The sequence below is a fragment of the Pundamilia nyererei genome, unplaced genomic scaffold (assembly GCF_000239375.1).
Source record: "Pundamilia nyererei isolate P.nyererei 1_Seehausen unplaced genomic scaffold, PunNye1.0 scaffold00196, whole genome shotgun sequence".
In the NCBI taxonomy this organism is placed as follows: Eukaryota; Metazoa; Chordata; class Actinopteri; order Cichliformes; family Cichlidae; genus Pundamilia; species Pundamilia nyererei.
In genome coordinates, this window is record NW_005187597.1 from 1,036,628 (window position 1) to 1,097,752 (window position 61,125).

The following is a 61,125-nucleotide window of genomic DNA, read 5'->3' on the forward strand; positions in this document are numbered from 1 at the left end:
GTAACCAGCAGTCACAACCCAAAACAACATTAGCCTGTGATTGTGTGGCGTTTCTCCATTTCGCTCTGTTTCGCTCTCCACCGGCTCCTGAGGGAAATCTCTCTCCGTGGCTTCTGAATCCTCCAGAGCCGTTCAGTAGGTAGCTGCCGTCAGTTAGTGCAGCGCCGGGCTTGCAGTGAGTTTTAACAGAGGTCATTTATTTAAATGCTGCTCGCTGTGGATAAAAACAAGACAATTACAGGCAATTTACCGCTGTGTCTGTTTCTGCAGTCAGTGTGCAATGCAGTGCAATGCAAGCAAATGTCGACATAGAAAATGTCAAATGTGTCTAGAATCAGTGTCAAACATGGTGGGCCAGAAAAATAAATAAATCGATAAATAAAATGACGAAAAAATCAATCTGGTGAATTACACAACAAAAACAACAAAACAAAATATTTCTAGCGTTTCCAACACGCCCACATAAATCCAAGCAAAGTGTCACCACTCTTTCAACATGTATTGTCGCAGCCACTTTGATGTTTATGTGGGAACAAGCTTTCAGAAATATTTCCAAATGATGCAGCCAGTCAGCTTCTTATTGGTTTTTTTGTTTGTTTTTTTACATATTAGAGACTCTCTTCATTAAAAAAGAAAAAACCTGAACAAGACAATAAATTGCAATAAAATGTGGGAGTAATTTCTGGCTTTCAGACTTCTTTCTGCAGATGAAAGATGATTGGCAGCGCGAAGGAAGGAATGATGTAAAAACACTCAACGTTAAAATGACAGTAAAATATTCAGACAAAGCCATATCAAGGCTTCACTTTTACCGAGATGGATGATCCAGGCTTTTCTGATTTTTAAGCCGCCGATGATTGTCCTTCATATTGATGAGATTTGATGGCAGCAATTGGTTTCTGCACACGGTGTGACTAATGCCCTGCTATTTTCAGAAGACATCAGGAAAATGGACAAGACAGGGGCCGGTTTTTAACAATAGAGTTATAACTAGCGCACCGGTCCCTCGTGTGCCGCCGCTTTAATGCTTCATCCTCCCTTTTGTTCCGTTTCTCAGGAGAACCTGCAGACTCTCGGGGCTGAGATCGAAAAGCTCATAAAGCAGCAGAGGGATCCCGAGGACGGCGTGAGGAGGAAGTGACACGTCCGCCTCACAGGCCCGAGAACTATTTGAGGACCTCAGTTTGTTTTTGTTTTTTACACGCATGAAGAATGAGTTGAATGTCTAAGTGCCAGCAGCCTGTTTCGTGAAGAAGCACTCAAACTCTGTTTCTGTCCATTTGGGGGAAAACAAGTTATCTAAACCTACTTGAATGATCTCTATTCCATCCATATTGTAAAACTCCCTCTATTTTTTGCCTCTGACACAACGAATCTTCCTCTGGCTCACCTCTGGATCACCCCCCCCCCCCCCCCGAGCCACACCAAGAAGACTCTTAACGCCAGTCGCTTCTAGCTTGAAACTTTTAATTGCCTTGTAAAATAATTGACTTCATTCTGAATGTATAGCAAATTCTACCTGGAGTGTAGCTAAAAGAAAAACAAGAGGCAAAGATCCTGACATTCTGACACATTAGGCTCCACAGATCTCCATCCATCATACGGTAAATACACTGAGATGATCTCATGGCCAGCATGTTCTCTCTGTCTCCAAGCCAAATGTATTATTGTTATTATTGCTGTTATTTTTTTAAAGACTGCTTCCTCAGCTCGACAGCACGCCACTCCATATTTAAAGGTAAACCTGAAGAAAACAGATCAGCCGTGGCTGGTGCAAGATTGTGAACCAAGGTTCTTCACATCAGCAAGACCTGACCATCTGTGCGACACCGCTGCTAGACTTGAAAGGAAGCAGACTGCTTCAGTTTCCTCCTGGCAGCCATCACCAAATCCTAGAAGCAGTCCACAACGTATTTTCACTTATTTTCTTTTAGGTTGGGTTAAAACTGAGTTTTATTTTAGTACACGTGATTTCATATCTGTTATTCTTTATCACTCACTTTCCTGTGGATTTCTTTTTTTTTTTTTTTTTTTTTTGCTCTCAGTTTAAATGAATGAATACCTCAAACATTTTAGTCCTTAACCTTAGTGTTTAAACTCAGATTGTAGGCAGTTCATTAGCATCAGTTGGCAGTAGCCTGTCTAATCCAGACAAGATGTGTATGTCTCGGCTTTCCGGCGTCATTAGCATTCCTCATATTTTTGGCAGATGCTCAGTGTTTGGAAACTTTTTTAGCACCGTGTGTATAATATGATTTGGTTGGAGGTTGGGGGAGAAAAAAGAGACTGAAATGTTTAGGTATTCTTGTCACACTCCTCTTTTTTCTTCTTCTTTTTTTTTTTTTGTAGCGTCACTGAGTCCATTGAAGTAAATCAAATGTAGATGAATCAAAGGGAGAACAGGAGATCTGTAGCTATAGCTCAGGAAAGCCAACAGAAATATATCCAGGGACAAAGTGCAATGCTGATCCTATTTGTTTTTCTTTTCTTCTCTTTTTTTTTTGTCTTTTTTTTGTGTTTCTGAACGTGACTGTCTGTCTCCATGTGGTCTGTTTATCGCTCATGTCCGTGCAACAAGCACCTGTCCCAGTGTGTGTGTGGATATTTTAAATGGTGTGTGCATGGCTGCATGTGTGCCTTTTTGTTAACCTCTCGAGCCTCGTTGTGTTTACACCTTGTGTACATGCTTCAGCTGTCGGGGCTTATAGGCTTTAACCGGAGTGACCATGGAGTTTGTTCCACCGAGAGGGAACGTGCGATTTGCATTTAGAGCAGAGTCTGTCAGCCAAACGAAGACGCGCGCACGCACACACACACCTGCAGCTCAGCATCCCCGAGCTACACACAATAATGCTTTTGTCTCTCGCTGACAGCTATTTAAGTAAAAGAGATACACATTCGCAAACACTTTGGATGAAGGGAAGAGAGCAACTCAATTTAACAATGCCAGTCTCTTTTCAGTTGGTTTGATCTGATTTAAAAGCTGTCACAAAAGATAAGCCTCCATTTCTTTTCTTTTTTTTTCTTCTTTTTTTTTTCCACAGTCTGAAACGGGCTTTTATGGGTCACGCCAATTCCCCCCCCCCCAATTCACCCTGAGGCGATGTTAAAATGGACCACTATGTTAATAAAGATGAAAGTTTCCAGGATTGAATGCGCGGAGTCTTTAAAGCCTCTCTATTTCTGCACAGAGGTTTCGGTGTGTTGACTTTTTTATTTCATCCGAACTGACTTCATTGCGACGTGAGCTCAGTATGCAAGCGTGCAGGTAGCAAACCTGGAGTTTGTGTCTTCATTCTGGGTGTTATTAGCCTTTTTTAGCTGATTTTCAGTGAAGTTGCATTTTTGCAAATTATGCCAAATTTTCATGCATCTTTAATCAAGAAGTAGGTGCTTGCTGCTGAATAAGGTGATTAACAGTCTTGTATTTTGGCAGTTTGCTTCTGGCACAGAAGCATAATACAGCCTATGCAATACAGTCACATGGGATTGTCCAAGTAAATCCTCCGAGGCATGCTAATACGCGGCGTCTGATTTTTGGTCATAGCGTGTCAACTCGAGAGAGGCGACGTTCTCGCTGATCCAACACGATTCCACAGCCTTGAAATGAAGCCATGCTGCAGCATTGTGCGGATGACTAAAACAAACCTCACGTTTCCCTTCATGAATATGAAAACATGGTGTTCAGTATGTGCGAGTGCCGATCTGTAAAAGAAAATGAGAGAAGTTGCCATTATTTGTTTTCCTGCTGTGCAATGATTCCCTTTGATCTGTCTTGTGGAATATTCAAACTGTGATTATATTATACATTTGTAGATATGCCATTGTGTAAAATTCTGATGAGATGTTTTAAAAAAGAAAAAGATTGTGGAGGATGTACATACTATGTTTTCAGGGAATAAAAGGAGATGAGTCTTAAGTTCATCTTGAATGTTCTGCAGCAGTCTTGCTTTGTGCTTTTCCTCCTTCCTGTTGACACTAACATCTGTTGTCCTGGTTTCTGTTTATCGGGCGTGGTGGAATTGAGCCTAATTCAGGTGACAAAGCGATTTTTGCACCGAGATGACCTCCCTCTCAGTGACTTTTGTCAGCTTTAGGTCCCACTTCAAAAGCAGCGGTGTCAGCGGTACTTGAGGTCATGCACGTCGCTGTGCCGCTGTCCATCAAAGCAATCTTCCATTCAGAGGGTTTAAAGTCCAAACTGCTGCTTCACAGACATTCTCCTCACTGGACCTGAACGGCGCACCAAGCTGGAGCACGTCCATTTAAATATAAATATAAGTCCATACATTTTGGCTAATTTCCAGAAAGCAAATAGTATTTTTCCCTTTTCGCACCTTTTTAAATATGTGGACTAAGTGTCAACAGAACTTTGTTAGGTACACATGTTCTACTGCTTGTGAATCTAAATATCTAATCAGCCAATCATGTGGCAATGCATTTAGCGATGTAGACATGGTCAAGATGACCCACTGGAGTTCTAACTGGGCATCAGAAAGGTGATTAAAGTGATTTTGAATGTGGCTTTTCTGACCATTTCAGGAACTGCTTCTCTGCTGGGATTTTCCCACACAATCATCTCTACGGTTTACAGAGAATGATCAGAAAAAGAGAAGATATCCAGTGAGCGGCAGTTCTCTGGGTGAAAATGCCTCGTTGATGCCAGAGGTCAGAGGCTGCTCTGAACTGATAGGAAGGCAATGACCACTCATTACAACCAGGTGCCACTCCTGTCAGCTACGAACAGAAAACTGAGGCTACAGTTTTCAGGGCCAGAAAAAATTGAATAACAGAAAACAGAAAAGTTGTTTCCTGGTCTGACAAGTCTCCACTTTTACGTTTGGATGGTAGAGTCAGAATTTGGTGCAAACAGCATGCTAGCATGGATCATTGGTTGGTGGTGGTGTTATAGTGTGGGGGATATTTTGGGGGGACACTTTGACAACTGAGCATTGCTTAAATGCCACAGCCTCAGGATTGTTGTTAGCCATGTCCATCCTTTGATTACTAAAGCGTTCTGATCTTCGATGGCTGCTCCCAGTTCAGATCATCTCATACTGTTTTCTTGAACATAGCGGTGAGTTCAAATGAACTCCACAGCCACCAGATCTCAATCCAGCAGAGCCAGTTTGGGATGTTGTGGAACGGGAGCTTTGCATCACGGATATGCAGCAACTGTTTGATGCTCTCATGTCAGTAAGGATCAAAATCTCAGGAATGTTACCGGCCCCATCTTGAATCTATGTCACGAAGAGTTCGATCATTTCTGAAGCTAAAAGGGAATCTAACACATTACTAGCGAGGTATACCTAATAAAGTGTCTGTTGAGTACATGCAGACACAATCGGAGAAAAGCAGTGGATCTGACACAGGTTAAAGAGGAGTTCCAGGTTTTGTATCTTCAGAGGGAGCTTCCCAAAAACTGCCTCAAGTTTATTAGAGTTTGAGAGAAGGTGCAGTCTACCAGGCCACCTTCTAGCAGCTGAGGTACCATGGCTGCCGTTTTATGTCAAAATCTCAGTTATAAAAGCCTTTTTTGTTGAACAATACCCTTAGTCATGCTGCTCAGTCTGCTCACATCAAAATTTTGCATTACGCACATGCTGTCTCATGGTTATGCACATGTACAGACGCTGAAAAACGCCTACAGAACAACTGAAAGCACCCTGTCATCAGAAATATCATAATTTAGCGGCATAAACAAGACATTTCTTTCATTATTCTCGTCACGTAGGGGTGAAAGTTCCTATTTTCTCCACGGGCACAGTAGCAGGTTCAAATATCCAATTCAGGCGAATGGTTACTGAGAGGCTATTTTTAGCTCACAGATAGCGGATTCTCCTATCAGCTTAGATGACCACCCTTGAATTCATAAAGCATTGCCCATGTCCTTTAGCCGGAGCACCAACCTTGACAAGAGCTCTTAAGGTATAAAGATAACAAATCTATCCTGTCAGTCTGTTTTTTTACTGTTTCCCAGCCCAGATTTAGGGAGCCTCCTGCAGTAGCTGTAACATTAAGATAAAAAAAATATCTGAATATAAGCAAGTCCTCATAACGACCATCATTACATTCCACTTATTCTCTTTTAACTTAAGTGTTATGTAATTCTGTGCACAAAAATAACCCTTTAATTGGGAATATTCATGTATCCGTCTGGTCCGTCCTATCTGTAATGCTTTGATTATATGCCACTCTACGCTCTGCCTCTTCAGATGCTTTGTCTCGGCCTCTAACATGGAAATTTAGACAATTAATGTTCTCCAGAGCGGCGGTGCATTAACAGCCTAAATTTTTGTCTTGTTCGTTGAGATTTGTGTTTGATGAAAAGGTGCAGAGCTGCAGGTTTTGGCCGTTTGGACAACTATTCATGGTTTCACATTAAACCAGAGCTACATGTGGACGTGTCTGGACTTTGTCTTGTGTATGTGGGGCCAGACGAGATACAGTCAAAGCCTTGGGGGGAGTGATAACTGCAGGGAGTCAGCAAGAAAGGTAGCGATAAACCTTGAGTGTGATGAAGGCTTTTTAAACGGCCCGGAGTGTAGTTTCAGTGCTCGGGAGCGGTGCAGGGAAACCAAGCAGAAACTCTAGCTTTATTAAAGAAACTCTAGCATTAAAGGAAAAGATGCCCTGAGAAAGCCTGAACCTGTGATTCCCACTTGATTTGTGGCCCTGCTGGAAAATGCTGGAACTCATCTGTAACAAAACAATACTCTACCATGCACACTTTTCAATGTGGTTAAATAACCATAATTTATTAACAATTTATTAACACTTTTGCTCTGCATGTTTGATCACTCATCTAAATGAGAAGTTCAGATAAACAAGAGACGAGCTGAGTAGGACTGGGAGGAATTGCTGGTGGGACACAGTGACCTTCACTGCGAGGGGTTAAAAACCCCAAAGTCACAAAAGGGCACTTTTCCCCTTTTAGACTCAGCTTGGTCTCTCGGGAGCTTTGAACGCTCTGTGAAGCCACTCATCATGGGAGTGCAAGTCCACCTCTCGAAATACAACGCTGTTGTGAAGGACCAATCCATCTGACCATGAGTGATTCATTATATAAGAAAGGGACTTGGAAGGATTAGAAGGTGCCAAAAAATAAACATCTCCATATAAAATGCCTTGCGGCGCTGACATTTTATATGTGCGGGAAGATGTGGACTTGGTAATAACACTTGCTTCCATCATTGTAGTCGCTGGAAAGAGGAGTTTAATGTTGGTAACCTAAATATTTTGACACTTTCAGATGACATCACTCCGTTTTATTATGAAACTGGAGCCAGCAGTTCATCACAAGCCTAGAAACAAGGAAAACTGCTAGATTATTTTTGTCCACTACATGCAGTACTGCAAAACTGGTTTGAGTCACACTTGATTTCTTTACATTTTTTGAAGTAAGAAATAGGTACAGCAAGTAATTGAAACATATGCAAACATACATGAGGATGCTATCTACGTATAAGGCAATATCAAGCCTAAAAGTCAATATTTGGTATGACCACCTTCGTTCTTTAGGTAGTCTTCAGGAATAGTTAAAAGACATTTTAAAACTCCCCTTTGGATGTTGTCTGCCTTTTTTTTTTTCCTGTTCTCTGTCACGATGATCCCACACGGCTTCAATGATGTGCAGGTCTGGGCTCTAGGGACACCAATCCATGACTGATGGTGTTCCACTGTGTGCTTTTCTATCCAGGTATGTATTTACCTTAATGGCAGTGTGTTTGAGATCACTTTATAGATGTTATTGCATAGTAGAGCAAAATATGATGGTACTTTTCTTTGTTCTGTTCCCCACCAACAGCACTTCAGCCCTACTCAGCCCTAAGCTATGACAGAGCTTCCTCCATGTCTAAAGCCATTACAGATGACTGTTCTTCTGCTCTAGATGGCTTTTCATCCTTCACTTGTCCAGTTTCCTCAGTTTTTTTAAGGACACACTGCACAGCGGGCTGAGATTTGCTAAATTTCCAACTAATAGCGCTTTTGAAATCTCATTGTTCATGCAAAAAAATCCAATTTAAATCTGCCAAACTGTGTGAACGTTCACATTTTTCATAGATTCAACTAAAGAAATGTGAACAAATTATGTGTTTTTGTGAATTCTGCCTAAAGGTATAATTTAAACGTTGTTCTTTGATTAGTCATCTGTTATGTGTAGACACAACGCTGCCTCCTATCTTGAATTAAGAGCCTTTTTTATACTTGAATGTAAGTGTTAATTGGTTTAACAAATGAAAAACAAAAAGAAAACTTTGAAAGGCTTTTGGGAAGAACTATTGCTGAAGATTCCTTTCAAAATTACATGAAAGTCTTGCTTTTGGAAGCAAAATGTTATTGCCTAATAGAGTAAGCCTGCATGGGTGGAGATGGTTTCTGCTACCTTTGAAGAGAGGCACCTGCTTCCCAGTTGCATCTTATCATAATAACATCTTGTGATCTAACCTTAGTGTCCAAATATTCTTTTAATCATGATCTTTGTTGGTACTGAGTCTCATCCTGGACACTAAATCTCAAGCAGTCAGACAATGACTCATCAGCTTCTTGGGATTCGAGTGTAGGATTTAGAAAAAGGTCAAGACTGAGGCTGGCACGGCAAGGAGCGACTTGGGGAGAAAGTCGGAGAAGGCTTTAAAGAGCCGCAGTGCATCGATGCTTGATATGTTACTCATTTCATGAGAGAAAGAATAAAAATGGAGGAAATGAAGAGGAGTACTGCACTGATCAGTGTGTTCATCTATGACTGTCAGATGGACTCTTAAAAGAAACATTTATGCTGATGTACCTTATCTACCCCAAGGCTGTTTGGATAGCTTATTAGTGCCAAGTTCTTTGATTTAAAAGCTGCACTGTTCCCGGACTTGTTTGTTTGGTATGTTTGTTTGTTTGGTATCAATCTGCCCTGAGCTTTGTTCTAAAAGGAACAAAATCAGCTTCACTGATGTTAATGTTCGATATGAAGACGAAATGTACCTCAGTCGTTCCTGTTCCTGTTGCAAATGTTCCAAAAAGCAGTTATGCTTTCATGAATGTACTACGCGTGGCTTATCATTTCCAAAGTAAGTCAGTTTGCATCACTAAAGTTGAGCATAAACGCTGACCATCGCTGACCACCTTCACCCAATCTTCATGCAAGCTACAATCGCAGCAAGCCGAAGCCCAGCAGATGGAGACCGCAACGTGCCAAGTTCACACGGGCAATCCAAACAGATGGACACATGAAGTGTAGCACCTGCTTTTGGCAACGCACCTCAACACGTACAGCTTGAGTTAGAGTGGAAAAAAGTCACAGGGGATTTCAATCTTACAGGGTTGAGAGGTTTTGATTAGCCAATAGAAGTCGAATTTTGATCATCAGAGAGACGTGTGCCAGCTACAGGGTCTGTATGAGTTCACTTTGAAATGGTTTACATTCATAAAAAAAGATAAGCTTTTTTTTTTTTATCTTTGTGGAGCACTTTTTATGATCCTGTTGCATAAATTTAGCATATCTGTTGTTTGGGTTTGATAAGACTGTAATAATCAGCAATCAGCAATAATTACCTCCAGGTGCTGACATTTGTAGCTTTCAGAAATTTGCGCTTTTGTTTTTCTCGCTCAAAGATTGTAACAGCCTCCCCTGGAACACCACCCGCTGAAGAAAATGATTATTTGCATTAGCATTTTACAGAAACTGTGTTTCTAATCATGTTTCTGTTGGATCTATTTATTATTTAGAGGATGCTTAGTGAAAAACATCATGAAGAAAATGTATGTCAGCAGAGATTCATCAAGATTCACAAAGATTGCTCTAATTGTTGCAGGGTTTTTTTGTTTTTGTTTTTTAATCTACTTGATGATTTTGATATTTCTCTCGGTCTTTAATCAAGAGCAGAAGGCTGTAGGAGGTGGTTGGCATTGACAATATTCATAATCTGGACAAGAATCCATGCAATAACTGGATGAAGCTTCGCACCTGTTGGCCGAGAGGATCTGAAAGCACTCCAGACACTCCCTTGAAGTTTCAGCGCAGCATTGATGAAGTGCTTTTGAAGGTCATGAAAAATGTCCTTACAAAATATCACCATATTTCAGAGACTATAAATAAACAAAAGGTTTAAGAACAGTCAAAGGAAATGAAGTTAAGTAAATATTTTCTGCACCTATGAAACAGGAAAAATCCAGCAAAGACCTGACGCAGCACCTGAGATGAGCGTTTGGCCTTTTTAGTTGATTTGTCTACTGGTCACTGAAGATTTATCAGAAATGGTCTCACTGGTAGCTGGCTGTGAAGAAGCCATTCTTAAGGAAGGGAAACGGCTGAGCCAAACTGCTCCAGAACTGGGTTGAAAAATAAGTGGAAAATTTGACATTTTGGGGTTACACTGTTGTCCCTATGTAAGGGGAGGTTCAAATGTTGTACCAAACATTGACTTTCAATCTTGTTACTGCTTTTTTCTCATACACTGTAATTCCATTCCTGTTTACACATCTGTTAGATTGTTGCAGCTATTTTACATTTTTCCTACTAAAAAATTAAAACGTTTTGAGTGGCTCAAGGCTTTTGCACAGTTCTAAAAGTCTATAACCTGCCCAGTGCACGCATCCTGTTTAATAATGTACCAGACTGTTGATTGTTGATCTCTAATTTGCTTGGACCTTACTATTGACCTCCTCGAATAAGAGCAATTTCAGTATTTGGAAGCAATTTCAGAACTTTTATCAAGCTATCATGAAACAATGGGAGAACAGATCTCGTCTGACCGTTAAACTGATTGGCAATCAAGTGTCCAATGACTTTAGAGCATCTAAAAATGTGGGACTGTGTATAAAAATGACTGTAATTGCTAAACAGTTGATGCAATACTTGTTAAACCCCTCGAATTGAAGCTGAAAATCTGTATTTTAATTGCATATTGATTGTTTGATTTAAAATTCACTGTTTTGATGTACAGAAGCAAAGATGCAAAAAAAAAATGTGTGATTGTCCAGAAATGTATGAACCTAACTGTGGTCACTTTCTAGTCAAAACATGATAGGAGTTATTATTCTTGCTTGGGCTGTGTTAGGTCTGGATCCCGGATGAGCCCCCAAATGTGTTACATCCCCTAAATTAAAAACTCATGGAAACCAAGTTTAACAACACAAAATAATGACTCAAAAAGCAACAAACACAACATAAAATAAAGCAAAAAACCCACCATCAACCAAGCATCCAGTGGGCTGCTGGATTAAAGCCCCAAAACTAATTAACAAGTGACAAACTTGAAAACTGAGGCCTATAAGTTAATAGTTGATCATGAAAAAGTGAAAGAAAAAATTCTAGAATTAAGTATGCTGATAAATGGTGGAGGAGAAACAGCTTGTTCCAACATGTACATGAGCCTCAGCACCTAATCAGGACAATTAGGACAACCAAAACAAATAATTAATTACCAGAGGGAGAATTTACTGAAACATGGGGGTGTACGTAACAGTAAAAGATCTAAACATCTGTTTTTGAAGTTTATCATAAAACCTGGAAACAATGACTATGTCCAAAGGTCAGAAATTGTGGCTGCTGAAGTCTCTGCCATTCCAACAGCCAACAAATGTAACTCCTCCATCTTTTTTTTTTTTTTAAAGGTTTTTACCCTTATTTTATATGAGGTTTTAACTGTCGCAATGTATTTGCTGCAAAGATGAGTCTTTATTTAACACTATTTAACCTACAGCAAGAAAGAAAGTTATTTACTAAAGTATTGAGTACTGCCTTCCTTACACCCATCTTCAGCACCCAGTGATCTTGCAGCGGTAACAAAGGAGTGTTTAGGTGTTGCACAGAGATGTGGATTGTAGGGATATAGGAATTTTATGAGGGACATTATTCAATTCCTTGTAAATGGTCTCAGATTCCACAAATTATGTACAAGATGTAACGAAGCACAATTCAATTAGGAGTGTTTACTAATACAACCCCGTGTTTAACCCTGATCTTTGCCTATCACAGTTAAATATATTACACTCCAGCCTGGACTGTAAAATACCACAGAGACATGTGGGTGAAACACCAAGGGTAAATCACTGGCGAACACGAACATATTTCTGAATGTAAACACCATATGGAGTTATGACCTCTGCTCGCACAGAGGTCATGTTGGTATCGCTTTATCTACTTCGACTTGGAGCAGCCAAAATGTCTGCTGATACACATGCAATTTGAAACAATTACTCTTAAAACCACTGATTAGCTCCTCCATATGTGAGCCCACAGCTAATCTGCCCAAACGCAAACTTCCTGCCAAACAAACAAATGCTTAATAATGAAGCAGGTCTTTGCCAGGAGGCCATCACTGACGCTGGCTGCACTGATGTTGTTATTCGTTTTTCTGAAAGCTGGGTCTCATTCACACTCATTAGTTCACCCAATCATATCTAAACATTGTTCATTAGCCAGAACAGCTGAGCTCAGTTCCATTCAGTTTTTCTGGCCTAATTGAAATGTACAGCTCTGGCTTTTTGGGAGAGCATCATTAGCACAACACGTCATGCTAATGCATTTTAAAGACGTCCAGCTTAAGGGCTGATTAATATTCCCCAGAAAGAACTGCAAATCTCTCCTGTAAGAGCCACTTCAGAACACCAGCTGCCATGGTGTTTACTCAAATATTTTCTATAGGCTTTCAGAGTATCGCTCGAGGAAAATGGAATCATCAAACAGCATGCTGGAGAGGTGGTTAACCTGAGTGAGAGTGGATGTGGGTGAGAGCTTAAAACATTTGGGGACATCAAAGCAACAGCAACATAAAATCCCCCCTACTGTTATTTTTTTTGTAGTAGTAGTAGCTCCAACCTTTACTCATGTTTTAAAGTGTCACCACATAAATTTTACCACTAAAGCTCAGCTTGCCCATCCTGGGGAGAGCTTCTCTGCCTGTGTAATGCCTCTTTTTCTGTAGCTTTTCAAAGTCTGAAAAAAAGGGAACCTTGCTGTTAAAGTCATCACTATTTTCTTGGCTTGGCTTTGAAACTCTGCGTTTTTACCAGTTAAGCTGCATATGTTGGATCGCTTTTTTGACCATCCTTTCTAAAAATCTATCTCTGATGAACCTCCAGGCCCCCACCCACCCACACATCGTTGTTTTTGTTTTTAAAACAAAACAAAAAAAAAGGCTTGTATGCAAACCACAAATGAAGTGAAGACACAAAATGGCAGGGGCGGAAACGCATAAAACTCCCAACATCAAATTGGCATGTTTAGTAGTGCAATTGGATTAGAATATGATGTGGATTAGGAGAAACAGTGGGCTTTTTTCACAGACTGGAGCCATCTTTGTATCCCACAGCAGAGAAGGCCCTGGTTAAAAGGTTACACTTGTAAATGTTTAAATAATAAAATGAATACAGGTGAAATCCATTTAGATGCTTTGGTTTCAGGATCCTGTTATTGCGCATACAAGCTCAGGGTCACGGATTAGTTGGAAACTTGAATAGAGCAGAGCCACCTTTAAGCACACTAACACCTGTGCTTTTCCAGTTAGTCAGAGCGTGTGCCGTAAAGTGGGCTCACCTCACCCCCGTGCGCAATTGTTTCCTCTGACAGCTGTGAACTGAGCTTACAATATCGATACACCCACGAGTGGACTTTAATGAAGCATGCAAACAAACCCCTATTTATCCCTGCAACATTAAAGCGCACAAGAAGCATTGTTCAAGAGTCGGATTTCGTGGCTCCCTTCTCCACGGTGGCCAATCAGATTCCTCTTCCTCCCAGCAGCACAACAGCATCTGACATCACGCCAATTCACAAATCCTGCAAAGCGCCGTTTACCTCTCGGTGCCACGCTGTTTAATCACAAAATGCTGCTCTTATTAGTCTCTTAGTACATTGTGAACGAACCGAGGTTGCCGAATGTGATTACATTTCAATCACTTCTCCTCTAGCATTTCAGAATTTCTGCAGCTCCCTGTGGAGTCAAACCTTTCCACAGTAATAATAATAATAACAAGACGAAAAATGGGTTAAACAGCAATAAACAGTAAAACTTTCTTTTATTTTCACAGACATTATAACACACCACCTCACAACAGCATGTAAAGCCAAAGACAAAGGGAGAGGCTCAAATTCCTCTTGGGCACTAAACAGCACATTATGTACAACGGGCATTAGAATCAGCCTCACAATTACTCGTTTAGTTGTAAAAGACAGCGCGGAATAAATAGGCTATTTTACACCAATGTTTAATATAAACAAATACCTGTCGTACAAATTGCACTTGCCGATGGCTGTGAGGTAAAATACTTCGTGAGCTCTACATGACTGCGATACAGTCACTCCGACAAATGCCTTGATCTTATCCAGTGCCTTTAAATAACAGTTCATTGTAGTGCGCCTGAGCGGTGATGAGCGAATGTTTACGCAGGAACCTGGAGCGAGGATCGGACTCTCACTTCCCCATTATAACGCATAAATGCAGAAATCAGCTGTTTATCGAACAAAATCAGAACTGAAAAGTTGATATTTATATCAGGCATAAATCACAGGAGTGCGACTCCGCTCTTTGGCTGATGCACAGATTTACTGGATTTCAAATTCGGCACCTGACAGGTTTGTAATCACAGAAGCTTTACAGCCACTTCATTTTAGGATTGATGAGCTATAATTTTGGCAAATTTCATTTTCTCTTTTACACTAAACTCTCTCTCTGAGCCAAAGGAGATAATGGGAAAATATTTATCCTGATGCTTTAAAATGGCTTTCAAACACGTTTCTAGCATTTTCGCCTGTTGTTTGAACTCAAATGATCCTGTTTGTTGTTGCAAAGGTCCCCGTTGAAATGATTAAATATGGCTCTTACGCACTCCGTCTCCAAAAAGAAACTCGCCTATTTTGTCATTATCCCCCCCTCCCCTATCACAGCTGTGATTCGGAGTGAGACAACTTTCCGGTCCCCAGGCTACTATCACTGTTGTCCAAGCCGGCGCAGTCTGACCACATCCCCAACGTTCCGGGCTCCAGAGAGGAGACGAACCCGCCGGAGCATCGGGACAGGTCGCAGGAGCTAATGTGTAGCCTGCGGTCGGCTTGCCTCGGGCAGCACAGCAGCCTCTTAAAAGCCTTCCTGAAATCTGGGCTTCGGCAGTAAATTATGGGGTTAAACGCAGAGTTCACGTACCCCAGCCAGTTCAGAAACACGAAAAGGTCCTTGTCCACCACCTCTGCGCAAAAAACCCTCACGACGTTCACTATGAAAAAGGGCAGCCAGCACAGAGTGAACGTTCCCATGATGATGCCAAGCGTTTTGAGCGCTTTCTGCTCCCTGAGTGCCAGGATCTTAGACGGCCTCTTCTTGCACTTGGAGGTCAGTCCGGTTAAGGTGTTGTGAAACCTACCCTCGCACTTGTCGATCTTCCTCAGCTGCTTTTTCGCCTCTCTGTACACGCGGGCGTAAACAAATATCATGACCAGGAGAGGAATGTAAAAAGATATGATGGATGAGGAGATGGCGTATGCTCTGTTTGTGACAAAGTCGCAACATTCGGGGTCCTCGTAGCAGTCTGTGTCCACGCTGTCCCGAGACCAGTGCATCAGGATGGGCAAGAAGGAGACCAGCGCAGAGATCGCCCACACCACACACACCACCGCTTTGGCCCGGGCTTTGGTTAACAAGCTTTGGTAGCGGAAAGGTGATGTGATAGCCACATACCTGTCTATGGCGATAACGCACAGGGTCTCGATGCTGGCGGTGACGCAGAGAACGTCCACCGAGATCCAGAACTCACAGAAAAAGGTGCCATACAGCCACGAACCGCGCACCGCGAGCGCCGCGCCAAATGGCACAACCAGGAGCCCCATGATGAGGTCCGCGCTCGCCAGCGACACGATGAACACGTTGGTGAGAGTCTGCAGCCTCTGCGTCCTGGCAATGGCCACGATGACCAGGATATTTCCGAACACGATGGACAGGACGATCAAAGCCATAACCACGCTCATGCCCGCCATCCACTGCTCGGACGCGGCTGCAGCGGAGCCCGGTGAGTCGGACGTCTCGCTCCCTGTGCCATTCTGGAAGTTCACTGGCGAGGACGCGCCACCACCGTCCCCCATGACGGGCTGCTGGGCTGTGAGTGGAACCAGGTCGAGATCATCAAAGCAGCACTAACAACGCCTTCACAGTCTATAGCTCTACTCCCACTGCGCGCCAACTCCATCTGGAGCGCCTCTCAAGTCCTCAGCCTGCGTTGGCTGCTGTAGCGGCCGGGACAGCAAAGCGCGCGGTGACATCATTGCTCCTCACGACCAATCAGGCAGCTCAGCGGGCAAACGATCCCAGCGGTGAAGTTGTGGAAGCAAACAAACACCTGAACCTTAAAATTTCAGTCAGTCTCTTTTTGGTGTCTTCACCAGTTAACGCGCATGGACGAATAAACCAAACTTTTATTAAGCAGGAGAAGCAGATGGTCACTCCCCAAACTGTCCATAACTATCATCGGTCCAAAAATCTTGTCGGTTATGGAAACACGATTAACCAAATATGGAAGTCCAGCAGGACATGAACTACAGGGATTTCGCTGTTTTCATCACTGGCGAACCACAAACAAAATTTGTTTTTCCACTTGTCCGTTTTATATTTTTATCGCTAAGAATACATTCCGTGGGCATGAGGTCAGGCCCAACAACGGATCTGTGGTCCTTCCTTCACAGCAGCTGTATTATGGTAAACTTCTTATCTCCAATCGCAAGTACAGAAGGCTATAAAGCAGGGGTTGACTCACAGCTATTCAGTCCACGCATCACTGCAGAGATAAACATTCCAGGTCAGTTCCAGGTCATTAAAAATGATTTTTCTGACCTACACCTGAACCAGGTTTTAAATTATGGCCGAGATGGAAGAAAGACAAGCCTAGTAGTGAGCTTAGTTAAAAAAAAAAGAAGGAAAAGAAAGAAAAAGAAAAGAAAAGAAGGCGTTCAAGATAAAGAAACAACAACAAAACAATGAAAGGAAGGTAGATTAAAGGATTTTCTTATGCAACGATGCCATTTTTTTAATTCAACAGACTTGGAAAGAAACAATTCATACTTTGGATGAATATTGTTTCATCTTTTAACTCTATTCATAAATTAATCAAAAATCATTTCAGGAACACTGTCAACCTACTGTCAACACGCAAGACTTGCTAAAAAACACTGGACTGATGGGGCTCTCCATTGCCTCTTACTTTATGGCCTGCTCTCTGAGGCCATAAACTGTTTATTTATATGCAAGTGAGTTTCCAGTATGGAGACATTACAACCTAAATAATTTAGGATTTGAGCAAACTGGCAGGAGTAAGGCTGTTCAACTCATTGTTGGTGCCCACTTTCAAATCTGACCACTACTGTAGGCCAACAAAGGTCTATCAGAGGGGCATTAAACAGAATATCAACTGAAAGTTTGGGGCCTAAAAAAAGACATTTTATTCACGTTAGTGTGGGAAATAAAATATATAGTTTCTTTATGGTTTTTGGTTAAAATGAATAAATAAATAAACTCCATTTATCTTCTTTCCACCTCTGTGGTGGCAGAAATTTCCAAGAGCTTGAAATCAAACCCTATAAAACATAAACATGTGCATTAACAGGAGTGGGAAGACTTTTTTTTTCCTATTAATGCTTTTTAAAAAATCTATGGTCTGTTTTTAAATAGAAGAAATTCCTTTTTTGAAGCTTTCATCACAGGACAATGACTGTTAAAGGCTTAAAACGATTCCCTCACTTTGCTGATGCATCGGCTCCTCTTCTCGGCCACGTTTACACCTCTTCGGCGTAATTCAGATGTTCAGCAGCTCGTTTACTTTCATAAAAACGTGCTCATGGAAATGCTCTTGACCACTCAACAGCAGCTACCTCCCACATAATCTTTGTGCAAGCTTTGAATGTCGGAATGAAGAGAAGTGCTGCTGGTTAAGCTTTGGTTGATCTCATATGTTGACACCAGCGCGGAGTCAAAGGTCAAAGTTGATTTCATTATTTGAAGTGATGGTTTTCCCCGTTTATGGATCGAGTTCAAGAGTCTCTGCAGAGGCAGACAAAGCGATGTGTTCGAGTGAAGCTGCAGAGCGTTTTGTTAGCGGTTCTGCTCATCAGAAAACCTGCGTTTCAAGCAAACGTTCCTCACACGCCGCAGCCTGGAGATACGGCAATGATATTTTATCTCTTACAGTGATATGATCTTAATGGAGCCCACTCAGCCACAGTGAATGGTGAATAAATGTTTCTGCAGGAAAAAAAAAAGAAACTGTGGAGAAACTGAAATTTTCTCCTTCACCTGGCCCCAAAACACCCCGCCAATATTAAATGAGCCATTTTATTTTGAAATCACCTTTTACGAGCAGTTAATTCAATAACAATAAACCAGTGTCAGTTTCACAAATCCTGTGAGTGTCATAAGAGGCACATGGCTCTCAAGCCCCTGAGAAAGCTTTTTAAAAGCCCTTTTTGTGCTGGTGAAAGGAGCTGTGTGCTGGTGAAGCTCTTATCTGATCACTCACATTCAAACTCCTTACTTGGGGGGGTGATCTTGCAGTTATATTAATATTCATTTTAATGTGTTATAGCACCACAAGTGAGAGAAGAGGTGGCAGCTTCGATGACCCGAGCGCCTTACCCGACTGGGTATTTTATCCATGTACTGTGTTGATGTTTTAAGTTTGCCAAATGTTAACTGAGGCTCTGTGTGTGTGTGTGTGAGTGTGTGAGTGGTACAGGGTTAATTGTGCTGCCAGAATGACAGTGAGGAAAGCAGCTGATGGGACAGAGGGATAAAACAGCAGGAAAAGACTCAGAGTGAGTCAGGAGGCCAATAATAGCTCCCCGTCTTAAGCGACCATGTCGTTGTAATGTTTATCTTTGCATATTAAAAGTATCTGGTTAAAGACAGATTCATTTGCTTTTATTTCTGATTTATCCTCAGGTCTGAGACACAAGAGCTCTTTTTTGTGGCGGTTCTAACTTGTGGAGTTTATCTTCGTGTTAAAAAAATACACATAAAAGAATCACAAGATGACCGTCCACATCGCTGCTACCCACAACACATTCCACCTCAAGTCTGGGATTTTGTAAAACACTAATATTACTCCCCTGGGACAGTTCTGAAAAGACCTTTGAAGCTTTCCAGAGAAAGGACCATTTTTAAATAGCATTTTGCAGCTCATCCCATGCCCAGAGTGCATAAAACAAGAAAGTGCTTTCACAAAGCCCTTAGTGCACCCCGGGGACAAAAGAATTTTCAAGTTGTAGATCTGGAGCTAGGCTCCTGGCATGATAGGATAAAAGGATGGAGATAAAAGCGGGCAGCTTACCTATCAATGTCTTTTTCAATAAACTGTAATTTTTGCTCTTCTGGCAGAGCGAGCAGCAGCCTAAAGATTCCTTTAAAATGCAACGGAGCTCCCAATAATGTCACATATTCCAGTAAATGCAATAAAGTTTTCACTTGGTTTGATAAAAACATGTAATAATCTGACAAAAAGGGGAAGAAAAATCAAATGGCTCTTTGTTTTCAAACTGATTGAAAAGAAAAAAGTAATTTCAAAACTAATTCTGACAGATGATGGAACAAACCTGTTAAAATAAATGTGCTGATTTTGAATTTGTTGCCAGAAACACCTTTGAAAATAGTTGAGTTTTGATCTTCCTTGCAACTGTGTTGCATCACATCTTATTTTCTTACCAACAATCTATACTCTGGACTTCAGACAGGCCAGTTTGGTACAAAGAATTTTTTTTTATTACCACGCCATTTATTGGAATATGTGCAGAACGTGGCGTGACATTGTCCTGCTGAAATTGGCATCCAAGCATCCAATGGCTGGATTCATATGTTGCTCCAACACCTAGATTTTGATTCAGCATTAATGGTGCCTTCATAGATTTGGATTTCAGTCACTAGTGCAGGAACTGAAAACTAGTTTAAATTCTGTGTTTCGCACCGGTCCACCTTATATGAGGCCTGGAAAAGAAGAAGTGTTTCTGGATCTTGGCACAGTATTGTGCAAAAGAAAAGAACCAACTATGTCCAGAAGAACAGAATCAGCGTTCTGGGACTTCCTTTCCTGGATGATTATATGTCACTAGGAAAATGGGGGGAAAAAGGGAAATAGGTGCAACGATTTATTGAAACATGTGCAAACATAAATGGACAATACAGTAAAATTGTAATTAGAGTTACATATCATAGATAAGAAAATGTAGAATCTGCCCTTTACATTAAATAAGTACATTAGGTCAATTGCTGTCAATAGGAAATGAGCACACCCATATATCCATGATGAGCGGTTATTGTGGGCGTATCAACCATTATACCAGAATAGATTTTAGATTAGACACCAGCAGAAGATGATAAGCACTGCAGAACATGGCCAATGTTAGAGGCAAAAAAGCAAACAGTTCATTCAATTGCCATCAAATTTTCTTTCTCAGGAAATTAGAAAGTAGAAACCTCGCCCAGATATTATCTGAGCTGCAGCAATGAGCTGCAGCAAATTTTGCTATATTTGTATTTTTAAGTGGAGATATTTGTATTTATTACAGGTATTTTGTTACATTTTGAGTCTGTAATAACTAGCAATGAGTGTTGCATTTAAATCTAGACTTTGACCAGTCAGCAGTGGTTTTAACCTTGGAACTGTCCCGTGGACGCCATTTCTGCCTCTTTCTTATTGTTGAATCATGAACTCTGACCTTAACTGAAGCAAGTGAGGCCTGTATCTCTTTAGATGCTGTTCTGGGTTCTCTTGTGACCTGGATGAGTCGTCGATGCGCTCTACGAGTAGGTTCACCTCTGTTCCAGGTTTTCTCCATGTGTGGATAACGGCTCTCACTGTGGTTCACTGGAGTCCCAAAGTGTTAGAAATGGCTTCATAACCCTTTCCAGACTGATAGAAGTCACTGACTTTGTTTCTCCGCTGTTGCTTTTTGAGATCTTTCAGTTTACTTCACTTGGTTTCTGTTTAATTCATGCTTTCACAAGGGAAGACGATTAGTTTTCACTAGCTTTCAATAGCTTTTATTTCTTAAATAAATGAAATTATCATGTAAAAGCTGTATTTTGTATTTACTCTGGTTATCTTTGTCTTACATTAAACTTAAAAAACATGACAAATATGCAAAAAAGAGAAACAGAAAGTAGGAAGGGGCAAATACCTTTTTTCACAGCACTCAGGGTTCAAAGTTATCAAGATTGACTCCAAGCCCATATATTTTACTGCATTCAGTTACTGCAGTTGCATTTTTGTTGCATGCGAAAGCATTTACACAAAATTAAACTGAGCTTGAACCACTCCAATAATTCTTGTTCCAGGACTCGTTAATTGACTAGGAAATACACACAAAACTGTTTTTCTGTAACTTCATTGTAAACACGAGACACTGCTTCTGTAAGCTGTCTGTTTATAACTATGTTAATGACCAAAACTAGAGTAAAAAAAAAAGAAAGATGGCTCTTTCTTTGTAACAGGCATGAGAAAAATGAAAGATATTAACTATGCGTCAAACAGGAGGTCTGCGTATGAGGCCAGCTCAGAAATAAACTGGCATTTTTACATTTTTATGTAACGAGTGTGCTCATTAGTGATGCTTTTGATAGCATCTCATATAAAAGAGCTTCAGCACCAGCTTATTAATGTATTGGTTGGAATTACGCAAAACAAACTGATTCTCAAATACCAGGAAATGAAAAGAACGGCACACAAACCAGACTAGATAAAATAAGTTTTATTAGTTTTTCCTCACTGTGCTGCATATTGAAGTCCAACACGGAGAAGCCAAAGTATTAACAAGGTGCCCCTGAAGACAAAAGCATGCCAAAATGTGTCTGAGAAGTCAGAAATGAAGAAAAAAAACAAAATCAAGTGAGAGTTACAAAACAATATCAGGAGCTTAATGCCCACCGACAGCCACCCAAAGGTTATTAGTGCTCATTAAAAAGTGCCAGAGGGATAAGAGAGCCGAGAAAGTACAACAACTGCAGTTCGCTGGAAATAAATAACTTGTGGGAGTTGAAAAAAAGAGAAAGGAAAAACAAAACAATATTGCTTCTAATACGGTTAAAGTGCCATGAATGTACACCATCCATGCAATCCTTTCCAAGGCACTTGGGCTGAGTGAGCCAAACCAAATAAGAGCAGGCTGACGAACACAATTAGGTTATGAGACATGATGACAGCAACGATAATCACAACAACTCATAACTTAGTAAACCAATAAAGGCAAAATGACAAAACAACTTCCACATTATCATATCGCATTACACAACGTGATCGAGCGGATCATTATTAGCATTCCTTTCATATAATGTTCCCTTTGTGAAGCTGAGATGAAGTGTATAAATGCTTGATGGAGAGAATTTAATGAGACTTTGGTTTCAGCGTGCGGGAACAGGCGGCAGTCATGTCAGTGTCCTCGGCTGCTTCCCCCTCCTCGAAAACAGGCACTTTACTCATTACTCAAAATAACAGGTGGTTCGGAATCAAAACAGCTTCTGGTGCGCTGTGAATAATCGCAATCGGAAAGCTTTCGGGCTACGAGAGAACAGTGTAAACGGCTTAAGAAGAATCAGTCTGCTGCCACACGTGTAAACAAATGCACGCGGGATGGGAGCTCGATCGGCGGGCACCTTTCCAAGCTGATGTGACCAAACCAACCCCGCGCTGATCTGCGGTAATACAGCATTTAAAGGAGGAAAGTGAAAACGTTTATACCGCGGCGCTGCACAACTTTAACATTATAATGATAACGAGAAATGAGAGTCTCTGCATGGACACGTTCAATAAACCCCCAACTGCATAAAGACTTAAGCGTCACACATCTGTCCTCTCCTGCTAACTACCTCCTCTGCTGGGCTGAGATTAAATGAAACATATAGATTTTTATCCTAACCTAATAATCCCTATGAAAGCCTTACATAATTCAAATATCCTTTTTTTATGAAGACACTGGCTGGAACTCGATATTAGCATTGAAAAGCTGATTCATATAAAGTCTCCATTTAAAGAAATTCTACTTATTTTATTACTTATCGGCTTATAATAATAATATTCATAATAATAATCACTTCAAATCCTCCTTCCTCAATTAAAGTGAAACTATACAGCTGAAGTTTTAGTTTTTACTTTGTTTTTAACACCTGAAAGAACTTTAGATTTTCCAGAAGATAAGAGAACGGATGAAAATCTCTTTATTTATCTGCCCATCAATCACACCAGCAGTGCTACGATAAATTAGATATTCATAGTTTCTCATTAAATAACTTTAAGAAGTTTCCTTATTCTTTTAGTTTTGATAAACAACTTGGCAAAACCCCCACATATTAGCAATGCAACCTGTCGTCATGAGAGCTCACTACATAAATATAATATATAGTATATCTGCGGGTGTCTATCTGCACTCCTTTAATAGCCGTCGCACACAGTCGAGAACATTACCGAGCTAATGTGTTATATGTGAAGAGACATCCGAGTATCTAAGAAAATCAAGTTCACTCAAATCGCCTTTTTTCATCACAGTGAGAGCTCTGTCAGAAACAATCGTTCCTTCCTGCTTTCAGAAGCATGAGCAGGCCACAAGAGCGATTAAGCTGAGGTCTCAACGCAACACAAAGTGTGGACTCGAAGGCTATTTTAACTAAGACATGTAGGCGGCTTCAGAAGGCATGAGTCAACTCCACGATGACCTCTCCCTCTCCAGAACTGGCGTTTATTTGAAGAGGCTGGGAGAATGAAGCCGCTTTCATCATGCAGGCTTTACCTGCTTCCCTACAGTAGTACGCCCATACGGCCAACGTGAGGCTTGGACTGCCGTTTGATTCCTTCATAACGACTGGAAGTTTGGCTGAGATGCAGAGGGGCTGTGAGAGATCCTTAATGGAACCAGTAAGCACCTGATGGTCTAGCAGCCACTCGTTACCTTTAAAAAAAACAAAAAACAAAACAGGAAGTGATGTCAAAGGACGTCCAACTTTTATGTACAGTGTACATGCCTTGCTGGTAAACTGGTAAACTCAGGCCAGGCATTAACCTCAATGTTACTTTGAGATGAAGCACCCAGTTAAGCATTGTTGCAGCACTCTGCACAGTCTCCCCCAGCGGCTTAGCGCACCCTAGCACTGCTCAGGAACCTTTCCAGATACCAGTCTGATTGGTAGTTCTATCTCAACTCTGTAAGGATATGCTTCCAAAGTCTAGGACACTCTCAGAATTCCAGTATTGTGTCCAGAATTGGCCGGGCAAGGACTAATCTGGACTTTGCTTTGGGAAATATGAAGGCGGCCATAAATTTTGGACTTTTCATCATCAGCGTTTCTCTATCATGTCAAAAAGAAAAACAAGACTTTTTTATACTCGCATACAATCTTTTTCGGGTATAAAGACATATTCAGGATTAAAAGTGTGGTTAAACTCCTGTATAGTGACAGACAGTGAAGTTTACTTGTCAGGCACACTGAATATTGTGGGCTGTCCACGATGAACCCACAGATCCACTTCAAGAATGACATAAACTAAGCTCAATCCCTGGTTTGGTCACGTGTCCGCCTTAGTTCATCCATGTTTTGAAAGAACAGATGGCTTTGAATGAGAATAGCTGGCTGGCATCTCGATTTATTGCTGAACGTAGCGCGGTGCAGCCAGAGTGCTAGGGCTGACTCAAGCCTGCACAGTAAAACAGTCCCTCTGAAATATTAGGCCAAACTCACATACCCTTACTAAATCAAATAAAGAGTGGTTGAAGACATTCATTTTCTGAAACACAGGGAATATTTTTAGACACAAGTACACATCTGAAGCGACACGACCACTGAAAGATAAATGAAAGTCGAAAAGAATCACCGGAGCGTCAGCGGTGAGAAAATATCACGCCACAGAGACCACAGAACCCAAGCCAGCCGAGATTAATGAAGCTGATGTCTAACGCTGGGTCCCAGGGAAGCCATTTCTAAAAAGCCACTAAAAAAACAATTTAGATCTGGCGTGCACTTCTAAGTTGATCCATTAAAATCCCTGCCTCTGCTCTGATCTGATCAGCATAAGTCTAGACTGGGTATAATGGGACAGCGGGGGATCACGTAACATAGCCTGGTAGCTAATTATGTGAACCAAGGCATGTCGTCTTATCGAAATGCTCTAAAAATAGCCTGCCGTTATCGAGGATTTCATGCTGCAGCGCTCAGGATGATGGAAACACTTTAGGTGCAAACGTAATGAACAGACCACAACTGTCACTAACATCACCTCACATTAAAAAAACAAAAACAAATCACATATCAATCAATCCTACGGTCAACACTACAATCTGAGAGAATTAGACTAAACCTCTTTAGAATATAAAATCATAAATTAAGCCATCCACGCCTCGTACCTCCTCGCTGGTGGTTTAAAAGAGCTTTGAGTGATTTAAGTATTTGTCTTTGTTTTAGCTGTGAACTATAAATTCCAGGTGTGGGCTGGCAGAGTGAGAATCTGCTTGTTGAACGGTGAAAACGATGTGCAGGCAGGTTAAGCATCCTTCACTTTTTGACAGATCAGAGACCAAAATAAAGTTTTGTAGGAGAGAATTAGAGGCTTCACTCCACAACGCACTCATTCTAAGCACAGGGAGGACGTTTATGCTGCAGCCCTGACTCTGGTTGGTTACCCTGACGAACAGAGAAATAACTTGAGGAAAAGCATGCATTTTTTTTTTTTCAAACAAGCTGTTATACAAAGCAGCTGCTGTAAGCTGCCTCCTCACTGTTCTGCCACCTAAATCCTTCCACTTCTGGTTCCCAGCAGATATTTGTGAAGTCTTTGCCAAACACTGCTGGGGTTTTAGAATTCAATTAACCTCTCACCTGAACGGGAAAAAAAGTCCAATCAAAGCGGCAGATCTGTCAGTCCTCGGGTTTACAGTGACGTCTGTAGGCTGCTGCTTTAGTGCTTTTCTTCAGCCAACACGCAACAAAATAATTAACTTGCATTAGTCTGGCCCAGCAACACAATGGAAATACAGCATGTCTGACTAACTAGCTTAGAAATTACAGTAATAATAACAACAAAAAAAGCCTAATTTCTGTGTCACAGCATCATGTAATTTTACCAAATAACTACGTAATACAGTCAATCAGCTTCGAGAGGTTTTTGCTTTAAAGTGAGCTGAAGGTTCTCAATCAAGTCACAGAAGAATTACTTATTTTTTATATGCAGTGGTTAGCACTTTTCCCGCACAGCAAGAAGCTTCCTGGTTCAAATCTCCAGTGATGCTGGGGTCTTTGGTGCTTGGAGTTCGCATGTTTTCCCGGAGCCTGCCTGCATTTCTCCAGCTTTTTCCCCACAGTCCAAAAACATGCACAACAGGTTAACTGGGGATTCTAAACTGACTGTGGATGTACAGTACTTACTAAAGAAGCATTATATAAATGAGTGTTTATAAGTGCTCTTTAGTTGAAACTGAGAAGTCGAATTTTGTCAACATTATCTCAAAATCAAAAACTTTTCGTGCAAAACTTTGCTTAAAATTCCAAGTGTGTCCCTGTGAACATGTGCAGCTGTGTGGCAGAAGCTCATGGATGTAACATCAGTGACAGGATGAGGTGTCAATGATGGTCAAGACACCTTTCATGGGCATGAAGGCTAAACATGCTCAGAACATTTACATGCATGATACTTCATGTAACAGTGACTGAACTTTGTCTCACCCTCTGCTGAGAGTGCCCAGCAGCTGGGCGCCTCTTCAGTGAGTTTGGTCCCTTCTGGAAGTGACAGTGTGACAGACATGATGACAGTCTGGCCCGCAGTCACCGCTACTGGCGGCATTTCTTTCCTGGCAGCTGATTTAGGCAGCGTGGGGGCTTTGGTCGGACCCGAGGGCTTTGTAGGTACCGAGTCTGTGCACTCGCGGGAGATGGGGAGCTGGATAAAAGAGAGATTTGGGTGTTTGGATTAAACAAAAGCAAGGAGAAAGCTACCCTAACTTACAGTGTCCTGTCTTTGTCACTTTTAATTCAATCTCTTCTAGCGCAGAAGCTTTTAGGACAGATTAATTACACAAACGTGTACAAAATGCATAGCACTTTCTCAAGGTTGGAACCACACTTTTCCTAAATACACACACACACGCACACACACACAGGCAACGCACTCACCAGCGAGACAGTCTCGGAGGTCAGGTCCAGCACTTTGACTTGGTGGTTGTTGGTATCGGCCACGTAAAGCAGTTTTCCGCCGTCACCGACACAGATTCCTCCGGGTTCATTGAAGCAGGATTTGTTAAACTCTGGACCCAGAGTATCTCCAGCATCTCCTGTTCCTGCTAATGTGCTACACTGCTTTGTTTTTGGATCCACCACCTTGATCTGAGGAGAATCACAGGCACACACACACATACACACAAAAACAAACAAGCAAGATGTTGGTTATCAAAAAAAAAAATTTCCTTCCTGGAATTCAAAAGGAGTTTTAACCACTTTGGCATGAACTCAGTCACTTCAAGGAACTCATTACAGAACATAAGTGTTAAATTTGCACAGTACATCTTTAAAATGCAGCCTTGTGACAATCATCTGTTACCTTGTGGTTGTAGGAGTCGGCTACATAGAGCAAGTTTTGTTCAGAAGCCCAGGCAACACCGAGCGGATGCTGGAGTTTGGCATCCACCCCTTTCCCGTCCACATCCCCAAAAGCAAAAAGGTTCTGTTTTGAACAATACAAAACACTGGTTAGAGAAAAAAACATATTATCGACTAAAATTACAAAACACCCTTAACTGCATTGAAAAGAAGACAGGAAACTGAAGAAAGCCGAAGCCTTTTCTATCTTATGAATGATGAATTTTATACATAAAAAGATTAAGACTGTGAGATAAATCATTTTAGTTTTTTGTGTGTGCCATGATTCATTTGAAACTAGCATGACCAAACAGATAATCCCATCAACAACCAATTTGTAAGAAGCTGTGATAACATTTCGATAAATTGGTGATAATTTTGTATCAGCTCTGTAAATAACAAGAGCAACAGAAAAGGACCATGATAACAATCTTCAAAGTCTCATGATTCTCCTGGCTCGCTGACTAAACAGCTACAAGGTGTTTACAACAACAAATCCTTGGAAATGTAAAATCCACTGAGTGAAAGCCAATAGGTTTCAATCCATTATCTAACTGCACAAGTGTGAGCTTGAAACATCTCAGCAACCCAGACCAGACTTCAGCTGAAGAACGAGGTAAACAGAATTTGGTCGAGTTCAAAAAGGAGCTGGAGGACCTGGAGCATGCTCGTAGATGTTCTCAACATTAAAGGGGTTGTGCACCATGAATTCACCTCCCAGACTTGAGAATTTGCAATGCAGACAACCTAGACTGAAATGGGGAAAAAACGCAATCTTCAGTCACTGTTAATTAAACTAGCTAGATCCAGCTACGTGCAGCTTCATCCTCTACCCCCTGAAAATGGAAATCAGTATTTTGTTGCATGTGGCAAGACGACAGTAATCAGAAGAATGGTTGCCAAGGATGCAGAATTATCCTCGAGTGTGAATAAAGTTGTTCCCGTTTTCCCACCATCTACTGTAGAAATATATGTATTTTTTCACAACAGATCCACAGTAAAAAAAAAGACAATTTAAGAGTTGCACTGACAGATTTCTTTCACATACTACATCAGTGTTTCTCTCTCATGTAAAAAAACAAAAAAAAACAACAACACTGTTTTTTGTCATACTGTCTGTTATTATATTAAGATATGTCCAGGATTAAAGGTGCAGTTAAATCTCTGCACGGTGACTTACTCTTTATGTGTCCACAGTGTAAAATGAGTCTGACATCTCTGCTTTAGCTCAATTTGACAACTGATATTACTGTAAAAGTGCAAACATGAGAGGACGCCACCTCAGCTTCAATACTGTTTGGCTGTTCTAGATCAACTCCTTAAACATCTGTGGGCAGCTAATAGTTTCTCCCGGCTCTTCACCATGTTAAATAAACTGTATATGACTCTCTAGTTAATTACTTCCTGCTCTCATGGGGACTTACAAGCTTGTGACTTTCCAAAAATACACCAGTGCGGCAAGACAAAGAAACTACAGCAGAGCTGCTGTAAGGGCATGAAGGTATGCACCAACATTGTTTTTCAGGCTTTCCTTTAGCAACAAACAAGAGGGTCTGTGTTTACTTGTTTCTCTTTAAAGGAAAAAAAAACATATTTTTATGCATACAAAAATAGCCCTAAACTCTGCGTGAGTGCCTAACAATGATTCATATTTGTGCAACATTTTCCTTCATAATTGTCCTAATGTTTTGTGTGGCTGGAAATGTGGCAGACTAATGTGCAGGTTTTACACTGTGTGTTTTGCGTTGATGTATGGTGACAGAGCCAAGCACAGGACACATCATCATTGAAAGTGCCGCACAAGGTTATTCTGCTCCTACAGTCTGCTTCGGAAATGGACTTTTAATTTGTCTCCACTAGTTCATCTGCCCTGGCTTTTTCTTTCTATAAGAAGTTCACCTTTTAAAGTAGCAATAAAAATGGACAATATGGCAAACAACAAGTTGATAAATTATGTGCACTATATCATGCTGGTCTGTGAAACTTCATTAAGAGATGCTGTAACTGTTTGTTTCAAACCACATGAGCATTATAACTGGAAATAAGGATACTTGAAAAGGTATCTAGCAGAGGGAAGATGATGATGAATGGTAAATAAAGCTTTTTTTTACACTATTAATTCATTCTTCCCCCATTTACTGTACACCCACAAGTGGGTCTCTCTCTCCTCCGACCAGCAACTTGACGGCTCCATCCTTCAGCGCCAGCGTTCGGATGGTGCTGCTTTCGCTATCGGCCACATACATGCAGCTCCAGGGCTCCTCTGGGGCTAAAGCCAGGCCTGAAGGCTGGGCAAAGCCTGCCTTGTGAGGGTAGGCGTTGTTCCGGTTCTCTTCGTTGCCGCTGCCCGCCCATCGCACACAAATCCCTGCCTTGGACTCGCTGTTCAAATGACAAGACAATGTCATTAAATACTAGAATGCACTTCCTGATGCACAGAGTTCCAAAAAGGAGAAAATCTGTTTGTTTTTTGTTTTTTTTTAATAAAAACAAGACTGAGATTTTATCTCCTGTTTATTTGCAGTAATTAAAAAAAGATTATTACATAATGTGACCTCCTGTGAAACTTCCGACCACAGAAGACACACAAGATGAGGAATCCATTTTCACAGTTTTAAAAGGAGAATTACAACCATGTCATTATATTATCAGAATATGTTTCGAAGCGGCCATGGCAGTAATGTACTGGTCTCTCACCTTCCTTTGGGCAGTTTTCCATCAGCTAGGAACAAAGCCCAGATCTGGTGAGTCCCTGCCATGGCTATCCACAGCACGTTGTCTTCATCGCCGCCTACACATGAAAATAAAACGCACAAAAAACCCCACAGGATAAATATGGGAGCAGGAACTGGTGTCAGTGCTCTTGGCCATCTACCAGTCAGCCTCAGTATCATTCAACAACTACTGTGATATTTGTCCTTCGTTGTTGAGCTATGTTCTTGAGCTGTGTTTGGGACTACAGTCTGCTCAAGCACAAGGACAAAATGTGTTTTTTCCAAAGTAAAAGTAAGAAATAGATTTTTTTTTTTTCAGGCAGCAAAATTATTTTTGCAAACTCCCCCTCTCCCGATCTGCTGATTGCTCAGCATCAGAACTGAGTCAAAATATGGAGCCGTGCAGGTTTAAGACACACAGCAGCCTCTCTGACAAAGGCCATATGCACTCAGCAGATACAATACTGCCACTGTGATGAACGCACAAGCCTTACAGACATGCACGATCTCTGTTGTATTTTTAATGCGGGGCAAAGTTCAGCCTTTCTTGATCAAAACGGGTGGACTGTCAGGGATACATACTTGACTCAAAGCCAGTCTAGCACTTTATAGTTCAAAAGGTGTGGGATCCTCTTGATTTGGTTGAATAATTTATTCATCCACATCTTGAATAAATCATGAATATGTGGATGTGTGTTTGGACGTTCTCTCAGAAGACAATGTCAGGGTACATCCATACTAATAAGAGTTTTTGTTTTTTTTTAAACACTCACTGTTTAAACCATACGGGTGGTGTTTAAGGAGAGATTTAGTCAGAACAGGCAGAACCTGAAAACATCTTTGCTTTCTGACTGGGTCAATGAAGCCAAAATATTAAACACACACATTTACTTAATTTCATCTTTTGAATATGCCTCTCCCATGTAATTGATAACGCTCTTCATATCACTCTGGGTTGATGTATTTGCTTTTCCATGAGTCCCAATCTGTTTTCTGCTGCCATGAACACCTTCTGTGTGTTGCTTTGAGTAACAGTTCCCCATCTTTCTAGGTCCAAGCAAAGAAATCTTTGTTTTATTTTTGCTTCCTTCATAGTATTTTCTTCAAGCACCCAGCCCTCCACTTCCTGTTTACCATGGTAAATGCATACCTTTCCCAGGGATGTTAGCACAGACAGAGAGTACTTGCAAAATTGAGCCATTTGGTACTTATAGAAGTGCCGAATGGCTCATTTTTATGGAAATTATTTTAATATTAAAAGACTGCTTTAAATTTTAAATGTATTAGTCAGGGTGTACTGAAGTTAAAGGTTCTGAGACCAGCTTAAAACCAGCTGGCTGTGGCGTAAATCAACCTGAGGCAAAAAATTAACTGCGGTAGCCCTGAAATCTTCTATGCTTAACACTTTCAATTAAGAAGATTTGTATAAATCACACAAACACATACCTCTACATTATGAAGCGTTGAGAACAGCGCTTGCCAGAGGCAAAATAAACACCTCTGTCCAGACATACAGTTTCATTCTTTGTTTCTTTTACTGAAGGACACAATTTATGGGGACAGTTTCCTTCAAATGCAACCGCAAGATCTTACAAGAGGTGTTTAATGTTCAAGAAAAAAATAATTAATTAAATCAGTCTGCTGGTAACAAAGTAACAAACAAAGTAACAAATTTAGTTTGTCACATTTTTAAATCACAAGGAGAGCAAATAGATAAACAAACTGACTTGTATTTTTCTCCTAGGGTGAAGAAAAATGGATAATCAATGTGGAATAAAAAGTGTATATGAGAGTCTGAGCTGACTGATTATTAATCTAAATTCCACATTAATGACGCTTCATGACAACAAGATATTCACCAAAGAGTTTAAAAGAAAAAAGATTCCCACTTGAATTTAAAAATAAAAGTATTGTATGAAATTAATAAGCTATTAATAATCGAGTGTATAAATAAATGCTCAAGAGAAAATAATTAAAAGGCAGGGATAAGGAGGATTTGATGCTTTAAGGAGAAATAGAAGTTTCATATTACATTGTTAAAAGTGTAAACGAATGTGTCAGCTAGTGTATTTGTGCCCTGAATACTAAAAGCTTGTTTTGAAGGTGAATCTTCTAAGACTCATACAAGGCAGAAAGGCAATTAAAGTTCCTCACTGGCAGTGCCAAGCATCACATCCCAAGGAGAGCTGATTGGCTGCTGTGGTCCCATAGCCCCGCCCTCTTTGTCTGTCCCTTGAGTGCCTACTCCAGCCAGAGTGCTGACTTTTCCCTCTAACAGGTCGATCTACAAACAGATGCAGACACAGATGGTTTATTATTATTATTTATTATGGTTGATAAATATCAACAAGGACTTGAAAAAAATACTTTTTAAAAATAAAATTGTTAAGACAACCTTTCGAATCAAGTGGTTTTCCGTGTCAGCCACGTATACAGTGTCCCCTTTAATGGCCACACCCTGAGGGGAGTTAAAGGAAGCTTCAGACACGTCGCCATCTTTTCTCCCGCTTTCAGGCCCTGTGACAAAAGGAAAAACCCAGCACTGATAAAGCTTTCGATCACTTAAAGGTAATAATAAGCTCAAAATATTTATTTTTCATAATAAAATTCAGACATGTCAATATTAAATTTTTTAAAAATGAATCAGAGTGGAATAATTATTTTTATTCATGACTATTCGTATGACAATTATTGCTATTTAGTCTCAGCAAAGAAGGAAGTTTCTTCTTTGCTGAAACTAAATAGGAGAAAACTTCAGAATCACGTCACGCTCTGCAGCTCGGCAAACCTTTCATATGCGTGCACAAAGCTGATGTCAACAACACAAAAATAAAACCAATCCTCAATTTTCTCTCCTCATTTGTCCACTCTAGGTCAGTGCCAGTTCCCAGCATGTACAAGTCCCTGCTGCTGCCAACCTCTCTGCTGGTCTGGGGACATCAGCCTAACTGCCATGTGGCTCCTCTGAGGGTTGTTGAGGCAGTTGCATAATGCTAAAATGTCATCATTGGCTAAATATTGCTGTTGAACTTTTACAGATCTCACTTATTACAACACAATAGTTTTTGTATTTAATGGCCATTTAAATTGGAGCTCGTTACATCATGCCCATTTGTTGTTGTTGTTTTAAAAATGCATTGGTGTGAAGTCTCTTACCTCCTATGACATGTAGCAGGTCTCCAGTAGAAGACACCACCAGTATTCTGTGATGTCCTGTGTCTGCTATGACAAGCCTTTTAATACTGTTGTCTATAGCCACCTTTCCAGGAAAAGAAAGGATGCTGGGTGGCAGGGCGTCTTTGTACAGCTTGATTCCCACTGTGTGAGCCTTGAGCAGACCACGCACCCCATAATAACGCAGAGCGCAGTCAGTGAAAAGCATCAGCCTGTCACGGTGGCCCTCACCCACCAGGGAGAAGAGCAAGTTGCCACGTGGTCCAAGTAGGACCAGCGTGGGCCAGCAGGAGATCTCCAGTTCATGCCAGAGACTCGCCTCGCTGTCGTTTACCACGGGGTGGCAGATGTCGTAGCGGAGCACAGCGCTTCGGATGTTGTCCAGGACCTTTGAGAACATGTGCAAAAATGGTGATGAGTTCAAGTGTTGTCCTTCAATAAGGCTCCACCTGAATTTATCAAAAAAGTTCAGAAACTTTCAAAGTCTTTTAGAAAAGTCTGCATGTAGCAAAAACTTTACAAAGCTCTTACTTAGTGATTTAACTATCCCCCCAAATTACAGGAGCACAAAATACTGGTATTCAGGACAGCCCTTTTATAAGTAAAGCGTTTGCTTTTGCTGTTAAGTTGAAAGTCATCTTTTAAAAGACTAACTGCCCTTTACAATGATTTTAAACAACACACAGGTTGACACATTTTGTATCAAAACACCCAGATTTTTAAACGAGTGAAATGCTGAAACATGACGTACATCATTTTTTGAAGATTAAAGGTTTAATTGTAAAGAAGCTCTGGATTTCCACTTTTAGTTTAAGCTTTGGATTTCATCTACATTTTTAGTTAAGCAGGTTAGACCAACATAAAGATCTATTCATGAAAAGCACATAATTTCAAAGATTAGAAAAGTGGGAAAATCTACAAGAGACATTTCAAAAACATCGGGCACATCCAGTGGAGCAATATGGAATGTCCTGAAAGAGACGGAAACCACCGAAGTACTGACCAACAGGCATTTAAACAGGCATCCAAGGAAAACAGGGGCAACTGATGACAGAGACAAATGGTGAGAACAGTAAAGAAAAAAATAAATAAAATAAAAGTGCATAACATTATGAACAACCGCCAAAGAAAAGTGGCGAAGATTAACAATATAGAGGTCTTACTGCAAAACACAAACTGCTTATTAGCTGTAATGAAACTGGCAAAAATGTGCAGAGAAGAGTCAGTTGGAGACAGTTTGGGACAAAAGGCTTCTGGACTTACGAAACAGCGATTTCAACTGTGAAAGTGCTTGAAAGTATGAAGAAAGAAGGCATCTGTTCATGATCCTAAACAATAAAAGCTCATCTGTGCAGCATGGTTGAGGTTGTTTCATGCCCTGGGTTTACATGGCCGCTAATGGAACAAGCTAACACATTTTTATCGAGAATCTCCTGATGATCACGATGGTAGTAACAGAGTAATTGCCTACATCTACAGAAACACTTTGTCTTCTGACTTACAAAGAAATGCATCCATACATTTGGCCACATTATCGACGGGAGATTATTTAGGGTTTTGGAGTCAAAAATCCAAATTTGAATCCATATGAAAATACATTTTACCTCCTGAAGAGAAGACTGAAGAAGCAAAACCCCACAGACCAATAAAGAAACAAGAAATATGATCCAATTGCATATTGATGCATATTGATGCAGTTATTGCAAACATGGATGCAGTAATCAAATATGAAATATTTTGGCTTTAAGTTACTTGCAAAGATTGCAACACTTTAACTGGGAGGTTTAATACAATGATACCATTATACCATTACCAACTTATTACTGTGATATTACCCACTTATTACAAACTATAACAGGGTACAGAGCCCATCTATGTAGAGCAAATTACATATACAGTTTTTCTGCATCAGAACGCTACAAATGACTTTCCACGAGCTTAGATATCATTGTAAACCATATAATATCTAGATATTTTGTTGTTTTAATTTGTAAAACTTTGCCTGCCTGTTTGTTTTTGATAAAAAGTAGGGTAAGTACTATGCATATGAAGCAGAATTTATTTCCTCACAGTTGGAGAGTACAGATTATTCCCCTGCCAAGCTGGCAAAAGATTTCATTTAAAAAAACAAAAGGGAGCCAATAGCAGAATATTAAGAGGAATATCTGAAGAACAGAGTTTCTGGTCCGGGATTGATAAAGAAAGTAAGTTCTTGCAATTTTTATATGCTGCCAAAATCTTATTCTCCTGTTTGTATACAGGTATAAAACTTCAAATTAACACCCTGGCTCCTACAGCCCTCTTTTTACTTGGAGTAATTTAAACAAAGTAAAAATTCATCGGTATACATGTAGATACTTTTGAAGTTAAAGAAAAAAAAGCAAAAGTTTCCAAAAAACCCAAAACATACCTTTTCATTGGGGAATTTGGCAGAGTGCACACCAACAATAACCAACCCATCTGAAAAAGAGATTAAACAGCGAACAGTGAGCGTTTAGGCAGAAAGGTGTTGCATAAGACACACATGTCACAAACGTACATGCAAAGATGCACTAAGCACAATGATTTTTCCACTGTAAAATTTAAGAGACCTTCTATGTAAACCAACCAACCCTCAAGCATAACACATTGCAGGTTTAAGTGAGGTTTCTGGAAAAGCCATTTCTCAGTAATCATCAAAGATAAGTAAACACTATGCTTATTATACAGCTAAAGACAGAAAGTGGTTATAATTTGTGACTTTGTACAAGGGCTGCAGACTTTCAAATGTTATGCAACTGAATTGCCTAGAACTATGAATGTAACAGGCTGGTGATGTTATTTTAAACACATGCTTTTGTGGCACTAAAAGTCTCCAAAGAGTCCACAGATAGCAGATATCTTGATTAGTTTCCTTCCTTCCTTACAATCATTGTAAAACTCTCTATCGAAACAGTCACTTTTGTACTTCTGTCATTCCTTAAATCAAAAACTCGACAATACGCTGGGTAAACAGAGCCCGAGCGGAGCGGCAGAAATGTCAAAGCTACCTCGTCGCTCTGAAAATGCTTTATTCACAGGGAATCGAGCGTGATCACAGATTTTAAAAAATAAAAAAGATTTCTAACAAGTTTGATTTTGTGCAGTTTCTACTATTTACAATTTGATTGCATGCAACTGTACACAGAGCAAAACAACTTTCTAAATGGAAAAAAAGACTTGTTTTCATTAATAGAGTTACACAAGAAACAGCAAAAGAGCAACTTTCAGTGACAAGGCACTTTCAAAACACTACACACTATTTATTTAAAAAGGCGTGAATCCCATGTTTAATTTCATTATAAGGCACTGATTTGAGGGAACTAAAAGCTACAGCAAGTTTTCTGATATCTTGTTCCAGCTATATGGAGCATAAAACTCTATGTGGCTTTTTCACTTTAGATTTTAATTCCAGGGACAGCCCTGAGCTGTTCAGGGCTTTAATAACCAACAAATTACAAAGCATCTAAAAACTATACAGTTGCATTAGTTCATATTTTTTAACACACACACACACACAAAAAAAATGCATTTCATAAATGAACCCCACCAACGCTCAAACTCGACACGGTCTGCAGCGGATTTCGTCACCCGCGGCCTCTGCCAAGCAGCGTAGCGCCGGCACAGATTGCAGTGACGATGGGTGGGTCGGGGTGGACTGTGGAGTGACTGGACAGGGTGGCTCCCACACCTCAGTGACAACAGCAGCAAACAGAATGTACCCATAGCGGTGCCAGAGATAAGGCAAGTACGATAATGTGTGGTGGCACTGCAGTCTGCGTGTGTGTGTCTTTTATGTAATGTTCAACTCACAAATGAATTTCAAGTGGCACATCTTCCTCAGATGATACAACATTTGAATGTAAATAAATGTAATGCCTGTTTGTCATCATACAAGTTTGATTATATTTTCAGTGATATCTTTTATGCACTTTCTCAATAGGTCCATGAATCTATTATTTATTGTATGCAGCACTTTGTCTGCACTCCCCTGCAGTTTGTACCTATAACAAGAAAAAAAGAGCTAATTTAATCCTTTTTAAGACCTCTCAAGACTTATAGATAGCCTGTTTAAAGGGCCATTAGAATGCCAGAGATTATGCTTTACATGGAGTTGCTATATATAACTGTTCTCATACATTACTGCAGCCCTGAACATTTCTAGATATTACTTCAGAGCTGCATGTGAGAATGTAAGGCCATCAGTCATGATTTTAATGCATTTGGGAATTGTGAATGCATAAGTACAAAACAATAAACTACAGAGGGGCAGATGTATGCTGTACCTATGCTTACTTAAACTGAGTCTTGAAAGTATTTTTAGCTACTGTCGCTTCACAGCTGAGATAAGGGTCTACATGCCTAAGGAAAAGAAGCAGTTTCCCTGCTCCAACGAATATGGCCCTGAGATGCTGCTCCACAACACATGACCACAGGACCAATTTAAATCGTGTACCTCCACTGAGGCCCAGTGCAGCTGAAGTGTGACTTTAAGAATACACTATAAATTCCTGCAGTGCTTTACTTGATCTTCCACCCATTCAACAGTAACCAAATAACGAGCAAATTCTATACTTTAAACTGTCCTGTAGCAAGTCAAAGCTAATGGTATAAGCATTTTTTTAACCATATTGTTTTTACACACTAAAGACAATGAAACTGAATTATCCTGTATGATGCTGAGCACCATGTGATCTGCCAGTGCCCAATGAGAAACTCACTGCAATGAAAAAATGCAGTTTCTCCAGCATCTATGAGATAATGTCAAGAAATTATACTGTAAGTGACAACATCCATCAATGAAGTGTGTTATGAAAACACACCCAGGTCATCACCTGCTTACACCTTTGCCTTTGGGGGAAGAGATACCGCACCATCAAAACCTGCATAAAGAGACTAAAAAGCAGCTTCTTCCCCGAGGCTGTGGCATCCATTATATGTCGCAGCCATTAGACGATATTGTTATTGTTGATAAATCTCAACCCTAAACCAGTGTAAGTTTTCTAATCTGAGCTTAATAATAAGCTACTGCAAACTCTGAATACACATAACTGAGTCATTGGACTTCATGCAGGAGGGCAGTGGTTAGCACTGTTGCCTGACAGGGTGTTTCCTGGCTTTAGCCCAATAACAAGTGGGATCGCCTCTAGCCTCAATGACCCTAAGCTGGATAAGCAGTTAAGAAAATAAATGGATGGGTGGATGAGTGAATTATTGACCCACACAGGGCACATCATTAATAGACATTCCCATAATTATTTTAAAAAAAAAAAAAAAGATGTTTAATAATGTTTGGCAACAGGCCCCCGACAAAAGCACAATCTTTTCTGGTTTGAGAACAGTGCTAAAAACCAGCCCCAAATATTTTTGATTTAAATCTTCACTGGGTATGACAGAGCTTGTGGTTGAGTGCCACTGGAGGGAACCACTCATTGTTGCTTTCATTCTTGACGTTTATCATTTCGTTTCAATCTGCCATCGCCTGTCACAGATACAAGCCATTTCACTCACAAACATGATGTTCTTGATAAGGCAGGTTAGGGTTGAAATTCACACGAACTATCTGACTTTAGCCTCTTTTTTTTTAGCAATGTGCTGAAATAGATTTACTTGGGAACATCATGCACAAGAACGCACGTCAGATATATTTCCTATCAAACAGGCAAAAGACAAACACGTGAATGAGGAAAGATGGATAAAACATGCTTTTCCAGGATGGCAGATGGATAGATGGAAAAAAATGAATGAATATCAAGCAAAGCATTACGTTATATTTAATGTGGACAGCAAGGAAAGCGATAAGCAGGGTTTTTTTTTTAAACAATACACAGTTTTTCTACTTTAGGATTTTCCTGGAGCTGATTAAATTAGCTGTATGGAAAGTACCTCGTAGTTAGTAGAGTATGTGCAAACCTTTTACAGAGTGTCTTTTCTCTAGTTGATGCAGGTCAGGAAGGATGTGGATGCAGTTGATGCAGCAGTAAGTGAAGAAATCCAGCAGCACCACTTTACCAGCCAGTTCCTTGTTTAAAGAGAGAGGCCCCTCCGTGTTCAGCCACTCTAAGCCTGGAGCAAATCACAGAGTGGAAAATGATGTTGTCATCTTTTTAATCATGTTTAGTCACGGTGTAGGCAAATGCTTTACACTACCATCCTAGAAGGGCTATGGATATAGTCACAAAACACCTAAAAGGCATATCTGTGGTTGGGCCTGACACAGCGTTTGTGTCACATGGGAGAAAAAGTTGGATAGTTTGATCGATCAAAGCAGTGACTTGAAAGTTCTCGTGGCCCAAGTGTTATGTTAAATACCATAAAAAGTGTTTTTGTTGTAGATTTAGATCAGCTTGTTTCACACTTCTTTCATGTGCACTCTAAATTGTGGCTGATAGCATTTGTCACGCTTAACTCGTGCACATTTGATAAGTTTACTGTCACACTTTACAGCATGGTGACTATCAAAATCCAGTACAGAGTGAAAGAGTAATACCCCTACCTAAATTTTCCATTGATAATCTTCTCAAGACTTAACCTTTCAAAGAAATGTACGAAAGAAGAACAAAACAAATCACATTGATTCATAATCATATCAGCCAATGGGGTACCTATGTATAGATGTGTGCTTTTTTAGTGATGAATCTAGTTAACATTTATTATCTTTCAGTGTTTAGCCCCAAAGGGTTTTTTTGGCTACACAAATCTCCACTTCATCTCCTTTTTTAGATCTCTTAAGTGCACTTCCACACAGTGTTTTGCAAAAAAGCTGCATGACACCTTGTTCTTGTTGATGAGATAATTCTTTAGAACTCCAACAGCATGTTTGAATTGTTGCTGCAGAATGAATTTGGGACCGATCATATGCCTCGCTGTTGGTATGCTGCAGCAGATAAGAATCTACCCCCCCAAAAAGAAACAAACAAAAAAACAAACAAAAAAAAAATCACATGCATAAAAGATTAGCACAGTACGGAGCAGCTTAAAGGCTCCTTTTCTTCTTTATCTCTGACTGCATAGAACAGAGTCCAATTAGATAAATTTAGATGAATTCTGAATTAAGAAAAAAAAAAGAAGCACGTGTTGTGGGGACCTTGTTATGTTCACATTGAGCCTTGTGTGACTCTAGCATTTGATGTTCTAACAGTAGATCACCACCTACTGGTGTGGTGAAATATTGTCAATATGCTGCATCCCTCAGCAGCAGACCTAAGTTTCCCACAACTAAACTTTAATTACATTAGCAATTAATTGGGGGGCAATATATACAATATTTAGTTAAATGCATTTGTTTAATTTTTTGTTTAGAATAGAATAGAATAGGATTTGATTGTTTTTATACTCTTATGCATATAAAACACAAGTGGATGCTGTTCCGACTATTAAAACCAAGGAACCCTGCATGTTCAGTGGCTAACAACTTATGCCCAACAACTTATCCACTTATGTAAACTAGGGCTAATCAGATTGCAAAACATTAAATCAATATGTGAGATGGTGGTAAAGCTCAAAAAGATTTTTAGCTTTCTGACCATTCAAGTACAGAAAAGATCAGATGCACTCCATCTTGTGGATCTAGAGAAAGCATATGACAGGGTGCCAACACAGGAACTATGGTGCCACATGAGAAAGTGAAGAGTGACAGAGAAGTTTGTGAGGGTGGCGCAGGGTACGTCTAAGAACAGTGTGCAGCAGTTGAGATATATAGGTTAAAGTTTCATCAGGGATTGGCTCAGAGCCCCTTCTTGTTTACAGTGGTGATGGATAGGTTAACAGATGAGGTCAGGCATGGACTATGATACTTGCAGACGACACTGTAATCTGTAAGGTGTCGAGATAGTGAAGGTGGATGAGTTTAAATACTTTGGGACAACCATCCAAAACAGCGGACAGTGCACAAGAGTGGTAAAGAAGATAGGGTGGAGTGGGTGGAGACGAGTGACTCGGGTGATTTGTGACAGAAGGATAATAGCAAGAATGAAAAGGAAGGTTTACAAGATATTAGTGAGCCCTACTGTGAAGTACTGCATTGACAAATTGACATATTTTACATATTATTAAATTACATGAATGCCTGTAATTTTTCTTCCTCTTCCGGAATAGATAAGGTAGCTAGCTAATTAATTGACAGACTATGAAGAACTTGTGTTTAAGGGTTACAAAGCGTGTGGTGCTGTAACGTTAGCTTTTAAAAGGAAAGAGAGCTCTTCCTAAGTAGACTGCAATTGTCCAACATTCTTAATGTATATATGAATGAACATGCCGAGTCCTGTAGTGACGAGCAGAGTTGGCAAACTCAAGTCAAACTGCTACGAAAGAGAGGCGAAGTGTTTAAGCTAAAGCTCTAACCTGTCTGGAAATCGGGTATCTTCAGGTCATCTCTCTCGTCTAACTTTTTTAGATATTGTTGAACGAGATCTTCTTTTTCTTGCTGTGTTGCAGCGTCACCTAAGGCGTTATCCAGCTGACTTTGGACAGGAAACAGTGTAGAGACGCTGCACCGGGACGCCATGTTTCAAGCAACAACCAGCTAGCTCGGTAAAGCAGCGAGGAGATTCATACCGCGGATTTCGACACAATAGCAAAAAATGTTATCGACTATAAGGGTTCTAAAAGAGTTTCAGTTTCAATTATCCGAATTAAATACCCTCTAAAATAGGGTTCTTATTTTTTTCAGCCTTCAAATCAAACAATTGGCTAAATTAATCGTTTAAAACGTGTAGAAAGTGTTGTTGTCCCTTCCTAGTTGTTTTTACTCCATTCATTGTAGCATAGTGGCGGTAAGTCCTGCTGTTGACATGTTATTAAACGGTGTGTCAAGAAGGAAAATTTCTCCATTTCGTTTTTAAATAATGAGGTTGAACTGTTTATCAGTAACAAATATCCGCAGTGTATTATATAATATATAAGAAAGTTGTCAGTAGCCGTTAACTTGCTGTGATCGCGGGATGTTACCAAACACCAGTCCTTGTGTAATAACAATGGTTCCGAGGTAACGTCGGGCACGTTACGCTTTATTTTGCTCCAAATGTCACAGAAGGAAAATGAAAATGACATCTGGGACTATAAACCTCTTGGCAAGAAAAAGAAGAGGCACGAATCGCCACCTAAAAACACTAAAAGAAAATGCACTTTCAGGAAATCCTCCAAGAAAGACGCATCTTCTCTCTCAATCAAGCCACAAGACAGGAACGCAAAAGCCAAAGCGGCAGAAAGTGAAGTCAGTGCTACAGCTGGAATAACAGACGACTGTAACTTAAGCTTAAATGCACAGGAGCTTAACGCAAAGAGATCTCCCACAAAAGAAACAAATCAAAGTGACAATGCTGCAGCCGAGGGCCCATCCCCTGAAGACTTCTGCCCCATCTGTCAGATGCCATTCTTCATTTTGGTTGTGCAGTCCCAAAGATGGCACGTTGCTGAATGTATTGACACTCCCAGGGATACGTGCACAGGTACAGACGTCCATACTCATCACACATCTTAAAGTTACACTTGATACCAAATCACAGCTTCAGATAAGCCTAATGTCATTCACAGCAGCCATTCAGGTCCATAATAATCCAAACCATCTCAGCTTTTCCTCGATCCCAGTGAATGTATGTTCACAGGTAATGCTGTGATCTGCAGTGAGAATAGGCAGCAGCCTGGGGAGGCAGAAAGGAAATGGAAGCAGGTTGGAGACAAAGATAGAGGGGCGAGGCTGAGATGTTTTGGGCATAGTGGGATAGGGATGGACAAAGAATTCTGTGCAATGTATCCCTTGCCAGGGAAAATGAAAAGTGCAAGATCATAGAGAAGATAAATGGATGTAGTCAAGGAGGACATGCAGAGTAGTGTGACAGAAGGGGAAGCTCGGGATAGGGATGGAGGTTGATCTCCTGTGGCGACTCCCACAAGGAACAGCTGGAAGAAGATATGGCATACGGACATATCTATGATAATTCAAACTTTTGAGAGAAAAAAATTAAATAAGAGGACCAGAAGTCCACAGGATAAACAAGTCTCCTCTAACAAAAGGTCCTTCATTTCCCATAATGCATTGTGATGGTATCCTTCATGCTTGTTGGATGGTAGAAAGAAACCTTCTACATAGCCTAACAGCTCAGGATTAAGGATTAAAAGAAATGTGCACTGACAGTGTAGCACTGATTCTATGCACTTAGCTCAGTAGTGTTTATCTCAAACAGCAGGCTGATAAGATACCTTTATAGTATATATCATCAGTTTAGTTTAGAGTAGAGTAGCGCAGTTGGTAAAGTGCTAAATATTATCCTCTTGTAACCCTGCTCTAACGAGTGCAGGCACTGTTCATTTATCTGTTCATACAGAATGTCCAGATGGTCTTCGGTGCTCCTCCACCATTCCAAACCATTACAAGAAATTCAACCACACACTTCTGGCCCACAGTCGAGCCAGCAGCGGCACAGCCCTCCTCAGTCTGTCCCAACAGGCTGAGACCAGCCTGGATTGTTTTCCAGGGCTGATAAAAAATCAGGGGTCTATTTTAGAGACTTCACAGCAAGGGGCTCTAACTCCTCCTGCATTATCCAGTCCTAGCTCCTCACCTCACCAACGTCACACCGGAACACCTCAGTCAAAACTTACAAATGGCCTTCTGCTCCTGCGTTCTCCTGGACCAGAGGACTTTAAGAAAAAGAAAGGCTGGTCATCATCTACTAAAAGCCAAAACTCTGTCACTGTTTCTCAGGAAAGTAATAAAGGGGATTTATCCATCCCTGCCATGGAAAATAGTGGACAGCAGGATAGTGAAGATTTACACAGAAGTGAGGATTCTTTGGAAAATGATAACATGATATCCTACTCGCCTCTTTCTGAGTTCCCTGCAGAGACTGAAATCAATACTACAGAGTGTAGAAAATCTCTTTTTAATGACAGTGCAATTCAAAATGAGCATGAAGACTCGATGATGCTGTTCAGTGACGGCTTCTCCAGTGAAGATGAGCTCCTCACTGACTTTATAAACAGCAAGTCAGAAGCCAGCAATGTGCAAGGAAAGAAACTGCCTTCTGCAAACACCCAGCTGGGTGCAGTTTCCTCATTAACACCCACTAATCAGTTAACTGCTGAGAACAGAGCTGCTTCCTCAGGTGGAAAAGAAGCTTCTGAAATCAGTAAGACTAGTATTCAGTCTCCACAGAGTATTGTCTTAGAGCGTCTGAGAGACACTCTTCTGAGCTCAGATAACTCGCACTCCCAAAACTCAAACAGCATTATTCAAACAGAGCAACCAGCTTCTCTTCAAGTGCCTTCATCTCAAACTTCCATTGTCCAACGATCTCAAGCCATGCCCCCTCAGAAGGGCCACAGCAAAGCCGGTCAGGTCTCCGGTCTCAAACAAACTGACATCGGGGTGTTTTTTGGCCTCAAACCACTGAGGGAGAAGGAGAAAGAAGCAGAGAGTGCACCAAATGACCTCAACGCTTCGTCTACTCCAACGGCTGGGAAGAGCTCGGGACAGAGACGGCAAAGAGGAGACCGGCAGAGAAAAAATAAAGCTGACACACCTGCAGATACGCCACAGGCCACAGAAACCATTAACCCATCAGTAGATGGACAGGGAGAAGTCTGGGGGAGGAGTGGGACCACAGGGAGGAGGAGGTGGAGGAACAGAGTCAATGCTGATGGAGAAGTACAGCTGCCCCGTTGCCCTTTCTATAAGAAAATCCCAGGTTAGTAAGCAAATGTACATTTCTTCTTGCTGTGTAAATTTAAACATTAATTATGATTTAATTTGTAATCTTATGCAAAAAACTTTCCCCAGGCACAAAGTTTGCCATTGATGCCTTTAGATATGGACAGATCGAGGGCATCGCAGCCTACTTCCTTACTCACTTCCACTCAGACCACTACGGAGGCTTGACCAAGGCTTCCACTGTTCCCATCTACTGCAACAGAGTAAGTCAATCTGTAGTTTTGATGAAATAATTTACTTAGTTTTGTTTTTATTTGGTACTGGATCACCGAGTGCCAGGGACAGTTCACCCTTAAATCACATTTACATGTTCTCTCACCACCCTGATTGTCCGTGAGGTACCCAGCTATGAAAATATTGGATGTAGAGATGTCTGTCTTCTCATGAATATATCCTTGCTTATGTTGTGCAGGATTTAGATGATTGAGGTTGCACAATCTGTGTTTTGAAATCAGAATCTGATTTATTATATGCATTGATTTGCATAAAACAGTTGCTGTTTTTCTATGATACTAAACAGTCAGGGTGATGGATGTTATCCCTGCTTTGAGTCCACTGTTGAAACTATATCCAACACCATCTCAGCAAAAGGCTGACATTTTGTCCGTTTATGTATTTCTCCTTCAGTGGTATGGAAGCGATTCACTTATTTGAAAATGATATAACGCCACCACCACCACCCCTCTCTGCCGCCAGAAATCCTATTTACTTTCAACTCATTAAAAAGCTTCCTCACTTCCACAGAATTCATAGAGGAAGTACTTGATCCATTTGTTATCTCTCTGCACTGCTTTGACTCACATTAATGGAAAAAGCGGCTTGCGTTTGGCAGCTATGAATACCAAAATTCAAATGGCTCTGATCACAGTTGAGTCAATTAAAATTCGAAGACCTTTGTGGGAGTTTTTTCTTCTTCTTTTGGACACAGTAATACAACATTTGATGTGCAGTAAAATAAGTTTAGCTGGGGCCCAGTTCTTTGCCATCCCCTTTGTTGTTACTGTGAAAGAGCTACATCAGTGAAGGTGTGTTAAATGTAGAGAATTATCTAAATAAACTGAAGTTTGCAGTTAAACAAGTGTAAAATCTTTAGCTCAGACTTTATTGCTTATTTTTGGTTCAATTAGCTACGACTTAACAATATATAATATCAGGTATGATATGAGGTATGAACTTGAAATGATATAAAAGTCAAGAGACTAGAGATGTTGGGAGTTCTTCTATCAAGTGGGTCAGGTTTATCACAGTGGTGTGTGTGTGTGTGTTTTCTGGGGATTAGGCTAAAAACAGACTTATAAGTACTTGTTGGGACTCCGTTTGCTAGGCCACAGACTTTGAGCGTGGGCGCCAGGTGGATCACAGCCCAGAAAAGTTTGATCATAATCACAGAGGGTAATTAGATTGGGAAAATAAGATTTCAAGGCCAGGGTTTGGGAGGCGGGGGGGTGAATTACTCCGCATATCTGAGATTGTTTGAAACCTGATCATCACTGTAAACTGCAAAGATTTGTTCACTCTCAGCTGTGTCTCCTGATTAGATTACAGGGAACCTGGTGAAGAGCAAACTGAGGGTGGCCGAGCAGTACGTCCACATCCTCCCCATGAATACTGAAGTCACTGTGGAGGGGGTCCGGGTCATCCTCCTAGACGCTAACCAGTGAGTCATCTGTGACATCAGCAGGGATCTGTACTGGTGACGCTGTTTTGTGACACATGAGAGCTTCTTTGTCACGCTGCTGATTTCATGCTGATCAGATTCAGCTGGTTTATTACCAGAAGGTTGATTTTCTGTCTTTGAGATTTAAATACTGTTTCAGAATTGCAGCTGAGGTTAATGGGCTCTTCACCAGCATGCATTAAAACTTGACCTGGTATTTTCCCATATGATCTTTCTGAAACCCAGAGAAATGGCTCTGAAAACACTGTGGGCAGAGGAGAAGGACACAATGAGTCACTTATAACATATGCACCGCTATTAGCAGACTACAAAAACATGCATTCATGCATTCGGGAGCAGATACAAAAGTTTCTACCGTAGCCACTTTCTTTATAGTAAAATTGTCATAAAGGGATAAATTGAGGCAATTTGAAGTATATTCAGACACAACCAAGCTAATAGCCTATTCATTATGTCACTGGGAATACATTCTTTTGAATGTAGAACACATTTTTTACAGTTGTGCTACATAGTTTCTACTTAATGACTCTATTTACTCCTCGTAATATTTCCCTGGAGAGTTAAATGAATTTCTCACAGTGAAAACTGGCTAAATTTGATTAAAACCTCTCTTTTGTATCCTTATCTGTTCTTTCAGTTGTCCAGGTGCTGCAATGCTGTTGTTCTTCTTGCCCGATGGACAGACGGTTCTTCACACCGGAGACTTCAGAGCTGACCCCTCAATGGAAACCTACCCTGAGCTACTCAGCTGCAGGATACAGACACTCTATTTGGATACCACGTAAGTACCCCTCAGTTTCATCATTTTCACTTGTTGCTATAAGTAACAACTCCCGGTAATGACGACCGCTTTCTTTCTCTCTGATTTTGGTAAACTGAGCACAACTCCAGCAGTGAAACTCAGATTTTTCAGTGTGACCTCTTATATCTCTCTAGCTACTGCAGCCCTGAGTACACCTTCCCCAGGCAGCAAGAAGTCATCAACTTTGCAGCCAGCACTGCATTTGAATTGGTGACACTCAACCCACGTACACTTGTGGTGTGCGGGTCGTACTCGGTGGGGAAAGAGAAGGTCTTTTTGGGTATGTGCTTTGCAGGAGAGTCTATGCTCACACTTTCTTTTGATGTTTTTTTTGTTTGTTTGTTTGTTTTTGAGCTGTATGGTGCATTTTCTACTCCTTTAAAAATCAGAAAGTCAGTTATAATCGGATATCTCGGCATGAGAGACATGGCTGACCCAAATGTTTAAATACAGAAAGAAATATGTTTTCTATCCACCTCTTAGTAACAGTAGTTATACTTAAAATAAATATGAAGATGGGTTTTCTAAATACTGCTTGATTTCATTCTGAGAATACACAAAGCAAAATGGTTTCTAAACCTAATAGTAGAATAGTTTTCCCCCTGTAGTTTTCTGTGTGTGGCTGACCTGTCCTATTAGAAGTTCATCTGATATTTCTTCTATATTGGAATAGGAGCATCGTTGTTTAAAAACTGGAGCCCCTCACAGTGCATTGTCTTCAAGTGGAGGCAAAGTGTTCCCTTGTGATACATGGACGATAGTTTGAAGCACTTTAGTACAATGAAAAACTGAAAAAACAGTGTTTAACTGACAGAAGGGGAAACTGCATGCATTCATTCTTTAATCACAGCTGCTTCAACAAGCGCTGCATGAAGTGGAGACAAAAGCAGACGGCTAGTTTAATTGACTGTAGCACTTTACTCATCCTTTTTGTCCTTCTGTTATTCCACAAAAGCATTTGTACACGTACAGCAAACAGTTTACAGGCCAGGGAGTGCCATATTTAGTCAGTCAGTTGTTTTCTGTTTTGTTTTTTTTAATAAAGGCCTGTTGAGTTTGAAGAGTTTGTTTCAGTAATGTTGGTGAAAACTAAAATCCACTGTTTTCCTGCAGTTTTCATTCTCACACAGACCTCGTTCTGCTTCATTTGCAGCGCTGGCAGAGGTTCTGGGGTCTAAAGTTTGCCTCTCTAGAGACAAGTACAACACCATGTGCTGTCTGGAGTCGGAGCAAATCAAAGGACGTCTAACCACCGACTGGAAGGCAGCCCAGGTCCACGTGCTGCCCATGATGCAGCTGTCCTTCAGAGTAGGTGCATTTTTCATGACTTGTTTTCCCAAAGTCCCACCATTCTTAATATTTTAAGTTCATATTTATACAACAAAGAGCAGATTTACAATGCACGTTTTAATTATGGCATGTGAGCCATGTTAGCAACACACATTAAGTCCAAATGTGAACACCAGCAGCAACAAAATGGTCAGAAAATCGTCATGTTTTTGTAAAAATCATATCTTTCTTGGAGAACTGGTATTTACATATTACCACAGGTAGGTCTCAGAGGTGAGAATAGATGTAGCTTTTCATATCTGCTTTATTCTCCTTAATGAGCAATGTTCAGAGGAGCTCACATCACGAGGTAAAGAGACTCTAAAATACATGTGTGAGATTAAACTACAGCATTATGAGTTTATTCAAAGACTGGTGGGAAACAACTTCTTTTTGGTGACTTTTGCTTATTTGAGTTAAAAATACTCGAGCGCAATACACAGTTTATTCATGAAATGATCGGGAATCGAGAAAATGCACAGATTTCTTCTAGATAAGCTAACAGTCACGCATATGGTTCTTACTCCACCAGGTCCATGCTGAGGCAGGAAAACCCCCGACAATGCAGCTCTTTTAAGTTGTCCTTTTTCTCCTCCCTTTTTCCCTTCTCTTTCCAGAAACTGCAGGATCACCTGGCACGCTTTTCTCGTCAGTATGATCAGCTGGTGGCCTTCAAACCTACCGGCTGGACCTTCAGTCAGCAGATAGAATCAGTGGAAGACATTCAGCCTCAGAAAAGCGGCAACATCACCATATATGGTACACACAAAGCCTTTTTTCTTCTTCTAGTTTTTGGAGAGGAAAAAGAAGTGTCATATATAAGAGTATTATCCCACAACAATTTGAGTGTTGTTAGTATTGTTGTATTTAGCCTACAGCTCCCTCTTTTGGTAAAGCCTGAAACAAGTCTTATAGAATCACAATAGAGCATGGCTTGGTTTCAGACTGCTCTGGCTTGGTGGCAACAGGATACATAACGTCAGTGCCCTGGGGTTGTGGATCTCCTGTGGACAACACTTCCTAGTCTAGCATTAAACCCCAGTTCTAAATTTGGGCCATGACTTGATTTTTCAATTGCAGATTTAGCCAGTTTTTCTTCCTAACCCCTGTTTCATGTTCTGAATAGATTCATCAGAAGCATCAGCCATCTGGCTCGTAACCTCCAATCACCAGCTAGAGGCTTCTGGGGTGCACACTCACATATATTTTCTTCCTTCTCAGCAGTTTGTGTGTCACTCAGGCGGAAGCCAATTTGCACTCTCCCTCTCTCTCTCTCTGCCTTGTTTATCTCCTCCTTCTCGCTCTTCCCTGCCATATGCCGCCATTTGCTGCAAATGTTCTCTGCATGTGGAAACGGACTGACTTTATCCATGAATAGGCTTTTTTCCCCCCCTTTTTTCTAGCTAGACCTGTTTAAAGCAGAGGAGCACATACAATTTGTCCAGGGCTAAAATGTGGATAAACACAAGGCATCTGCTTTCTGCATTGGTTCCAAGCTAGGTTTTTATTTTGTGTATTAACTGAAAACTGAATAATTCTGCATTGTCCCTTAGAGGGGAACAGTCTGAGCCTGTGGACGTCTTCATTGAGCATCTGGTCCGGCTTTTAAAGCTTTGCCCTTTTGCTTGCCTGATGGATTTCCCTGTGTGTTTAACATCTGTCTCCAGCGTTGTTTACTGCAAGCCAGTTTCCCTCTGAATTGACTAAACTCTAAAAATTTCCCAAAGGAGAAGTAAAACTTTCAAATTAGCTAATTGCTTTTTAAAGAGCTGTCGGTTTATGATGATATCAACCCATCTGTTTGTCTGACAGGTATCCCCTATAGTGAACACAGCAGCTTTCTTGAGTTGAAGCGGTTTGTGCAGTGGCTCCAGCCCCTCAAGATCATCCCTACAGTTAACAATGGCAGCTGGGCCAGCAGGAAGGCGATGGAGAAGTGTTTCAGTGAGTGGCTCATGGACGTTAAGAATAAACAGTGACTTATTTTCCAGCTGCCTGTCGGTGCTAAAGGAACACCCTAATAGTATGCGATACTTGAAGTGTTGTATGGACTGGTTTATTTTAACGCTATTTGTTTCATTAACTTTACATTTAAATTTAGAGGAAGCGGTTGTGATTTTTAGACCTGAATTAGAAAAACTCTGGAAGCTGTGTTATATGACCCTGACATGATTCATGTATTAAACTTACAGTTGGACCAGGGTCATCCAGACTCTTTTACCATCTCATTCATTTGATATGCTGCAGGTGCTGCTCTGAAACTGTGCAATTTTTTTTTTTATTGTGATTTATTTTGTACATGATCAAAGTTTTATGCTGAAGAAATAAATATTTTAAAATAACATTGCTACCGTTTTTTTATTTCTTTGCAACAATACCACTTTAGAAACTTTTCTCTCTAATTGCTCTATATTTAATAATACTTGATATTTCTATTGCCTTCTTTAAACAATCAGTTTTATTCCCCAACCTACGTAAAAGCACCTAGAAGAGCCCATCAAAGCTTTTAGGTTTATAAGACATATTATGACTCTAAGTATTATATTGATAATAGTTGTTTTGGCTAATTTGCTAACTTTACATGGTCAGTTTGGAAGGTTGCAGTCAACATGTGGATATTCACTGCTTAATCTTATGTTGTGATTCATACTGATGAACCTCTGCAGCCACTTACAGTGTGTTAGGAGGGAATGCCAGGTGAGTGTAAGCCCTTTTTTTTTTTTTTTTTTAAGATGTCTTCGGTCTTGTCTTTCAGGAGTTTATCTCTGGGTCAGCAGACATACAGTACAGAGATGGTTTTTGATTTCGTTCGTCCTTAAGTTAAACCATCTGTCTTATCATGTGTTAAGGTGTTTCAGGGTGCATGTGTATTTTGAGCATCAGATACCAGAGTAGGAGGAGAGAAAAGGAAAAAAACAAAAGCTGAACACTTCAGAAATGTGTCCTGTAGATTCCACCATGTGAGAAACACCGTGTAGCACAGTGCAGGGTGCAAGTTATCTATACAATTTTAACCTCCTAGGATCTGGCGTCCACACATGTGGACATCACATTTTGGGTTGTCTAGACCAAAATACAAAATTTTTCTCTACAAGGGCCTGATATCCACTTACAAGGACATTATACTGCCACTGTTCCATCAAAATTTATAACTAATATCCTCATACGTGGCTCTCATTTTTGTTAGGAACAGAAATCAGGTAAAAAAAAACAACAAATCTGCTGATTCTTTGTTTTTACATTCATTGGGTCCCAATATGCCCAAATATCAAAGAGAAATTAAAAAATGCATGCTGTGGAAGAGTTCGGGTTTTAGGAGGTTAATCTAGGAATTTGGTTTCCACATCACCACTTTGCATAAAAGCACTCAGAAGAGCTGCTTGGAATATTAATTCACAGCTTTTAAATTTAACCACTTATGTTAGTTTTTGGCAAAAAAAAATAGATGGATGTCTATATATATATATATATATATATATAGACAGACATTAGGCATTTCATTCCCTGTCCCTCTTTCCTCTCATTTTATTTTATGTGTTATGCTGTGGAAATATCAAATCATACAGTTACATGGCAGTAACACCATTCATTTAGACCGTGTAGACATGGTGGAGATGACCTGCTGAAGTTCAAACTGAGAAGAAAGGTGATTTAAGTAACATTCAAACCTCGAGGCAGATGGGCTACAGCAGCAGAAGACCTCACCACCGACATCTCCTGTTAGTTAACAGGAAACTGAAGAAACAGTTTAACCATGCTCACCAAAACTGGACAACCAGACATTAGAAAAATATTACCTGGTCTGATGAGTCTCAATTTCTGCTGCCACATTCAAACAGTATTTTTGCGTAAAAAAATGAAAGAATGAATCGATTCTGAACAAACTGGTTTGCAGCAGTTCAAGGGAACAGGCCTTGCAGATAAAGTCCATTTAATGCTGGACCTTCACCTGGAACGGCGCTGGTTATTTGGCACAATACAAAAAAGATTACAACCAAGTACAAAGTAAAGTGTGCAAGTGTCCTCAGTTATTTGAGTCACTACTACATGTCTCAAAACAGCACAAATAGGTGAAGCAACACGATTCTGTCTACATATTAATGTTCCCCGAGGTGCTGAGGACATCAGCTAATGGTCTCTTCATTGTTCATCTCCTACTTGCTTTGACTTACTATCAAGGAATCCTTGCGTTAAAAAAAAAAAGCCAAACAGAAAAAATTAATGTATGCCAGCATTTTATTAGTGCACTCATGTAATCACTGCATACATACAAAGAATCTCTGTGTCATGGTCTGGGTGTGTGGCTGTAAAGTTCTGCTGAAGGTCTGGACCTCCCTGGTATCCACCCATGGGCAGGGCCTACAGCCTCCCTCACCTGGAGCTGATTGAGGCAATTAGGTTGGAGATTTAAGCTGCTTGCTGACACTGCTTCCTTGCCAGTTCCTCAACAACCCTATGTTGGTAACCAGGCCTCATGCTTCATGTCTATGATCCTCAAGTGCTTTACTAACCTTGCAATCTTGTGTTCTAGTTGCTCCTGGGAATTCCATCACACTGAATAACTTATCCTTAAATCTGATTAACCCACCTGCTTTCAGAATCATCTCCTTGCCTCACCTGCCTGCCCTCCTGCCATTACACTACCACAGGACCTTCACCGCTCAGGACAGCTGACACACACCACCAAACCCACCTGGACTACACCACCTCTCCTTCAATGTTTCCATCTCCCACCTGCACAGTTTCCATAGCTTCCACCCTCTCCAGAACTCCTCATTGGCTACTGCTTTAACACTGCTCTCCTCTCTTCCAGTGCGTACCTAATCACCAGCCAGCTGCTGTTGCTTTCTTGGACCTGTCCCCTTACTTTATCCCTCTCTCCTAGCCAAGACCCCCACGCCCCATGTGTCAAGCCTTAAGTCAAGGGCCATTGTAAACATCATCCTTGTGCTAGCTAATAAAACTTTGTTAAACCCTTTCCTCCGCCTCCACTTTGGGTTCTCTGCACGTGGGTTTGATTTTTGGTACTCTGCTCTCAATCACCAGACTTCAGTGGTTACAAGGTAAACCAGAGATTTATCAGCATGGTGATAGCATTCACATTAGATATCTGGCTTTCCTAAGCCACAGGAATATAAAAAAATGGGATTTTAATACTTTAAATGCACACGTGTATATTTTCAAAATATATAACTTTGTCAAAAAGAATTCAGCCGTAACTTTTTAGGTTAAATCTGTTAGCTGGTGCTTCTGGTGATCTTACAATCGAAAACACACAATTGGGTAGGTGATGTTAGGAAAAAGTACTTGACATCGTACTTGAAGACATTCGAATAGGCTCAATATTTACTTTCATCGACATATTTACACCATTTCTTCACAACATGTCATGTACAATTTAATATCTTGCAGACACTGACATCAGCCTGGGAAAAGGCACCGTTAATGCAGCACAAGGAACTATTTTTCTGCCTAATGTCTGCCTTTTGTTTCCTTCTTTGGTAACTTTTGACAGTTTCCTCTTATCTGCAGTTAATTAAACAAGCACTGAAACATACACTGAGTACTTGTCCAAAAGAAGATCACATCTATCTGGTCACAAATATGGTTTATGCAAGGTGCAAAATCATTTTCATCCTTCATTTGTTGAGTAAACTGGTGACAGATTTAAAAACAAAACAAAAAAAGCAAGGGAAGGGAAAATACTGTCAGCTATCATAAGTGGTCAGCACAGGTCATATAAACACATGCTGGCTTGAAGAAGGAAATTTCTCATTTCTAATTAGCATTTTGCCAATCAGTGCAGGTGAAGTTTGGCAGGTGCAGCTGCTGGTTTCTAGGTTGACGCAGGAGGGTCACTTTCACCTGAAAGTAGATTTGCTTTTCAGATAGACTGAATGCATGCATGAATTAACACATCTATATCATGGACTCTTATAATCTGTTAGTGCGTTGTCATTTGGTTGATTGCAAGTTATGAGCATACCTCATTCTTGAGTGACTTGCTGATAAACGTGGTGAACTCCTCCACAGTGCTGACCTGCAGGTCATTAACTGCCAGAATCTGGTCGCCTTTGTGGAACAGACACACGGTCTGTGGCTGTCCCGTCCACCCAGACACACTGACACACATACACAAAGAGAGGTTTGAGTTTTCCAAGCACTCTGTAGCTTCTGGCTCTTCTATTTAGCATACCGCAGAAAAGGGTTTTCACAGGACTGTATACAGTCCTTTAAAAATTTAAGTGCATGCTTACTGCTTCCATGGGCATTTCATTTCATTTCATTAGAGGCCAGGTGCTTATAGTCGTATGCACTTGATCATCAGCAAGTCTGAGCATGTTATGAAAGCAGCTTTGGCAGTTTTCATGAGCATTTGTGTGTTAACGCAATGCCTCAGTCTTCTAAAGAGTGGAGGTCCAAGCAAATTCACTCCAAGAAATGACAAAAAACACAAGATCTACATCTGAGATTCTACAGGTCTCAGTTAGCATGTTAGATGTTGGATGAACAGATGAGACCGCTATTCAGTGGCACGCAAAATATCAGCACAAACATATCAGAGAAAAGCAATTAAACTGACACAAGAAATAGCCTAATAAATTCAAACATGCCACGAATAAACAATATTAAGCCTCGTCAGCTGTAAAAGCGCAAGTAAGGACAAACAGTCCAACTGTGGCCAGCTTTGCCAGTGATACACAGGATTAAATGAATCCTGATCAACAGACCTGAGTAAATATGACACAAATGTCTGAGATTTTTGTGTTTCCATAAATATTAACAAGTTGGAAAGCATTTAGTCAAACATTTGACACTACATCTTCCAATTAGACCAGGCTTCTCAGTTATCTGACTCAAAGCAGTCCTATGTGAATACATTTTCAGTTTGAGGATTGTTGGATTTCATCCTGATTTTCGATAAACCCACCTGGGCTTCCTATCCACCTCTGTTAGGGTCAGGTAGTTTTTAAGGTCTGCCTGTTTCACCATAATATCCCGCTCTTCTGTTCTGTGGTCAGAGCTTGAAAGAAAGACAAAAGACAACAACATCCATTGTTCTATCAAATCTTTAAAGGTATGACCCAAATCAGTTCAAACTGGGTGATCTTTCATGCTTTAATATCACGTTTATAACTTGATTGTCCATTTACTTCAGTTAGTGTGCACTGCCTTCTGAAATACATGTCTTTCACATCAATCTCTCTGTCAATACTTGAAAGAAAATTAAAAGACAACAAAAGCTTTATTAGGGAGTGTTATATCTTGTACCCGTAAGAGAAGTACATCTAAAGCTAAAGCTAAATCTAACCATCCAGCTACCTTTCCTCACAACTTGAATTTATATTATTGTACTCATTAATTGTACTAATTTTCCCCAAAAAAACATTATGAAAAATACACAGTTTTAATCAAATTAGTTAACAATAAGTGAAATGAGGGGAAGATCGCAACCAGTGAACAACAAAAGCAAAGGGGAAGCACACAGACTAAATATAGGCCAGGAAGAGAAGGGTAATAAGTAAGACAAAGGCATTAAAAGGTCCCATATTAGAAAAAAAGCATTCAGCATAGACCATGATGTCACTGAAATGGAGACATGGGACATGCATAGACATGAAGACACAAAAGAAAACGATAACAGGCAGGACTCTTACACATAACCTATTAAAATTCTTGGCTAAAACTTCAATGACTTGTTATTGTTTTGTTTTGAAAGGCTGCTTATCACCAGCTGTCATCGCCTTCTTGTAGAAATCTCCAGAAACCACGCCAACCAGTCTAACATGTCAGCATTCAATTCTGGTTAAGTCAGACTGCGGTGACAACTTTTTTATTTTTATATGACAGACATTGCTATAGTTGGGTTTTAAAATGCTACTATGTCCATGTGTCATGTAAAGCAACTTATCCCTAATACAGGTTAACACCTACTGGCACATTGTGTTTGCTTATTATGAAACTGAATTAAAAAAAAACAACAACTTCCTGTCTAATCTCACCTCTCATTGGAGTCATTTTTTTCAGATGAATCCAATAGTTCAACAGGGGACATGGCACCACGGTCACTAGAGCTGCTGCTTAAATCTGTAGACCAGCGTTTACTGTATAGCATAAGGAAATAAAACACCAGATATTAGTAAATGTGTAGTCTGGCTGCATACACTTTGCATGCATACAACAACAGTCATTGGCACTGTATTGCAAGTCTGGAATGGACAGACATCCACATTTACCCCCATGATAGTGTCTTTTGCAGTTACTCAAAAAAGAGGACCAAATGTGTCATAAATGCAGCATGGACGAGGCAAAACATTCAAAAAGGCGAAATGTAGAAGCAGTGGAGGAGTGGAGTTTTTATACCACACTGTAGAGACAGGGAGTACAGAAGCAATCATTCAGTGTTGCAGCACACCAGTTAGCCACATTGGTGTGAAATGGAATAATTACTACACAGGTCAGTATCACAGACATTTTAGTAAGGCAAACAGCAGCAGGAGATAATGGCTAAAAACTGGAATAGGCAAGAAACACCAGTCTGTTGCGCTGGTGATCAGCGTGGGGAGATCAAACTGACTGGTTTAAACTTGCTCTGCAGAGGAAAAACAAAATCTAAGACTCCACCTCAGACTGACGCACTTAAAATTTTTAGTTCCTTCTAGCCTCGCTGCACAAAGAACATCATTGTTAAACAGAAAGGCATGAATGCACGAAAGAAACAGTTTGTCGTCAGTGCTTTAAATATAGGATGATGATGAAACCTTGTATTGTTTGATGGGATTCCTTTTTATTTATTAAGAAAGACATCATGACGAGTGAGTAATTTGCAGTATAGGAACCCAATCCTCTGCAAAAAGCATAAAATATTTGTACAGGACAAAATTCAGTTTAATTGAATTCTGTCTGTAGAGTGCAAAATAATAATAAGAGTCACCTCAAGGCGCTTTATACTGTAAGGTAAAGACTGTAAAATAATACAAAGACTCGCCTATAAGGAAGCACTGGGCGACAGTGGGAAGAAAAAACTCCTTTTTAACAGAAAAAATCTGTTGCGATCGGCTGTGGGTGAGGGCAGGAAGACAGAACAAAAGAGACACTTTACCAGGCAAGCTACCCGAGTTGACCTTTTCACAATGTTTTTATTGTACGCAAGCCAAGAGGCTTTTACATAAGAAGCAAAAGGACTTAAAAAAAATTAATTTGTGTAAATAATCTGTAACAGACATCAACAGTAGATAATGCACACAAGTAAGTGTAGTTTAAAAGCGCCTTTGGATTCACGTACAGATAACACAGATTATGTTAAACGGTTTCACCCAATCTGAGAGATATATAATTGATATGTTTAGCTTATATATCGGCCTTTTTCAGTTGTGCCATAACACACATTCACAGCCTAACTGTAAATGAATCAGTAAAGATGTTCAGTCCAAGTGTAGAGGCAGAGTGCGAGTTGAGACACAACTTCTTTCCCAAGATAAGAAGATATGTTTCATGTTGTCAAGCACATTTGTTGCTAAACTGGCTCTGAAACGCTGCCTTTTATAAATTCTTACCTCTTCCTGGAGTGTAAACAGTTCCGTGCGCTAAAAATAAGTCTGGTTGTTGTCAAGGTGTTTGTGCCCGTGGCACCACAGTTACCTGTGATTATTATTTTTGTAGGGTGCTCACAACACATGTCACGAAGGGCTCCAGGGCACTGATATAGAAGACTGAAGTAAACAAGCCAAACAGAGATAGGACCACTAACTGCGTGAGAGCTACCTGTTGTTGTCATCATCTGGCTCCTCAGCAAACGGTGGCAGCGGGGTCTTCATTTTGTCAAAGGTCTGAATGACGGTCCTCATCAGCGTGCTTTTGTTAGCGTCCTCAACTTCATGGTCCCTAGAGGCATTTGGTACGGTTACCTTTTCAGCAACCATAAGCAGTTAGCTATCATTATTATTGTCATTATCTTAAAAAATTCTGTATGCTTACTCTGGCTGAGCTGATTCTTCAATATATTTGAAGCCACTCATTGTTTCATATCTAAATGAGAACAAACATTATGACATGTTTTAAAGAAGTCTGTATGACAATAGAAACATTAATTAATACTTACAATGCTTCCACACTGTTGCGTCGTTCCCCACTTGGTGGTCCATCTTTATTCACATTCTGTGCATAATTAGAAAAAAGAAATTGGTTTTACTAAAAGTCTTAGTCACTGTACTTTTGATCAAAGATGTGATTCATCATTTGTCACATATGCTACGAAACTGTTTATCTTTAGGTTTTGTGCTGCTTTTTTTTCAAACCTGGACTTTGGAAAACTCTAACATGAACATATTCTATTTGTCATTTTTATAGAGAAAACACATGATTGATCAGGCCAAAGAATTAGCAATGAAAATAATTTTTAATCCCAGTTGTACTTTTTGTGGTCTTGGAACTACATAGATTGGTTCCTCAGGCTCAGATGCGCGTCTTTTAGGATCCGCTTGCTCCTGTTGAGTAAGATGCAAAGCAATAATGCATACAGTCAAGTCTAATTCTCAAATGGAGAGAGGTAATTTTGTTTACTATCTACGAAAAGTCAAGTGAAGATGTTGCACCTCGGGTTTTTCAGAGACATTCTCCAACGTCTTTGAGGACGGATCGGACATTGACCGGAATTTTAGGAATCCCTGACAAGTAAAATCACACACGCACACATTCAAACATTTGCATTGTCCTGATAAGACAAACCCCATAAAAAATATTTTATGCAATTGAGAAGCGTGGATTGGAAGAACAAAGAAAATTGCAGAAAGAAAAAAAATAATTAGGATATAATTTAGCATTTGGATGCTTTCTGGTTGAGAAAGCATGAGCCAAATTAACACAGAGCTTTTGGTGACTAACCTTTTCAGCCTCTGCGAAAGAATTCGTCTTTCTGATGAGTGGTTTTGAAATTACCTGTAAAAAGGAGATTTTTGTTGTTGTTATTTTTGTCATAGAAGGAGGCACTGTATATTTATATCAAGGTTATCTGCTTCCTTTTCTAGAGATCAAACATAGAAGTAGTATAGCTTGTTTATCTCAACACAAAGACTGGAAACAAAGGAGTTTGCAGGGAATTAACTTGTTGAACGTACAGCTTATTATCTTTCTGTAAACCCGAAATACTCTGACAGATAATAAAAACGTGACTTTTTATTTTTTATACAGATTTCGAATAAGATATACGTCGGATAGCTGCTGGTAGCTGGATTTTGCTAACTGGCAAGCTGTTTACAGTCTTAACTAAGCTGAGGTAACCAGCTACTGACTCCATGTGAAGTGAATGTATTTTTTTTTAAATGTCAAAGCTTTCCTCAGATGCTGTGCATGTGTTGAGTAGATATCGCCAAGTAGATTTTGAGTATTTACCTCAATCGTTGCCTGCTTATAAGGGAACTCCTGTAGGAGCAGGATGGTCCAAGTCAGTGACAAAAGAAGCAAACACTGCATATAATTAAATTGTATTTATTATTTTTATGGAAAAAAAAAGGTTAAATGTACCCCTGAAGAGGAGAGTTGATGAGGTCGGCTTTTCATTGCAACAAACAGGTCAGAGAACCAGCCATCCACATCGTCGCTGGAAGAATAAAGGATACCAATGAAGGTCTTTTTAGGCTCCACAAATGACAACTACTGGGTTTAATTTAAAATTCAATACCAAAACTAAACGCAGAGTGGAAATAATAACAATTTAGTAAAAAGGGGCAATTTAGTTTGAGCAAAGCCGTCACCAGATGATAAATGTTACTAAACCAGAAAGCAGCATTATGGTGTCTTTTTGATTGTTCAAACCTCCTAAAATAGTAATAGGGTGTGAAGGGCAGGGAGGAGGTGAGAACGTGTAATTGAAAGCCTGTTGTCTTGGTTTTGCCATTGCTGACTTTCAAATTAATGCAGTTTACTCTTACAGGAACATATTATGAAAGTTGAAGGACCCCCCCCCCCCTCCCCCCAAAGAAAACAATATAAACCAATCTCTTTTGAAAAAGTTACACCCATTAAAGTTGGCTGCTTTTATCCACACTTCAGATGAGTCAGACACTGTCATAACAAAATGACTGTAGTTTATTTTGAAAAGCATTTATGATTCCTTTTTTTTT

At 40.3% G+C, this 61,125-nt stretch overlaps 5 protein-coding genes across 7 annotated transcripts in view; 2 read left to right on the plus strand and 3 right to left on the minus strand.

Annotated features, from left to right (window-relative positions):
• ccdc186 (coiled-coil domain-containing protein 186) overlaps window positions 1-1,406 on the plus strand; it is a 25,030-nt gene extending 23,624 nt beyond the window's left edge. For all 3 annotated transcript variants that reach the window (XM_005747392.2, XM_005747394.2, XM_005747393.2), the window contains exon 16: window positions 1,058-1,406. In XM_005747392.2, coding sequence (XP_005747449.1) covers window positions 1,058-1,141 — 84 coding nt within the window. In that variant the 3' untranslated portion in view covers window positions 1,142-1,406. The remainder of the gene's footprint in view (window positions 1-1,057) is intronic.
• Window positions 1,407-13,983: 12,577 nt separating this feature from the next.
• adrb1 (adrenoceptor beta 1) lies at window positions 13,984-16,435 on the minus strand. Its single transcript, XM_005747395.2, has one exon. The coding sequence runs from the start codon at window positions 16,067-16,069 to the stop codon at window positions 14,876-14,878; it is 1,194 nt and encodes a 397-aa protein (XP_005747452.1). The 5' UTR covers window positions 16,070-16,435; the 3' UTR covers window positions 13,984-14,875.
• A 5,264-nt stretch (window positions 16,436-21,699) lies between these two features.
• nhlrc2 (NHL repeat containing 2) lies at window positions 21,700-42,037 on the minus strand. The gene is made up of 12 exons (XM_005747396.1): window positions 41,828-42,037; window positions 39,398-39,550; window positions 35,877-35,926; window positions 33,449-33,854; window positions 32,688-32,809; window positions 32,447-32,576; window positions 30,276-30,369; window positions 29,729-29,960; window positions 27,541-27,663; window positions 27,117-27,326; window positions 26,670-26,883; window positions 21,700-23,905 (listed from the first exon to the last, which is right to left on the minus strand). The coding sequence occupies exons 1-12, from the start codon at window positions 41,988-41,990 to the stop codon at window positions 23,643-23,645; spliced, it is 2,160 nt and encodes a 719-aa protein (XP_005747453.1). The 5' UTR covers window positions 41,991-42,037; the 3' UTR covers window positions 21,700-23,642.
• Window positions 42,038-42,238: 201 nt separating this feature from the next.
• Window positions 42,239-51,334, plus strand: dclre1a (DNA cross-link repair 1A (PSO2 homolog, S. cerevisiae)). The gene is made up of 9 exons (XM_005747397.2): window positions 42,239-42,933; window positions 43,810-45,171; window positions 45,264-45,397; window positions 46,733-46,851; window positions 47,510-47,653; window positions 47,809-47,954; window positions 48,828-48,982; window positions 49,621-49,762; window positions 50,816-51,334. Exons 1-9 carry the CDS (start codon window positions 42,507-42,509, stop codon window positions 50,980-50,982), a joined length of 2,796 nt encoding a protein of 931 aa, XP_005747454.1. The 5' UTR covers window positions 42,239-42,506; the 3' UTR covers window positions 50,983-51,334.
• Window positions 51,335-54,766: 3,432 nt separating this feature from the next.
• LOC102208838 (pleckstrin homology domain-containing family S member 1) lies at window positions 54,767-60,588 on the minus strand. Its single transcript, XM_005747398.2, has 12 exons — window positions 60,527-60,588; window positions 60,395-60,424; window positions 59,888-59,941; window positions 59,599-59,670; window positions 59,419-59,490; window positions 59,106-59,161; window positions 58,982-59,032; window positions 58,769-58,888; window positions 57,007-57,108; window positions 55,935-56,027; window positions 54,990-55,125; window positions 54,767-54,868 (listed from the first exon to the last, which is right to left on the minus strand). The coding sequence occupies exons 1-12, from the start codon at window positions 60,560-60,562 to the stop codon at window positions 54,782-54,784; spliced, it is 909 nt and encodes a 302-aa protein (XP_005747455.2). The 5' UTR covers window positions 60,563-60,588; the 3' UTR covers window positions 54,767-54,781.
• Between the last annotated feature and the right edge of the window lie 537 nt (window positions 60,589-61,125).

Coding starts and splice junctions, on each gene's coding strand:
- dclre1a (XM_005747397.2), top strand. CDS start 42,507: ATGTCACAGAAGGAAAATGAAAATGACATCTGGGACTATAAACCTCTT. Junction 45,398..46,732: donor TTCCCATCTACTGCAACAGA/GTAAGTCAATCT, acceptor TCTCCTGATTAG/ATTACAGGGAACCTGGTGAA. Junction 47,654..47,808: donor ACACTCTATTTGGATACCAC/GTAAGTACCCCT, acceptor ATATCTCTCTAG/CTACTGCAGCCCTGAGTACA.
- LOC102208838 (XM_005747398.2), bottom strand. CDS start 60,562: ATGAAAAGCCGACCTCATCAACTCTCCTCTTCAGGG. Junction 59,671..59,887: donor CTTTCGCAGAGGCTGAAAAG/GTTAGTCACCAA, acceptor TTTACTTGTCAG/GGATTCCTAAAATTCCGGTC. Junction 57,109..58,768: donor CCAGATGATGACAACAACAG/GTAGCTCTCACG, acceptor TATGCTATACAG/TAAACGCTGGTCTACAGATT.
- nhlrc2 (XM_005747396.1), bottom strand. CDS start 41,990: ATGGCGTCCCGGTGCAGCGTCTCTACACTGTTTCCTGTCCAAAGTCAG. Junction 39,551..41,827: donor GATACCCGATTTCCAGACAG/GTTAGAGCTTTA, acceptor GATTTGCTCCAG/GCTTAGAGTGGCTGAACACG. Junction 32,810..33,448: donor CCTGCTACATGTCATAGGAG/GTAAGAGACTTC, acceptor CTTTTGTCACAG/GGCCTGAAAGCGGGAGAAAA.
- adrb1 (XM_005747395.2), bottom strand. CDS start 16,069: ATGGGGGACGGTGGTGGCGCGTCCTCGCCAGTGAACTTCCAGAATGGC.